Raw genomic sequence first — 72089 nt, 5'->3', positions numbered from 1 at the left:
AGAACGTCACAGCAGAAATATTGTATACAGGATTTTGGAAACCAAGCAAATACATTATACTGAAAACACTTATTTACTCTAAAAATGCCAAAAGTTTATTTAAAAACTACATACAGCATATCTAGATGATGAGAGAAAAATCTTATGAACTTGGGTAAAATATAATCAAGAAAATAGGATTTTAAGCATCTTTCAGAAATAAGCCATGATATCCATTACTTGAACCTTGATATCCATTACTTGAGCCGTGATGTACATTACTTGAGCCATGATATCCATTACTTGAGCCATGATATCAGTTACTTGAGCCGTGATATCAGTTACATGAAAACAAGTAGTGTGCTGATGGATGAAAGAAAAAGCACAAACTGTTTCTGTATATCATCAGTCATGGTATTAGGAACTGTTTATTTATTATCAGAAGCATAAAAAACAGATATTCCAGCAATCTGTTCAGATTTTTTTAAAATGTTGGTTGTCAAGATGTTGTCATTTTTTTCTGAAACTGAAAACATCAGACACCCAAGCTGTTCAGAAAGGATATTCTCCAAAAACTAAACATATGTAATTATTTTCAAATATGTGAATTTTTACATGTTTTAATTTTATTATGATACAGCCAGGCATATACTTGATGACAGTTTTGAAAAGGCTACATGAGTCCATAGTTGCAATTAAATATTTTGTTAATGTTTCTTAAATTTGATCCTGGCTTCCATTCATTGATACATTGATACAGGCCCTATTAGTTGATTCAGACACTACTTTAATATTTTTTTAGTTAATAATAATAATAATAATAATAATAATAATAATGTTTTATTTATTGAGGGTACCTCATAGTCAAGGACTATTCTCCCTTGAGGCCCTCTAAGGAGAGTAAAACAATGCACATTATATGAAGATGGCAATAATTACTGTTTATTTTAACATGTTTAGTATTAAAATACTTAATTCCATTATCAATTAGAAACACATAACATGCTCATGATATCTCTTCTTAAATGCTCTAATATTTTCAGCAGATTATACATGTAGTGGAAGCTTGTTCCATAGAACTATACCAGAGTATTGGAAGCTATTTTTAAATTGCCCTGTTGTTGGTTTTGGTGTTAGAAGGTTTCCATGTGGTATTGATCTCAACTGGTATTGTGTTGAAAAAGGCCTGAATAAGTCCAGAAGATACTCTGGTGCAGTTCCATGTAGACATTTATATAAAAACTCCTTGTGAAAATCTATCCTGTCATATATTGTGAACCATATTAGTTCTGTAAATAATCCTTTTGAGGGATGATCAATAGATGCATCTAAAATTATGCATGCTGCTCGTTTCTTGAGTTTATAAATCCTGTCAAGCTATGATTTAGCACAGTATCCCCATACATTTGAACAATAATCCATTGTTGGAAGAATATATGACTAGTAGCCTATATTTCGAGTTTCCATAGGTAAATATTTCTTGATTCTGCTGAGTAGGGCAATTTTTGATGACAATGTTTTACAAAGCTTATCATTATGGTCATTCCATAATATATTATTATCTACTGTCACACCTACAGGCTTTTCATGTTTGACATTTTCTAATGGATGATTATTTATTGCAAGAGATAAGTTCTGGGTTCCCTAATCTGTCTAGTTTTTGTGATGTCCCCAAAATCATACATATTGTTTTACCTTCATTAATTACCCTCCTATTTTGTTGTGCCCAGTTTTGGACTCTAAAAATGTCTGAGTTTAATCTCATTTGGATAACTTCAGTTTCAGAGCTAGATGTATACAAGGTTGCATCATCTGCAAACAAATCTGTGTTTGTGGATTCATTATTTAATGGTAGATCATTGATATAGATAAAGAAGAGGAGAGGGCACAAAACTGAGCCTTGAGGGACCCCTGAATGATTTGTGCGAGTTTGTGAGCTAATGTTGCCAATGCCTACTTGTTGAGACCATTGGTTTAGGTATGATCGAAACCAGTTTAAAGAAGGATTGTCAAACTTGTAACAGTTCAACTTTTGCAGCCGAATTTCATGATCAACAAGATCAAGGGCTATATTGAAGTCAAGAAAACAATCGCAGTCATATGTCCATTATCCATTTCCTTCAGCCAATGATCAATTAATTTGGTAAGTTCTGTTTGGCACGAGTGGTACTTTCTAAATCCTGATTGCGCTTTATGAAATAGAGAGTATGTCTCAGAACTTTTATAGACGTCAATGGCTACATGCTTTTCAAATACTTTTGACAATACATGTAGAATTGATATTGGTCTGTAATTTCCTGGATCCTCCTTTTCTTCTTTCTTAAACATAGGTGTAACCTTTGCACATTTCAGTGTTTCTGGAAATTTACCACTCATTATACTTAAGTTTATGATATGCGTTAATGACATTTTTATTGTTAATGGAAATGATCTTGCAGTTTCATCATAAATAAACTGGTACAGGGCCTCTCAGGAAAGATACTTCATTGGCTACATCACCTAAGGCAATTTTGTATATTTATGTTCTGTGTTCTAAGTATTTTTATGATGCCTGTATGAAATTTATACTAACTTGTACATTTTTTCAATGATTTTATGTACTTTAAAATATCGACTACACATTTTGTTAAGCAACAAGCCGTTTAAATCTATTTTTCTATAATATTAATTGAAAATAAGTTATAGCTTTTAGAGTTTAACTATGGAACATCTTCACAAGAATTTGTATTCCTCGGCCAGAAATAGTGAATGGCCTATTTTAAGAGGAACACCCATATCCCCTCCATAAAGTTGCTAAACTTTGGTGATGGGCTTTATTTGTATTGAGCATGAATCTATCATCCAGTAATTAAAATTGCATTATTATTTATCAAGGTCATCCTTGTGCAAACATCAATTGTCATGTGACGTAAGTGCAGTTTAAATTATGGGGTAGTATGTGATTGTTGTGTGCTGAACACTTTACAGGAAATACTATATATTAAGCCAACTTTATTGGTTCTGTTTTGTGATGTGTATTAATTGTTAAAAGTTACTTTACATGATTTCATCTGGTATTGTAGATACAGAAGGAAGAAAGAGGAAATCTCCTATTGTCCAGGAGGGAACTGCAGCCAAAAGAATATCTACGTATGACCAAGGTAGAAGCAGAAAATCTGATAGAAGTGCAACTGATACAGTATTGTATTGCTTTTATATTTACTTTTCTGGTCAAAGACTGTTCAAGGCTATGTAGTGCATTGATTGCAATCTGTTTTTTAAAAAAAAATAATTCTCAGTTCATGATTGGTTCTTATCATTTTATCACTAAACTGCCATTGGTATGGGCATGATACATGTACTTAGCCTTTCTATTACTTTGGCCTTTCCATTTCTCTTTGGCCTTTCTATTACTTTGGCCTTTCTATTTCTCTTTGGCCTTTCTATTACTTTGGCCTTTCTATTAGAACCGATAATCAGTTCCAATTTTGAATGGATTGTCCATCACAGTTTATGGTAGGCATGCTTATACAAGGTAGAAGGCATCTCAAATTAAGAATTTTGCCAATGACTGGTTTTAATTTTAGTATTTTATCAGGATCAGAAACTACAATCACTTCTGTCCTGGTTATTAGTTTATTTATTTCTGTTTTTTGTTTTGTTTTGTTGTTTTATTATATCTGTCTAATGTAGCCACAGGTGTGTGTTCTTAATTTTTGTCCATGCCTGATAGTAATCACGAGCAGATCCACAGGGGCGGCAAAGTTGATTATATGACTGGACTCCAATACCCCACATAAGACAGGGTCAAGCACCTGAGCCGTTATGTAGTACCAGCTTATGTATTTTACAGTATTCATAATGATTTGCTCTGCTGCAGAGTTTGCATTTCATACAAAGACAGTTTTGCTTTTATTATGTCCTAATTCCTGATGGAAATTTATATGCATATACATGGGTGTTTTATTTAATTGGTGGAAACACTGCTACATTTCATTTGACCCATTGCCACTTTTTTATTTCCTCCTCTGCATCAGGTTGTACCCATATTTCAAGGAAAGGCAGATAGCGAACATCAAAGAGTGCATTATGTGACTTTAAGGTAAATCAAAAGTTTAAATCAGGCTTTCTCCAATAAAATAGCTTGTTGTTATTGGCAACATCAAATTCATATGCAAATGCAGAGAAGATAACTTCCAGTATCTCATCAGCCCAAATGAGTTTGGATGAGCCATCACAACAGAGTACTGCGCCAACTCAAGTACAACCAGACTCTGAGCATTGAAATCCAGTGACATCAAATTTTTTAGAGCACTTGTTAATTTCCTCATTTTTGCCATGTTCATGCTCTTACTAATATTGTCTGAAAACTGCAGTTGATGGTTGCAGTGCAGTTCTTCTGCATTGTTATAATACCTTTCATATATGTACCAAAGAATAGTGAGTTCGGATGTCATTTTTACATTTATGGCCCAGAAGCATTTGTTTAATTAGCCTTCTCTTGAATAACTCCATCAAGGACCCTCTCCCTTCAGATGCAGTGGGTGAGTTATTTTTCTTTTGCGACTGTACTTTTTCATGCACAATAATCTTCAGGTTCCATTTAGTTTATTTTCTTCAAAAATCTGCCCAGGTTTATTTCATTCCATTTCTAAGGTCACTTTGAAGTTAACAAATTTATCAGTATTCACAGTCTATGTTTCAGAAAATGCTTATAGCATCTTCTGGGCCTCCTCAGTACTCTATATGATGCCTTCAAATGTTACAGTGATCTCGGTTTATCCGTTACAGTGATCTCGGTTTATCCGTTACAGTGATCTCGGTTTATCCGTTACACTACTGATATTCCAATTTATTTGATAAATTAACACCACTTTAGAGAACTCCCTTCAGAATGTTTTGAGAGTCAGTGTGATTTTTTGCCATTTATTATACCCTAGTAGCTGCTTTATTTAAAGAAGATTTCTTCACCCAAGCTGTGCTTGTTTGAATTAAATTTCTTAATTTATAATTGGCACACAGTGACAGGAGATTACACGAGTTTCCAATTCATTGTATTATTATATAGATGACAGATGACCTCATTATGGTTACAAGTGATTACATGAGTTTTCAATTCATTTACAAATTGTTCAAATTTAGACCTATTTTCTCAGGTCTTTGTTGTAAGCCAAATTTAAGAAAATGAGTTAGACAGATGAGGCTCAGTAGGCTTCTTGATATTGAAGGTCACACAAAGATATACCGTACATGTATCATTCTTCTGTGCTGACTACTCAAGTTGATATTGTCCTGTTTTGTAAGCTTTCTTCTTCTAAGAGTTTATCAGAAAGTGTTTGATCACAAGTTAAATATTTTCTTCTGATCCTTTCCACATATCAAACCATTTAATATGATGGTGTTCTGTATGTATCTACTTATTATCAATCTTTTACAGAAATAGAGAAAATTCGTGATGCTCTGATGTCTTCTCACAAGTCCCTGAGTACACTGCCAATCTCCCCTGATTTCATGACGAAGATGTAGTTTTTCTGGACGAGTTGTATACAGATATCGTAATAAAGCACCATGCTGAGGGTGGGAACTGTGGGAACAAGCAGAAAGAACAATATCCTTACAAACAAATATTTGCAGATAGCAGAGCAGAAAGAATAATTTTGACAGGACTATCAGGAAGTGGAAAATCTACATTTTGTAAGAAAATAGTTAGTATTTGGTGTAGAGAGGAATGTGGTAGAAAGTGCAAGTCTGTCAACGAGTCTGGCCAAATGATGCCATGGAAGCAGGAATGTAGTGATGAAGACACACTCTCACAGTTTAGTCTTGTTTTTTACATTTATTTACCTCTAATGTTGACAGAAGCATCATTGATTGACATTTTGCACCAACAGTGCAAAAGAAGTGAATCAGGCCAGTCAAGCAAATCAGATTATCTGTCACAGATTTTAGAAGAACGACCAAATAAAATTTTGATTATACTAGATGGGATTGATGAGATAGGAGATGATACACCTCCATTTCTCACAGAGTTGTTAGGAAGAAAACTGTACCCAAATGTAATTGTTCTGATGGCTATGAGACCCTGGAAGATTTCTAAACTTAAATTGAAGAAAGGTATCAATTATGATTTGATGGTTGAAATAAATGGATTCAGTGAGAATGATGCCTTGAAGTTTGTTCGAAAGGTGATTGATCATAACATTAAGTACAATACAATGAAAGGGCCTCCTCCATCCCCGGAAGAAGAGAAGAAGATGTCTTTGTATGGGAATGTACCCCTACTACTTCTGTTTCTTGTACAAATTAGATGTAATGATGGACATCTTCCAGATAAACACAAAGACTTGTACCAAAAAATACTTGAATGTCTCATAAAGAGGTGTCTAAGCAAGAGAGGCAGTAAATACATCCCTGCATTGAGCGATCAGGATGACATGAACAGGAAGAAAGATGAATTTTGGAAGTTGTACTTAGACAGTGCATGCAAAGCAGCATATTATTTTCTGCTACAGGGGGTAAGTGCATTCCCAGAGGAGGCTCTGATGACCAAGCTTGGGGGCAGTGCTCAGGTAAAACTCAGTGCCCTCCTGGACTGTGGTATACTATCAAAACTAGATGCTTACTCGCCACTGGAGCAAAAGAATGTATCTATTACATTTCTTCATTTTTCAATTCATGAGCATCTAGCTTCAGTGTATTTAGTAAATAATGAAGAAGCATTTCTGAAGTTTCTTGAATCACTGGAGACATTAAATGATGTTTTCAAGTATGAAAACCTTTTCATTTTCATATGTGGTCTTGATAAACATAAAGGTCACAGTACCTTCATTAAAATATGTCAGGTGTGTGATAAGGATCCACATGTTATTCAGTTCAGGCAAGGGAGGGATTACGATGGACATACAAAAGCTTCCTTAGCAAACTTAAATGGACTGTACAAAGAATGCCTAAAAGAAATGGGCAGTCAAGGAGTCGTTGAAATATCTGACATTGTTTCATTAGAGGATGAATGGTACATAACAGAGAGGTCACGACTAAGATCATCCACTTCAAAATCTCTGTATCTGTGTTGTGTCACACTACATCCTGATGATGCCCTGGACTTGAGCAATATGATTAACCTGACCTTCCTTGCACTGTGCAAGGTAGCCATGTCTGAGGAGTGTAGTAGGTCTCTCTGTAGAAGTATCAGTGGCTGTATTCACATGGAGACAATGAAGATGGAAAAAATGACACTTCATGATCATGTACTTGAACTGAGCAATCTGACTAACCTGACCTCCCTCATACTGGATAATGTAACCATGTCTGGGGATTGCAGTAAATCTCTGTGTAGTAGTATTAGTAGTTGTTGTAAGCTGGACAGGCTGCAGTTGGTGAGCATCAAACTGTATGATGGCATACTTGACTTGAGTAGGTTGGCTAATCTGACCTCCTTCACAATGTGTGATGTATTTATGTCTGAGGAGTGTAGTAGAACACTGAGTAGTAGCATCAATAGCTGTACTGGCCTGGACAATCTGCAGTTGAAGGGCATGGAACTGCATGATGGCATACTTGACTTGAGTAGGTTGACCAAGCTGACCACCCTTGCATTGAGGAATATAACCATTTCTGAGGAGTGTAATAGATCTCTGTATAGCAGTATCAGTAACTGTACATGTCTGGAGAGACCCCAGCTGGAGTTAATCACAATAAAAAATAGCGTGCATCCCTGAGAAGTTTGACAGTGGTGAGATAGTTGAAATTCTCTGATATCACTAATGTATACAGACATTATAAGAATGTTATGAACTCCGTAGAAACTTGAAAAAATGTCATTTTTGTATATATGTAATAGTAAGTAAAACAATTAAACAATTATTAAATGGCTAAGTTTCTGTCTGATGGTGGCCTGGTGCAATAATTTCAGCATCATGAACAATTCTAACAAAGTAAAAGTTTTATTATGTTCTAAAATTACTCAACATAACGGGGTATATTAAGGGATATGGAATCATTTGTAAGCCTATATAAATGTATACTTTCATTATCAAATCCTGATTTTACACAAATTACTTTTCAATAATGTTTTATTCACCAAATTGCATGATTGCTTGATATTATTTATTTGTTCCCTTATATTATTATTATTATTATTATTATTATTCCAGTTAGGAGTTTATGAAAGCATCAATGATAAAAAATGACACATTAAAATATGCATCTTCAAATAAATAAAAAATATATGCATGAGTGTTAAAAAAATCATTTATAGAGACATTTTAGTGATCTTGAGGCAGATGGGAGAGTGTAGAAGGGATGTATTTTGCATGGAGGAGACTATTTCTAGCAGGCTGGAGTACAATTTTTTATCGAGGTTATTAGCACCTGCTACAGATCAACATGTTGGGTTTTTCTCAGATGATTCAGGATTTGTGATCACTTTTATTTTTATATGGGTAAACATTGCATAGAGCACAAGAAGACTCAATAAAAAATGTTTGAAGTATTTTAACACAGTTACATATTTTTCTTTTGCATGATTTACATAGTGTACATGTAATTTTGTTAAAGAACCTTTTCAATTTTTTTTCCATCCATATCAGGAAGATTTTTACAAGATTCAATCAAAATACTCTCAACATATTCAAATGAAATTCATTGTGTTTTAAGTTTGTTTTTGTTTCTGTCATGATGCCTTGTTTTAATTTAAATGCTAATTGAATGATTAATACTTTTTAATTCTTTGAATTGATAACTATTTAGATAAGAAAGTTTTGTCAAGTGGATAATTAGATTTTGTGCAGATGTTTCTAGCTATCCATGAACATCATAACTGACTTCCTTAGATTTGCTTGCTTTTGAAATCTTTTTAGTTTAATATCTTTCTTGTGTATTTATTTTACCAACACTTTTTCCCTGTAAACAGTGCAATTTAGCAAACCAGTAAAGAAGGAAAAATGTATACTCATATACTCATACATGTCTATGTTCAAATATACTATTACAGTATATAATCATATTCCAACATGAACAATTTAATTAATTTTGTGAGCTTTGTCTCAGACAGTCTAAGCCAAGGGATTTTTTTTCATTTTCAGTGGGGACGTGTGTTTTACCAACAATAATCTAGGTGTTTGTAAAATGATTGAATGTAATTGTTGTCCCTTGCCTCTTTTTTGGCAAACAAAAAGGTCATGATACTTGCATCTGTCATTTTGCCACTTCACCTTTTCATTCATATGTATATCGTTGTCTACCAGCCACTGGATTTACAATTTTTTGCTCAATTGGCTCCCACATATAGACTTATCAGTGCAACTACATTAGTTCTTTCTGGTATAAATGATATGAAATAGCATCAGTTGTATCTGATTTTCAAAACAATTAACAGAAAGAACACAATGCCTCTTTTGGGGATGACTTTACTACAGTTATTTTTTAACCAATGTTCTATATTTGTTAAGTAATGTGTAAACTAATTTACTGTTTACAGTACAGACTTTCAAGAATGTGATGTTCCCAAATTTGTTTCCCGATGAAGAATATAGAAGGAGATGTAAGGTTGGAATGGTTTCTTTTCCAGAGCCAGTGTTGGAATAATCACTGAAACATTTATTTTCGATCACCTGGTCATATACCAGAAGAGGTTATGGGTTGGTCTTTTATCTGTCATTCAGTCATCCATCCATTGCCCATCATTTTTAATATAACAGTTTTGTTATAACTACTCTTTGTAACCTACTTAGAGTAAAGCCATGAAACTTTCAACACACAGATTCATCCCATGATCTACTTCGTCCTAAACGCACTGGTATAATGAAACTGGTTTTGCTTGGACATCCATCGTGGCCACCACAGTGAGAATCTTGAAAATCATGTTATCAATTTTCCTCTTGACTTAGCAGTTGTATTAAGTTGGGGTTTCTTTATAAAGATTTCATATGATGTGCAGTTGGTCATAACTGGAAATGGTACCAATTTGATGTTGAGTATAGCCACTGTAGCGGTCTTTCTTATCAGCTACATGGATGGTCATGTCAACATATGGTTTTCACTAAAAGACTTCCTATGATCTCTAGCTGGTCCTAAATAAAATATTGCTAATCTAGCATCCAATATGGCCATCACAGCAACCATTCTGAAACTCTTATCACATCTCTACTTGAACAGATAGTCATATTGATGTGTGGTTTTCACCAGAAGACTTTTTATAATGGACAATTGGTCCTAATGAATATGGTGCCAATATGATGCCCAATATAGCAGCCACACAGTGGCAAACTTAACAATCATGTTCTTCCTGAATGGATGTGTTATGTATATTTGATTTAATTATATCTGATTTCATATATATTTATTTCAATTTAATTGTTTGTCCATTTTATTTGTTTTTATTTTTTGTTACATGCTATTGTAATGTGAATTTATTCTCAAGAGATACTTTTTTTCAGAAAATAGTTTGACCGTGACTGTTTGTTTTGTATCCTGACCTTGATTCAAAATTTATAGCAACCATGTAAACAAGTTCTATCTTTATTCTAAAATGATTGGTTGTTGTTGAGGTCATGATGGGATTTTGTGTTTAACATGTAAGGGTCTTAAGGGTCACGCTTTAACAAGTTCCTAATTTGTTCCAGGACATGATCATATGACCCCTTGTTTACATTTAGAAGACAATATAACCTATGTTTTGGAGAATTATTCTCACTAGAAGCAGGGTTGTTACACTGGAATTTGTATGTTGTGCTGTTTAGAGTTATTTCAAATTACTTGTATTCAGAAGGATTAATTATGTTATTTTTCTTGAAACTATGTGTGCTTATGTGAAATTGATGAACAAGGACAGATTTTTTATAAAAATTTAGTCAAATATCCAAAGCCGGAGTAATAAGTCTTGTTTCTACAAGGAACTGTAGAATTCAACACTACGGATCGCAGCATATGTTATTGTCTTCCATCTTGGATTCTTCGTTGAGATTCGAACTTGAAATCAGTAAAACATTTTGTTATTAGGACTACTAAAATTTTGTTCTTGGATTATTCTTGGATTATTTTTGGATTTGATTCTGGAAAACATAAGTTCTCATATATTTTCATTTTTATAGAATTTTTCCAGGGAAATAAATTATTGTATTTCTCAAAGCTTGTTGTTTTCACTCTTTCTTGTGTTACTGTTTATTTGAGTCTAAACATGGGACATAAGAGATGGTTGAATCAAAACATGAGTTTTTCACTAAAAGACTTCTTATAATGTCTAGTTGGTTCTAAATGAAAATATTGCCAATGTGTTACAGCTGCCTGTGGCCATACGGAAAATCACTTTATGAACTATTCTTCCTGAATGAAAAGTCAAATTGAGATGATGTTTTGACCAAGAGGATTTCATATGATGTCTAGTTAGTCCTAAATAAAAATGGTGCTGATCTGATATCTAATATGACTATGACCAGCTTGAACATTTTGTAATCACTATTTCTCCAGAAAGAATACTGATATCCCCATTAAGTTTTCACTTAAAGACTTCGTATAATGTTTTGTTGAATTAAATTAAAATGATGCTGATTTGACATCCAGTATGTCGCCATTTTGAACATCTTTAATTTCATAATTTTTACTACTACTCTTAAATAGAAAGCCATTGTTACCTGGAGTTTGCATCAGAAGAGTTCTTATTGTGTCAAGATGGTTCTTAATGAAAATGGTTCTCAATATGCCCACTATAGCGCTTGTCCTGAAAATATTGGTATCTTTTCTGCTCCAAAATGTATAGTTACATCAATATATGGTTTTCAACAATATACTTCTTATGATATTTAGTTGGTTCTGAATGAAATGATGAAAGTTGTATATCCAATATGGCTACTATGATGACTGTCTTGAAAATCTTATTATTAATACTGAGTGGATGATCATTATGATATCACCAAAACACTTCAAATGATGTCTCCTGTTTCTAAATACAAGTGGTGCCAAGCTGACATCCAGTATGCGCACTTCAGCAGCTCGTTTGAAAATCTTGTTATTTATTGAAGAATATCATAAAAGAGATGGTTTTAAGACTCACCATTTAAAAGGATGTAATGGTCTTATCTCATATTCCTGGACATTCTTTTGCATAGTAGAACCTCAGACCCTTTATGTGACTCTTGCTTATCATTGGCATATTTGTGTTTGTAATTGCATAAAGGTTACAATCTGACAAATGTTTTCCATCTTAGATATTCCAGGTGCTTTTTGGGGGTGGGTGTAATCTAGTGGAAACAATTATATAGCTTTGAATAATTCTTTTTATGCTCCAGTACCCAGCTGATTTCTATAGCAATAACTATTTGGTATGTGGATAGCAGATTTGTATTATACTTTGTACATGTATATGTGCATTTTTGTTTCTTGGAAATCAGTAGAGTGTTAGTGGTAAAATAGGAGTTGAATGTTTCTTCCTTATTACAAATATAATGTATTTTATTGCAGAGTTTGTAAATCTGTTGTCTATGCAAAACTTGTACGGTGTAGAATGGTGCAGAACATGTTACTCATATAGATTGTATGTAATTTTCTTATGTAAACACTGTATATAAATAAAGGGACTTAACTCAACATTGTTGTAGGGTCCTTCTACATTGAAAGATTCAGTCTGAATTGCTTTTGTTAGTAATGTAATATCATTCCACTTGCTAAACATTGCACATAAATGTTATGCCTTATTTCATACAGCAAAAGTATTATCACATAGAAAAAGAGAAATGAATACATAGAGAGACTGGTGCTGGTGCAGATAGATAATCAGTTCTGTTAAATAGCTGATTTCATCATATTAATGATGTAACATTTCACTAAACTGACATTGTGCAAAAATGTCAGAATATGGTAGTCATGAATTTACTACCAGTAGCATTCTTTACAAAGTTAAGCTGTCAGGAGCTAAGAAGACTTCAATGAGAACTATGTTTAACTGATTTGTTTTTTAAAACAATTATCAGAAAGGATTAAGTAACTAATCTGAGTTTTGTGACAATGACTTCTCAACAAACTTCCAGTAAAAAAACAAAATATTGTAGATAAGACTGATATCGGGTTTGAGCAGACAATCCCATCAGTGTTATTTTATCACAAAGATGCCACAGTTGTAATTGGTGGTGGTGGTGGTGATGGTGTGTGTGTGTATGTGTGCATGTATTTCTGTGTGTGCAGTGATGGGGAACAAGCTAATGTATGGTCAGAAATTCCTACTTGGAATAAATGATCACACACAGTTTTTTAATATAATCCTTGTGTATGTAACTGTAAGAAGTTAACAATTTGACACAAGTTTACAATCTTAATCAAAGCACAGTGTTGTTTTGTGCCTTATTTTTGTGTACTGCAAACAATTATGCACTATTTTATTTTTTTCCCATATGCAGTATATTGAAAAATACTTACCAGTTTGTACACAATATTTTGATTTGTAGATAGTAGATTTGTAGCATCCAATGTATATGTGACTTTATCTCCTTTAGATGAATACAGTCAGCCAAAAATATGAGTTCAAGCTTCTTAATACAAAACATAAAGAACTAGTTCCTAAAAATCTGTTTCTTTGGTATATAATTTATATGGTACAAGAGATATGACTTGATATAACTGACACAGTACTTTTTTAAATCAGCATACTCTGTATTCAAAGGGACATAACTCTAAGTTGTTTTAGGGCCCCCTTTTCATCAAAGCTTGAAATTGATACAATATAGAAAAAGCCATTGTTTAACTTCAGTTACTGTCATTTCTAGAATAATATGATTCCCTATGCTCAGTAATGTATACCAAAAGTATGAATGTTATTTCATGAAGTTGCAATATTACCACATATAAAAAGTAGTGAGATTGACAGATGACTACAAAGAGACAGTGTGAGACTGGTGGAAAGATATACATTTTGTTAGCATAGTTAAGTTTTAGTGAGTTGTCAATTGTAACCTGTTAGTGATATAACATTTAGTGAATTGAAAATGTGCAGAAGCGTAAATGTTTGATTATGATGAATTTAGGACAAACAGTAGTTGTCGGGAGTCAGAAAGGCTTTAGAGATCGTCACATTTATTTAACAATGTTCAAAATAGTAAAATAAGCTCTATTCCTATTGACACAGTTTTGAAATAGACAATCTCATCATTGTTATTATATCAGTGTTACAGCATGCCTATGAAAGAGATATGTGAGTTGGTGGTGGTGAGGGAGCTAATGTATTGTCTGAAATTCTTTTCCAGTATGAATAATGATGGAGTTCTTCTCATAATATTTGCAACATTTGTGTTTATTACTGGAAGCTGACAATTTGACAAAAGTTTGCTGTACATTACTTTGAAATCACCCAAATAGTTAAATATTTTTGCAGTGATGATGCATTTGTAAATGTATTTCATTATGTAGCCATTTTTTGATACACTATGAAGTACATGTTTTAAATGACAATATACCTTTCTTTTGTTACCAGCATTCACATAGAAGAGGGCACAACTCAACTTTTTCATAATTTCTCATTTTTTAACATATCCCCAGATACCACTATTCAGCAAATGCAAATCAGCACCTAAATCAAGATCACGATTAGCAAAGTATTTTCACTAGAAGTCTTCTCCTAATGTTTTGTTAATCCAGAATTGAAATGGTGCTGATGTGAAATCCAATATGTGACCATCTTGATAATCTTATTTTACTATTCCTCTTAAATAGAAAGTCACTTTGACCTGGGGATTTTGTCAGAAGGGTTCTTATCAGGTTGAGTTGGTCTGTAACGAAAATGACCCTCAATATGGTCACCATGGTAGCTGTATTGAACAAAATGTTAGTTTTACTACTCCCAAATAGAAGGCTATATCAGTATGAAGTTTTCACCTATAGATAGCCCTCAATAAAATGGTGGAAGTAATATATCCGATATGGCTGTTACAGTAACTGTTCAAAAAATCTTGCCACTATTCTCTCTGAAGGGATGATCATTATGAAATGGGGCTTTCACCAAAACGAAAGTGGTGTCAAGCTGAGATCCAATATGTACATTACAGCAGCTAGTTTGAAAATATTGCTGTCACTGAAGAATGTAAGAGATGGTTTCAATACATGTGATTTAATAGGATGAAAGGGTCTTATCTTATATTTCTAGAAATTCTTATGACCAGTAGAGCCTCATCCCCTTCGAGGGGCTCTTGTTTATATTCAACATATTTGTGTTTGTATTTGTACAAAACTAACAATTTGACAAATGTTTTCCATCTTAATTTAGTTCTATGTGCTGTCTTGGCAGTGGCAGGTGTTAGTCTACTGCAAGCAATTAGATAACATTGAATGTGCTTTTTATGCATTGATTGACATATATAGCATTAAATGTTTGGTATGTGATAGTTGATTTGCATTATACCTTGTATTTGTGCCTTGATGTTTCTTTGAGACTAATGGTGTTAGTGCTCATATAGGAGCTAAGTTTCTTAATACAAATGAACTGTATTTTGTACCTTAGTTTGTAATCTGGTTTTTATAGCACACAACTTGTTTGGTACAAAACAGATTACTCACCCTAAATGACATGTACTTTTTTAAAGTCAGCAGTCTTGTAAAGTCACTCTGCATGGAAAACTGGAAACTGATGTTGTTACTAATGCTCAACATTGCACATAAAATGTTAAACCTTATTTCATGCAGCAAAAATAATATCACGTAGTAAATGATAGAGAAGTGAATACATAGAGAGTCTCGTGCAAATATATTTTCAATTATGTAAGCATGATTCAAATTTAGTGGATAGTTCTTTTCAGTGTGTTACTGACATAACATTTGAATGAATTGACATTGTGTACAAATTTCAATTTTTCGTTTCTGATGAATTTTCTACACATATAATTCTTTTAAAGCAGTTGCCAGGCACCAAGACAACTTCAGAGAGAATTATATTCATGTGATCTTTTATTAGAACAATTATCAGAAAGTCTTCATTGCCTAATTTGGGGGAGAATTGTGACAAATTCTTGTCAACAAAATTTAGTGTTTTACAAAAACCCGTACTAAATAAGAGACATTTCTTAAGCCTATTGCTGTGGTTATGAACAGACTATCCCATCATTGCTATTTTTATCAATATAGTAACAACTGCCTTTCAAAGAGAGGTCACAGTTGGCATTGGAGGTGGTGGTGTGTGTGTTTTCTGTGTGTTCAGGGTGGAGAAGAAAGCTATATAGTCTGCAATTTCTGCACGTAATAATTTATCACAGAGTTGGTTTTATTTAAAATGTTCAATATGCTTGTGTTTGTAACTGCCGGAAGTTGATAAATTTACTAAATTTCCAACATTAATTAACACCTAATATTGTTTTGTGCATTGATTTATGTATACTGCAACAAATAAATACTATTGTATTGTTCTTTCTTATGCAGGATATTGGAAAATACTAGCCAATTTGTACACAAATAATATTTTGATATGGTAGATTTGCATCATAAGCAGTATATGTATTTTATATTTCTTTTTAGATGAATACCGTTAGTGGAAAATATGAGTTCAAGCTTCTTAATACAGATACAAAGTATTTGTTCCAAAAGTTCTGTTTCTTGGGTACATAATTTATATAGCACAAGAGAAATTACTTGATATAAATGACAAAGTACTGTTTTTAAGTCAGCATAGCTGTATACAAAGGGACATAACCCCATCATCAAAGCATGAAATAGATACAGTATAGAAAAAGTCTATTTTAATAGCAATTACTGTCATTAGTAGCATAATATCATTCCCCTTTGCTCGACATTGCATATAAAAGGTATAAATGTTATTTCATCAAGTTGTAACATTATCACATACAAAACAATACTGATATTGATAGATGACTGCATACACATAGAGGCAATGAGAGACTGGTAGAAAGATATACATTTTGTTAGCATAGTTAAAATTGTAGCCATTTTTTGGTACACTATGAATTACATGTTTTAATGACAAAATAGTTTTTTTTATTTGCCACCATTTGTAGATAAAGGAACATTCTAATTTTTCATAATTTTGCTTTTGCAAACATAATCCCCAGATACCACTTTTAACAGATGCAAATTAGCACAGAGTGAATTCTTCAAGATCAAGATTAGCGATACTTATCCCCAGTTGCCTTTTTTTTTTTGTTGTTGTAAAGGGTATACCAAAGCATAAAGACATTGAAATACACACAAAAAATGGATGTGTATGTCAGTTGAAAACAGAATGGTACTTATGTCCCGCAAAAATATTCCAGGTATCAATCATTAACAGATTTGACTGGGATTAAATATGTGCGTCAAAATAGAACAAATGTTTAAACAAGTCATAATCGTATACACAGAGGACAAGTGCTTTGTTATGGACATCCATGATGGTTTTCAAAGTTACATTTATTTCTTTGACAGAGATGATAATTCATAGCATAGATACAAATACAATATTGTATGAATGTACTGGCAAAATCTTGTACGATATTTGCAATTTATACAGTAAGAGAACTGGTAGTCATATCTCTGACACCAATTATTACACCAATTCTCATGATGTCTTTTGAAAAATATTCAGTATTTTACTTAATGGTAATTATTTTTCTGCCAAATTATGAATTCCATCCATCCTCGCTCTCTTTTTTCCTTGTAACATTTCATTTTAGGTTCAGATAGCTTTTTATCTAAGTTCTTGACATTGAATCAAAATTATGGTTCTGTTTGCAAACTAGATTTATGTTTCTTCAGGGATATATATTTACTTCTTTATATGATGCCCTTCTATTTTAATAATGCACTGCATTTGTATAATGCCATGTGTTAATGTATCCACCTGTTTTCTTTTATCCTAAAAGAAAAGCAAACTCATTTTTTATCATTTCTTGTTCGTCGTGTAATTGATGTTTTGGTGACAGTAATGAACTAATCAATACATTGGGTTTAATCCATTTGTTCATTGACAAAATTAATTGCATCTAACAGGTCACTTGTTAATTGCTTTTTCTTTCAATCATTAATATAACACTTCTTCCTAAACTTTGAGGCTTTAATGTTTCAACCTTCTGTCTTACTTGTTGAAAAGTTAAGCCTTCTCTATATTCATTTCTTCTATCTATTTGCATAAGCTAATGGGTCAACATCTTCTGAAGGAAGTGGCCTTTTATGCAAAAGAAAGTTCCAATAGCAGTTGCAATTATCAGTGAAACACAATGAAATAAGTGGCAAAACATTCACAAAATAGAAATCTATAAAGATGGATGAAAAACTATCAAATATGTGTCAGTGACAGAACAGTGAAACTATTAAGTCAGTGTCAGATACTGTTAATCTTTATTCTCTACATTTCATAACGGAAAAATTCACATTAACGTTAACAAATTACACAGATTGGATGGATCATTTTATATTGAGGCAATGAATGGTTTTTGTTTTGCAATATATTTTTATTAATGAAATGTGGCTTACCGATATTGGCATAAGAACTGTTAAATATAAATATACAAATAAAACACAAAATTATTGGCTGAAGAAGTTAAAATCGACGGAAAAGTAAAATGATTTTAAATAACTGACAAATAAACAATGTTTGAGAGCAGTTATTTTGCAGAGGATATTACACATGTTGGTGGTTCAGATATTGCGCTCAAGTTGCTGGTGCATAAATCTATTGCAGTTTTAGGTATGTCAAGAAGGTACAAAGAAGTAAAACTATTCTTGTGGAACAAATTACAGTGAAAACATTTTCATCATAATAAAGTTGAAGGCAGACAACAATCATTCTGTTGTGTTTTGTTTATCAATTTCATATGGTTGGTTTAGATGTAAAAGCCAGAAGTTTTTAGTCAGTTTTGGATAGAACCCAGCTGGTGGTAATTTTGTTTCTAGCTTTTAAGGCCATCATATGTCAATGACCATGATGGTATTTTGGTTTTATTATATTTTTTTTAAATACTTTTTTGTGGTCAGTTGTTTTTGAGCCACTATATAATGTTGATCTCATATTGCAGACAATTTTTTTAGGACACAAGCTACTTTATTTTTTATTACAGAGCTGACTTGACTTGACTAAAAAACTTTACAAATATTATTTTTGTGTTAAGTCAATGTTTGTGTGTCTCCATATTTTTGTATATTTATGCTGTATGGTTTACATTTTAATTTATTGTAATAAAGGATTTCAATGCATTTTGTTTGATGGGATTTTATTGAAATAACTTGTTAACTGACAACATCAGTATTAAATTGCTAGTCAATATCATTGTCAATATTTAATTCACTGATATTGCAACCACCTTATAAATCTACTTAAACAGCTTGCAAATAAATGGAACAAGAATAACAAACTGCAGATTGTTACTTAAATGTGAACCATATACAATTACCAATGTTAACAAATTGGATAGGGCTTGTCCATAAAGGACGTCCGCAGATAACACCCGTTTTCCTCCCCCTCTTCTTGTCCGCATGTAACTTACCCCCACCCCCGGCAGCGGACGTCCCATCTATTATGTATGGAACAAATTAAGAGCAAAGTCCGATGGTGTTAGCCGTGTAATTATTTTTTCACTGAAGATCTTTTTTATGTGCTTTAAAATCTTGAGAGAACTCGCTCACCGTAAAGTCAATGAAGCCGCGTAGCTGCCATATCTCATACTCGAAATTTAGAAGTTATTTGTCTGTGTATACTGAGTCATCTGAATTTGATAATTTATGAAAACTAATTACTGCTTACATCAATATCTGAGCATTTACCTAAGGCATTGAATTTTTCATAGTTGTGATTCTAATCTTGAAAACTCCATAAGTACTGAACGAAAAATCCGCGAGCTCCGATTTGGAGAAAGGAGATTACGTCCCAGTTACTTTAAAAAGCGTATTTTCACCACAGCATAAACAGCTACAACGTGATCTGACGTAATGGTAATCATACCAATGAATGTAGTATCTAATAGGGGGTTTTCCTCGAAGGTGGCGCTAGGAATACCCGCTCAAAATGGTTAATGTTTACGGCAGGCGTCTAATGACGCTTGCATGCGGGAAAGGGATATTCTGCTGCACGAATCGTACAAATTGAAATTAACAAATAATTTATACTTAGGAATCACCCATAAAGGACATCCGAAAAACATACTGGAATATATGCAGTAAGCCCAAAGCAGCTGTTTAACACAGAATATCATAACAAAAAATACTAGCTTGCGGCGGTACGTCATTTCAACTTGTTTTCAGGGGTGGGAGCAAAACATTTATAGAGGGGGCAAAACTTAATAGGCTTGACGTCTCTCTGGCTTGCGGACGTACGCATTGTACTTTACACCCCCATTTCCGTATTTTAACACACACACACCCCATTCCTTGCGAACGTCCTTTATGTATGATCCCATATATTAATGTAACACTTTGTAGTCAGTTCACTCTTAGTTCAGTACAAAAGCTCCAAAAACTTGAAGAATTAGCTCAAGGTTTTTGTTTGACAGTATGAGTTTGCCATAACACAATTCAAGTACAATATACTTGATATTTATTGGGCTACAAAAAGCTAATGTAATAGAATTATGTTGATCATTGTCGGGTAAATATTTCAACCAACAGGTAATAGACTAGTCCAACAAACTACTGAACTAACAACCCTCAACGGTAGAAAATAACATAATTTTTAAAAAAATGTTCACCAGTAAATGCAGTACCAGATACGTCATAAAAAAGTATCATCTTATAAATACAAAAATAACACTGTATTCTGTACATTTTGAGAATAGTCACACTATTGTAGGATCAAATGACTGCAAGATAACCCTCCACCTTTATCTGCTACTAAAAGAAACCTCCGTATGATAAATATAACAAAAATAATGCACGACATTCAAGCTAACCTAACAACTTGCTTACCTCCTACCGCAGAACAACTCGATAACTGCCTGCGTTCATTGCTTGGCAAACATGCCCCAGCTACCAAGTGCATAGTATAAATTCAAAGGTGTTCTCCATGGTATAGCAGTGTTAGGGACCAGCTTCGCACTGCTAAAAGAGACAGCCGTAAAGCTGAGAGGCTTTGTCTTTCCACCAGACTCACTATTCATAAGCAAATCTTTAAAGCCGCTAAGAAGAATGTCACAAATATAGTCCATGCAGCGAATCAACCCACTACACTACTAAGATCATGGACAGTTTCAGCTGCAAAGAGCTCTTCGAGATTACTAAAAAGCGAATATCAAGGAAGAAATTTACACCACTTCCAACTATCTTCTCTCCAGTCGACCTTCCGGACATGTTTGCAAATTTCTTCCGTGACAAAGTACAAACCATTAGAGATAAGCTTGACACCACAATTTCAATTGACTCGTTGTCACCATACATTTGCGATACAGAATTTGAGCGGCAACCATTAGCAGCATTTGAACCTGTCTGTATGGATTTCGTACGTACAATCGTGATGAAGAGTGCACCAAAGTCATGTGAACTTGATCCAATTCCAACATCACTGCTGCTTGAGTGCTTAGATCCAGTATTGCTTTCACTAACTGATGTTATTAATACCTCTCTCACATCCGGGGAATTCACATCATTTTTCAAAACTGCCATTGTAAAGCCTCTGCTGAAGAAACCAACACTAGACCATAATGATTTAAAGAACTACCGCCCAGTTTCTAATCTCCCAGTCATATAAAAAAATCTTAGAAAAGGTTGTTCTATCCCAGCTTGTATCTCATCTAAATTCAAACAGTCTTTTTACTAATATACAATCTGCATATCGCCCTTGCCACAGTACTGAAACTACTCTTCTAAAAGTAGTTGATGACATTCTCTCTGCGTTTGATAGCGGAAAGATTAGTCCTCACCCTCCTTGATTTGTCTGCAGCATTTGACACAATAGACCATGATATATTACTTCATCGTCTCCAGCATGTATTTGGCATTCATGATACAGCCTTACTCTTGTTCAAGTACAACTTGGTCAACAGGACACAAATTGTATCTGCAAATGGAATACACTCCAGACCAGTTGATCTATGTTGAGGTGTTTCACAGGGGCCTGTTGTTGGACCTGTTCTCTTCATTCTGTACACTCAGTCGCTCTCAAGTGTCATAGATCATCATGCAGTGTTTCACCAATTGTACGCTGATGACACCCAAATATACAAATCTAGACACCCAGCTGAAGTTGGGGCTACCATCCAAGGTGTAGAGAGGTGCATTTCTGATGTGAAATCATGCATGACATGTAACAAGCTGCAGATGAATGATGACAAAACTGAGGTCATTCTGATCACAACACGAAGACTTTCTCATTCGCATCCTTTACATAAAACAATAAATATCAGCAACGCCAACATGAAATTCACACAATCAGCACGAAACCTAGGTGTTACTCTGGACAGTACCCTCACATTGCACCAATATGTCATGAACATGTGCAAGGCTGCATATCATGAGCTGAGACGCATCAGCTCAATTCGCAAATATCTTTCAGTTGATGTCACTAAAACACTTTTGTGTTCATTAGTACTTTCCAGACTGGACTATTGTAACTCAATTCTGTCTGATTCATCTCAATATCTGCTCCAGAAACTTCAAAAGGTTAAAAACACAGCTGCTCAGATCATACTCAGAGTACCACGATCAGAGCACACCTCCCCGGTGCTCTGTACCCTAACACTGGCTATCCATTCGATCCAGAATCAAACACAAAATATGTTCTCTGTGCTACGTTTCACTGTAGGACTCTAGTCCAAAATACCTATCCGACCTCACCCATGTGTACACACCAGCAAGATACTTACGCTCCTCTTTTGACCATCGAATACTCATTATTCCCACTATGAAAACAAAGTCATATGGACAGCGTTCTTTTGCATACCAGGGCCCAGCAACGTGGAATGGATTGTCCACTGAACTTAGACACAAAGACACAGTGATGACATTCAAGAGGGTTCTCAAAACCCACTTATTTCGACTGCAAGAACAAACTTAAAGACTGAATAATGTTTCCTACCTTAAATATTCTCAGCATGTTTTTCAATGTTTTCTAATTTCATGATGTTTGTTTTTGTAATCATAGCATTATATGTTTTTTATCTTATAGGTGATGTCTAACGTTGTAAAGCGCTTAGAGCTTCTAAAGATTAGGCTCTATACAAAGTACAGAGTGAACTTTAAAAGGAACTTAAAGCATTGTGAATTAAATCCCAAACAGTCCTAAAAGTTCTATCACATATCCAAAAACATCGAATGTAGCAGCAAAGAGGGTGAACCCACCTCAATAAATCCTAGCGAAGAAGTGTATACGGCTTACCTTAAAGGAGGAAGGTTCCATTTTGAAAAATAAAGCTTTCAAAAAGGAAGGCTCCATTGGAAGGGTCACATCAATGCTAGGCAAAAAAGTATATACGGCCTACCTTAACGGAGGAGAGGTCGCACCCTCTCTGCTGCTATCCAAAAATTGTCTCAAGGCCAATAACGATATATTGTTCTAAGGTCATGTAAGTTTATTGTTATAAATCCATGCGGGGTTAACTGAGCCTAACTAAATAAATTTCTAAACTTAATTATGTCCATATCTCCGCTGCACCAAGTCTGATGAATATTTCGGAGAGATGTGTATCCAACTAAAATATTACAGTTATCTCTGATCGCTTTTGGTCTTTGCGTATACCGCTGAGTAACATAAATCACATCTGTCTTTTTATGTCTTCCACGCGAGAATATCCGAGCTGGATTTGATTGTTTGTCCAGCATCACATCGTCGTATACAACTAAATTATTAATAAACCAGTCGAGGTCATCTACTGATGGTGCTTCACCGATGTCAGTAATAAATTCAATAACGTCTTCGTTTAACAAATTTGCATTTTCATTAAAATCCTTAAGTACTTCGTAACATCTCTGAGCATCAACTGACGGAGCAACTAAATATAACTTATCCCATTTCAACCATCTAATTATCAAATTAAGTAACAATTGCGTTTTACCAGACCCAGATGGACCTATCATAATCATTCGGACATAATTTGGTAGCGCTGTATGATGCTTGACCGGCTCTTGCTTTCGTATCGCTGAAAAATCAATTACATCCATGTTATAGAAATATAATAAATAATATGGATTTATATTGTGTAAAATGCAGGACGCATACCCATACAAGTGGACTAACAACTACAGAGACGAAAAACAAACGACAAGCACTTACGGGTAAGTGTGAACGATGTGGTACCAAAAAAAATTAAGTTTATTTCCGCTGACAAAACAACGAGCAAGACTAAGAAAAAGGAAGTGATATTTCCGCGCAGTTCACAAAGTTACCAGAAACACCATGGGCTAAGTACCCAGGAGAAAAACATATTCCAGGATAAAATTATTGTGGTCCTGGTACCAGACTTGATATCCGACTTGAAAACCAAGATCAGCCAAGGCCTGGTGAGTATCCAGTAAACGCTATTGATAAAGCATGTCACGCTCATGGTGTAGCTTATAAAAGTAAGGATCTTCAGCAGCGACATATTGCAGACTTAAAATTAATTCATGCGTTAAATTCCATAAATAAAAAAAATCTTTCAAAGACTCATTAGCTATTTGGTTGGCGAGATCTGCGATGAAGGGTAAACTATCATTAGGAGTTGGTAATTAATCAACAGATTATTATTATAATGGAGTCGATTTATTATAGTCCAAGAGGATATTGGAGGGGTAAAGCAGCAATTAGTAAACTCGCCGAAGCAGCAAATGTTACACGTGTTGCTGCTGAAAAATGGTTAGCACGACAGGCAATATGGCAAAGTTATCTACCACTGCCTAAATGCATGGAATATGCACATTTTGATGTTAGCGTGCCAAATGAAGTTCATTAGGCTGATATTTTATTTTTACCATACGATACTATCAAAATTGGTAAACGTCAATTGACATACAAATATGCGTTAACTGTCGTTGATGTTGCAAGTATATATTAAGAAGCGGAGCCACTATCAGCTAAAACAGCTGCTGAAGTTGTATCTGCTTTTGAGCGAATTTATCAACGAGGACCCCTACGATGGCCACAACTATTACAGGTCGATCCTGGCAAAGAATTTCATGTTGCAGTATCATCGTTGATGAAAAAACAGAACGTCAAAATACAACGAGGACATACTGCAATTCATTGTGAACAGGCAGTTGTTGAACGATTTAATGGAACGCTTGCTGAGCGATTTGGATAACAGTGTACGAAGGGAATAATTCAAGATACGAGATCTGGCGAATAGGCTGCAAGATTACCAAGTGTGATAGCTGCATGAAATAATTAAATTACTCGTGCAACTTTTATAAAACCTAATAATGCAATTACATTTTTAAAAAAAATAGATACCAGTACAACGACATGATTTTTTAAAAATACCAGTATTAGGTAATGTGACTGCAAAATATTTGTACGAACCCGGTGAACTTGAAGGTGGTAAAAAAAAGTGTGACTGATCCTATCTGGAGTATTACAGCGTATAAAATTTCCAGCGCGGTAAGATCCACGGGTAGACCCGCAATATACAGATTAGATTCAACTGCTCCTCAACGTGGATTTACACGTGAACAATTACAAGTAATTCCTGAAGACACACAGTTACCACCGCGATCACTTTTGTAAGCTAGCGCACCTACTTCGATTACACTCAAGACAGGTGAGCATCACATTTTCGTGTGTATGACCAAGACTACTATCCTTTCTATCTACGGTAAATTGTCATGGATTATTACTCGAGTACTGCAACAACATTACTGTATTACAGATCGCACAATAATTATTCTGCTGTTGTCTCAACGTCATGATAAACTCAACATCTAGATCAACTTCGCGTTGTTGTATTTTTTTGTCATATTGTTTATAACCAGCTATTTTTTTTACTTTATCGCTGTCAATGACATCATCAATGGTTTCTGTAACGTCTATGACAATTCTCCGCAGATAAGATATTTTTCTGACTCGAGACACTGCGAGATAAACTAAGTTTGACCATTCGATACGATCATCGACGATCCAAACAACTGTATCAGAGATGGTTAACCCCTGAGATGAATGAATCGTCATTGCGTATCCCAGTGTCCAGGGAATTTTAACTTAGATATTATGTTGTCGTGTATCAACTGGTCTATAACACAATGGTACACGTAGATCTGAAATTTTTTCTTTATGCAACTGAAATAACCACTGTTGAAGTGTATCACGAACTATCTTTCTACCTGCCACTATCAAATCATTTGGTCTCCACACTTGCAGAAAACCGTTCATAGACGTTTCTGAAATTATTTTACGCAATATTTCACACTGAATTTTATTCGGTTGTATTCTGATTAATATCTTAAATTCCCTAAATTCTGGATCAAGAGATCTATGATTATCAATTACTTCTTCATAATAATCTACAAAATTCTTTAGCCATTCGTGCGGTGGTTGACCATGATCGCTGCACAGTATCACAGTATCAATAGCAGCCAATCGAGAAACATTTTTATTGTATCTTTAGATACTATACATACTTCATCCCATATAATGATCCTTGGAATGTATATCTCGCCCATTCGGTCAGGAGTCCATGCGTCCCCCTTCCATCGGAAGAAACAATGATTAGTACATGATTTTACTCCTCATTGTTTCATTTCTCTTGCGAGTCCGTGTGTAGGTGTTAAAGCAACCATACCATCTGAATTATGTCGAAATAATTCGATCACTCGAGTTGTTTTGCCAGAACTATCGAGTCCGTTTAGATAAACAGTCTTGTGTCGGGATAATGGATTATGTACGGACGGTGCAAATGATAATTCTGATATCTGATTATTTTTATAATAAATATCTTTAACCGCAACAACTGCAAATTCAGAATAATTATATAACATTTCTTGTTTTATTCTCCATTCACCCCACGATCCATCATGAGCGGTAAAATGAGTCAGTACTTCTGAATAGTTTCTTTCAATATAAATCGAATCCGTTGCCACTCTTACTGCATTGGTAGGGAATCTGTTTATCATCGATAATGAATTTATAGAAACATAAGCAAGCATTGACGATCTTAAATGAGTAAACTGAGGTGACTCACCATCAATATAACGAACAATTATACCTAATCGTGTTCCGTTAGACAAGTAAGCGATTTCTCGACTTACAAATATATTTCTCTTCTTTGCATCAGCAATTATAAAATCATATTCAACATAGTCTATGATCAATCGGGCATAATGTCGTTTGTGATCATATCCTCCGCCTTGATTAAATTTACCAATTATTCTTCTACCAGGATCTTTTGCGATTTTATTTTCGTAATCAGAATAATTTTGTGGTGGTAACCAATCTTCTTTCTGAGGACTATACTATATAATTGCCTCACTTACAATCTACGATATTAGTAGTTTACAATCAAGCATATATCGTAACAGCACTATTGGTGCCCACATTTTTTTCTGAAAAATGCCTACCAAACCAAACATAACAGATCGGATAAAAACCTTTAGAAAACTTGAATGACTCGATACGGGTAAATCCAGTTAGATCAAAATCAGGTAGGGGTCGGTTTATTGATACTCTAGTCATCTCGTGTGTGGGGTGTCAAAATCTTTTAAAATATCCAGAACACTCTCCCATACCAAGAAAACTTCCTGGATAACACGCGACCATATCAACCGAGATAACATCGTTGTGGTCCTACTTAGTATTCCACATGACCATACTTAATTTCACATCGTCAAGAAATTCAAATCGTGTTGGCTTCCACGAATTTTTTTCTCTTTCAAAGTGAGCTGCAACAGATGGAACTGTAAAACAATTATTCAACAATTGTTCAGTATTCTCTGTTGAAAATTGCTGCGCAAAATATTTCATTTCTTCATGAAGAAATTCTTTACGATATAATTCGCCATTAGGTCGTACAAATTGATCATATTTTTCATCATCGGAACTCTTAAATAGCCATACTGATACAGGGTCGTTTTTGCATGTTTCGTGAATAAAATCAAACATGTTTCCACCAGAGTCTTGAGGGTAAAATCTTACGGTTTTATCTCGTGGAAATATTGTCACTGCGTTAGTCCACGCGTGCTCATTATGATCAATGATATTTGTTGGAGCTCCCCTCCCTTTTTATGTTTCGAATCGTGTAAAATCTCTTTTTACTATTATTGGGAATTTTATTGTTTTTTTATAACTTAGCGACATCATTTATTGTAGCTCCGGTATCCTTGACTAATACAGCCCACTCGTTTATTTTTTCACGTCGCTGATCCGTTAACCCATTTCCACGTATCGCGTTTGTAAAATATTTGATTACTCGTTCGGCTACTCCATTTAGTCTTGACAATCTCATTGGCCAAAGATCATCGACGTTGGAGTTATCATTTAGCGAATAAATGCCATAAATAACCGCTATTATAGGATACGTTCGTTCGTAATATGGTTTATCTATACCAGTCAACATTCCTGGTTTGGAATTTTCGCTTAGCATAGCGGTTTTCCCATTAGCAAGGACCGGGTCACATTTGTCACGGATAATCCACAAAGCACCGGGATTGTCTGTTTCTGATAATACAACGAATTTTATTCTGAAAAAATATTTTTGATTCTTGAGATAATTAATAATCGTTTCTGCCCGCTCATCGTTCATTGTGGCATCAATGACTTATAAATTTGAATGTTGACTATGCGTGAGATGCACCATCGTATCAAATTCTAGTCAGGAGTTCTTCTGTCAAGATCTAATCTGGATTCAGGAAACGAAGATTCTAAGGCTGGATTGTAGATAATCTCTCAAACTCTTCCATGTTATATTTTAGACAAGTATTTAAATTAAGATATTATATATACAATGACTCAAACAAAGAACCAATGCAAGTGGTTGATGATAGGGTCTGCAACTCCTTGTAACAAATCTTGTATAAATGAATTCTGCGGACAACATTTGCAAAGCGTACGGAGAGTGAGTCTAGATCCAAAGCACTGCTTACGGTGTGGTGTTGGAGTTAGAGCGAAAACGCAGTTGTGTGTGCATTGTGATGGTAAAAAATATAGAGAACTAAAACGATATATTGATAAAAAAATAACAACCCTGACGTTGTCAAGGACTTTGTCAAAGACTCTGCCCTTGATAAAAGCTACACAATAAGGTTAAAAGAAACCCTGAAGACTATATAGCAAGGTTCTATACAATAATAATTAAAACAAGTTATAATTCAGACAAATAATTTTATATATAAAATGGAGCAAAAAGAATTCCTCAGACATCCTATCATTAAGAATTATGAAGCAACTCGTGATGGTGTAGTCAGAAACTGTCGACTAATAAAACAAGTTGGTGTTGTTTATAATGCTGGTTATCTTAGATTTACTGTTGGGAAGAAAAGTATCTCTCTCATAAATTTATATACGAATGTTACTTTGCGGTGATCAAAGACGGTCATGTGACTGACCACATTGACTCAGATCCCAAATATAACTCTTTGGATAACCTTCGAGCTATTACAGAGAGCGAAAATTGTGCATGTGGGAATACTGGAAAGTATAAAAAAGTTCATAGGATCGTTAAATCCATAAATACTGAGACTTGTGAAGAAATAATATTTCAGTCATTGAATGTTACTGACATGTATTTTGACATCTGCATACCTTCAGTACAAAAAGTCGCGAATAAAATGTACAAATCAGCGTACTCAGGAAAGATCGAACAAAAACTTGTATTTTATTAGGTTCCAATAGTGTTAGATACGGACAATGAAGCTCTCCGTCAAGCTAAGTTTTCTCCAGTAGATTAATTAAGTAGTTATCTCGTTTGTTACTGAGTATTTTTTGTGTCATTGTAGCCGCCGCGATCATACAATTTAAATGTCTACGTGATAATTGGCATAACACATTGAAGAAAATATTTCACTTACTTCTGCTGTTTTGCACTTCAGTCTGACTAGGACAGAAAAATTCTCCGTCTTTTATAGTTATACACAGATGTTTTCGTGCATGAAAATCTTCTACGGCCATCTTTCAGCATTAATTTACGTGCAGCAAATCCATGATTGCAATTGTTGTTGGTGCTCTGTAACATCACAAATTCAGCATCTGGTCTATATATCACTGTAGCCGGTTGTGGGTCAGTCGCAGTAATTCGTGGTACTTGTACGTGAAGAAATTGCGTGTGATCCGGATGATCAGCGTTATCTTTGGTAAACATCATTGACGGGCCAATTGATTTTATATAATCGTCGGAGTATCTAGCTAACCCTACTATTGTTGTGGCAACGTCAACGTCCTTTAGAATTGTCTCAATGTTTTTTTCCATCAATCATATATGTGGCGCTGTCAAATAAGGCCATAATACCATTATTAAAAAAACCAACTATAGCCTCAGCCCCGTATGCTGTATTTAGAGGAACATCTGTTAAAAGCTCACCTTCTACCTAAATAAATGCTCGGCGGGTAGAAAATATATGCTTGTATCATGGACTTGCAATTCAGTTCTTCCTCGTGTGTTAGGTACACGTGTGTCGTAATAATAATACTGATAATCGCGTATGGATTCATCTTTGTGAACTGGTTCATCCATATCGAATGCGGTGTCGGATATACATTTGAACATCTTATTATATTGGCCATTTTCCAAATGGTTATCGCCTTGACCTGCCAGGCCCACGAAGACCAATTCCTGAAATAAAACTGGTGTTTATTTTGTCCTCCTTAGGTAAAATTTCTCCTTGATTTACCAAGGCTGCTAGTTTTTGATTTGCGACTTGATTTATTATTTTATTGACAATTGCAGGCATAACTTCAGTCTTTGGTAATTTCACTGGTTGTGGTTTTCGTCGTATTAATCGTGCTATTCTGTCTTTGATTGCCGAGAACGCTTTACCAGCAACGATATCGATTGCGCCAGGAGCTTTATCTCGAATAACGTCAGTAGCTTTCATTGATAATTGTTTTGCGATCGGTGCTGCTTTAGGAGCCATCCTTGAGAATAATCCCTGGGTAACATTACCGAGTCCATCTCCGTAAAACGGTTTGTAAACAGGTAATCATGAGTTTACTACCCTGACCATTATGAGTCTACGCTGAGAGCAGTGTATGATCATTTTTTTCTTTCTTTTTTTAAAAATGTAATCAAGGTGACAACTAGTCACTATGATAGTCATCAACGAGTTCATTTATAAGTTCCCGGTAAATAAAAATATACATGATACCACCTGTAAACAATCGTTGACAAATATCAGCTGCTTCATGAATGATTTCTGGATAATTATTTCTGGCTCGTTTTCCCCCTATGAGAACTTCTTGTCGTTGCACATCATCAAGAATATTGTTAGGACAAGCAAGAAGGCCACTTCCTCGCGTAGTAATACCACTTCCAGTTGCAGCGGTATCAGGTGCATCGTAAAGCTCTTCCTCAATACAAGGTAGGCCGAATGACGATTTTACTGGAAATAATATGTCTCCGAGTGGTGGCGAATTTTTAATTTTTTCAGCTTGTTTCTTAAAATCTTCAAACTTATCCTTGTATTTACTAGTGATTCTGGAAATATTATGGAAACTCCGAAATACCAAAGGAACACAATTCTCTTCTGAAATATCGCCGGTATTTGGATCTAATAATCTTTCGCGATTTGGATATTCTGCAGAGGCAACCGTTGTAGGTTTTTCTTGAAGTAGTCTACGACCTTCCTTGGTAAATTCGGTGGTGGTTTTGGTTCTGGGTTTGGTTTTGGTGCAACAAGTTCCCTATATCACCGACCTCCTTATATAATTTGTCAATACGTTCAAGTATACCTTTAAAGACGGTTGGAGGTTGAGAAGCAGCTATTTCATTTGTAATGTGTCACTTGCAATCTGCTAACAATTATTAAGTACTAATTAAAGTTGGTAAAGTTTGCATATATAAAATCTTTACTGCAGTGTTTATACAGAGTGTCATGGGATTGTTTATACCTGATGCATGTATTACATCTGAACTTGCAAACGACTTGAGAAGGACAGTCACTGTACATGTATCATGTACACAGATCGTATGGATGCTAACTTATTCAGATATTCAAATGGTAAATATATACGGTAAATTATTCTTAAGTTGAGAATAATAACATTTAAAGCAGTCTTCACATATAATTGTTGCAATCCTGAAATTCAAGTAATATTCCACTCTGTTTAGGAACCTTTGGTCCAAGAGTACATGTGTCAAGGTTTTCAAGACTTTGGCATCATTCATGGGATCAAGCCAAGGTTTTGTCCTTTTTTCATTCTCTGACAAAGGTTCATGTAGGCATTTATTAATGCCTTGACCATGTGAGAGGATCCATTCATGTTTATTGGTGATATGATGAAGGACACTCCTCCAGATACTCTGAAAGAATGACACAATCAATATTTAAAGCACCTAAATATGGTCTCTTTTGTCATGGTGACCCGAAATTCATAAATTATAATACAGCTGGATTTATACAATCAAGGGAAAGCTATGTTGTAGATTTGGCTTATGGCTAATGTAGCAGGATTGTAGTTTTGCTCAGATCAATGTTCCTTCAATATTCCACATTATTATATGCGCATTTTTCTCTGTTAACTTTGCATTGTCAGAATCGTTCAATATTTTACGATACTAAACTCGCTCGTAACTTCATATTGAACTCAGAAAGGAACTACTTTCTATTGTAAACAAACAATGGACAGGGACGCCAGCACTTTTGATTTGTAAACATATCATGTACACTCACGTAATAGGCGGCTTGTTTTGGCTGATTAAATTTGTTTCTGAATGAACTAAAGCTGGTGTTTCATGGACTACCACATATCAGCTGCTTTTCCACAGTCCGAGTTAACTTTTGATACAATTGTGTCTGTTTAATATGCCAGATTTCATAAAATTGATAGGTCTTTCGAAAGTTATGTCTAGGACGCGACTAAGTTCAAATTTATCTGGGCGGAGTTAATAATGTTGTTGTGTAATGATGAATCTGCTGTTAGGTATTTAGTTTGGAATACGGCATACATTCAGTTATTTTGTTTCTTGTAGTGTATTTTTGTTTATATAATCAAGCCTAAGGTAGAATAAAATGAGCATATAAGAAAAAGGTTAATGCTTTTATATGGGAAAATATTTACTCGTTTGTAGGATGGATATACTGCACTCCCATGGTCGTGCAGTGTCCATCCGAAAAACTTGTTCTTATTTTCCCATACAAATGCAGTAACCTATAATTACTCTCACATTTCAAGTAAATTACTTTCAATAGACCACATACCTACAAGATTTGGTGATGTATATACATGGATAAAATATATATTAAAAGAAATCAGAAGATAAGGATTATGCACTGTAACGTTGATCTCATAAATAAATATACAGTTGCAAACATTTACATGTATCTATTCAAAAAATACAAGGACAGAAATCTCACAAAAATTGTTCATAGCTGCTAACAGTCTTGCATGAAAACCAGAAATGATTCATGATATCTTTGGACCATTGTAATAAAGTCGCATTTTCCTTTTGTTTGGCAACCTTGAAAAGAAGGTAGATAACATAAACTTAAAATCTCACAAAAATTGTTCATAGCTGCTAACAGTCTTGCATGAAAACCAGAAATGATTCATGATATCTTTGGACCATTGTAATAAAGTCGCATTTTCCTTTTGTTTGGCAACCTTGAAAAGAAGGTAGATAACATAAACTTAAAAGTGCAAGAAGAGCAATCATCAAAACAGAAAGTTTTCCAATACCAAAAGTTGTATAACATGAAAGATTGCAAACCAACTAATTTTGTGCAATTCAACAAATCATTTAATTCTCTATAATACAAAATGAACATTTAAAAAGAACTTAACAGTATTGTGAATTACATCACAAAAGGTCCAATAAGTTTCATCACTAGTCCTAATAAATAAAATTCTAATTAAATTCCAGTGGTGTTAAAAACAAATTCACCTCTGAATGTATTGATGTGTTTTTAGTCGCCTGTGATATGGAGATGTGCCAACGGTCTTTTGTTGAATTACAATAATATAATCTAGGATTTTATCTGACTAAAGTATAATTCAAATAGTATAATCTAGGGTGTCCTTATTTGAATTCACAATAATTCCAAGTTAATGTTCAAGGGCAAGAATATTATACATGAATATTTTGATATATCCAATGAATAGATAAACCAACCCAAATCAAATACTGAGTACAACAATAAGACTGAAATATGCAAGAATGGGTAAATTCTCAAGTAAACAAGATCAAATGAATAGGGCACAAAACAGATCTAGGGTGAGGGGCACAAATTCATTTCTAGAACAATCTAAGTTGTCAGTAAGATAAAATATTTACTAAAATAAAGAACATCAGTGAAACATCAGGTACATGGGGGAATACCAACGTCCTAGACTGCTGAGTAATAGGTGGATTAGCCATGATTCTTACCTTCATTATTTTCTTTCCAAGGTTTTTTGCAACATGCCATATATCACGAGAGTGTCTGATGGTAGGATAGGACATTTCTGAAATTAATAAAATAAACACAATAAGAAAATGCAATGCCTAAGGAGGAAAAAACTAAAATCCAGTAATATAATCATCACAAACTGTTTATGAATATGCATAAAAGAATATAATAAAAAATAATTCACAAGTCAATATAATGAGAAGTTTATGTAAGTGTATGGATGTATAACTTGTGCTATAATGTGGACTGAAAAGTATGGTGATATTTGCAAACAAAACAAAATAACTCACTCATAACTGATTCGATTCCTACATGAGCGTCTGTCACCACCTTCTTGATTGTTATTCCTCTCTCATTCAGTTCTGTCATGGCTTTCTGAAAACCTGCCTTTTGTAGGGCTGGTGATTTTCTCTGAACCATCCTTTTGTCCAATGTGTAAATAATCAATATTTGTTTGCTGATATCCTCAATTAATTGTGTAGGAACGATACTGGGCTGAATGGCCTGGAGAGTCATTGCGCCCATCACCTCAAGAAAAGAAATGGAAAAGAATAGTTGAAGAAAAGAAAGAAAAATTAAAAGTCATCTTTCCAACGTTATTTAAAAGACCAAATATGAATTAATTTGCACTTGTATTGATTTCAAACAAATCTTCAACAATTGGGGTTCAGTGGCTCACTGAGTTGACTGATCCAATTATGAACCATTATGTGATGTATAACTCAAAATGTCTTGTAGCCTGATGATGTTCATCTACCACAATACCAACATCCAGTTACAGTTGGTTATTTTGATTCTGTGATTTGACCAACTGGCTTTTATTCTCCATAGCTGATGATTCTTACCGATGACTGTAGTCAACATTGGGCTTCTGTCCATAGAGTATAAATTTAATTTAGCAATGCAATTTATGAAGAGCTACTTAGTGAGATCTATACATCAAAATAATGTCAGGGCTGTTCCATTAAAACATACATGGTACCCAGGAAAGCACTTTTAAAGTGGAGTACTCACCCATAGATGCAATTTAGAAATTTCTTATCATTTTAAAATGAACTCTGTGAAATCAAAGTATACGATAAAACATACTTGGAAAATACATTTAAAGTTAAATTTCACTGGTGAAATACGAATCTCTCTCTCTCTCTCTCAAACATACACAACACATACAAATTATTTAATATGACTGTGATAGACTAATTTCTTCCAAATTTTTTAGATGGACAAATAATTGACCTCTGAAATAAAAATGTATAGTCCGTGATGTCCAGCTTAAGTAATATTCAGCTGATGACTTGCTCACTTTCAAGTATATTTGCTGAGGGCCAGGAATTGTTTTTTCTGTTTTGCTTTCAGTTTCTTCTAAAGGGTTTTCCTTTGGTATTTTTATAGCACTTTCAACGCTTTATTGGCTCTATGTTTCTGAGGAACTCAAAGCTTCGTGCTCTTCCCAAGGAGACACCAGGGCAGCTGAGACACTCTCAATGGGGGTGGGGTGGTATTAAACCTGCAGCCTTTTAATATGTATAAAATTTACTGTCATTTTTTAAAGACTTAGTTATTAATCTAAAAGCAATTGATAACTTTACACCGTATTCTAAGTAATAACAGTGAATACAATAATTTATATGTATAACGAACTATTCATTATGAGAACAGAACATATATGAACAAGGATATACCATTCAGACAATGAAACATAACATGATGACAGTTATATAATTATGTTCAACTGCAATAGATTACTGAATTGTAAGAAGCTATTTAAAACGTATATTAATCACATCTATTTTGGGAATATTACAAAACAAATCAAGTCCTATTGCAAACATTGTATTAATAGAACAGTGTGCTTTCAAACATACAGTAGGAACAATATATTGAAAAATGGAGAACACTTGTACATAGACATCACAGGCACTTGATTCTCGGGAAACTAATGTGTATCACAATATAAAACAGGCATTGGCCTACCTGTCCAACAACTTCGCCATTTCAATGTCTGATGCCAGTCCTACCTCTTCCATCAATGCTCTTCATCGAACAAACTGGTCCCCAAGACGAATCCTTGATAAGTCCCGTTCGGTTTCTCTGACAGTTTTCCGGCGTTTCTTCTCGGAAAGCGACAAGCGCGGGCGACCTTAACGTTTTTGACTCTCGTGTGTCCGCCATGTTTGTTGATAGTAGATATTTAAATTACAACCACGTGACTCATATCCCGCCCACTGGACGAAGATGACGCATACGTTTTTGTGGTCACGTGAGGCTTCCGTAACAGTTCGTGACCTACAAGTTTCAATTAAAGCGGGCCCCCACAAAAATTAATTTCCTCTCGTTTTTTTATCAATTACCTAATTGAATCTTCACAAACTCTAGGTTTTTGTGAATTATTTCAGCTTAGAAGTCGACACCTTTCATTAGTTACATGATCTGTAACATTCACAAAATTACAGACACTCTGCACAATTGTGCCTTTAACAGAATCAAGGACTGGAATATATTTTTAATTGCTTCTAGTCGTTCTCGAGTTAATCTAGCTGTATGAGACTCCAACGCTGGTGCCATTATTGATATAACAATGATTTAATTTACAGCAGCAGAGAGGGTGGGACCTCTCCTCATGTAAGTTAAGCCGTGTAGACTTCTTTGCTCGGATTTATTGAGGCGGGTTCAACCTCTCTGCTGCTTATGTTCCAACCGTGTACGCCTCGGAGGCGGGAGGTTGCGAGTTCGAACCCAGCCAAATCATACCAAAGACATAAAAATGGTAATAGCTTCTGCTTTGCATGGCGCTCAGCATTATGAGGTCAGTGTTCGGACTGGTTGGCCTGGGGTCAGGATAATGTGAATGGGTGAGAGTAGTGAATGGAGACGATATATTGACTATGGGACTTACAATTCAAATACCCCCGGGACGGTGTAGGGACAATGGGAATTTAACATCGGGAATTTTAACATGGGTTGGACTATAGAGGGACAACAATTATTGGGACTCTTTAGGGACAATAGGGATGGAACTGGAAGGTAACGTCACTGTACTGACGATTAGCAAAAATATAGCAAGGGGCTGACCTCAATCGGGTCAAAGAGCGGGTGGAGAAACAAACCTAGACCGCTTGGCGGGAACGGGACTGACGGGACAGAGACAGAGATAACACATACAGCATACAAAGCTAAACTAGTATACAACTAACTAAAAACAATTTTAAGCAAGTAAGCAAATCTTTTCGAGGCATATATACAATATACAGCATATATAACATAAGCAACTATACAACTAACTATAAAAAAATAGGCCAGAAAGCAAATATTTTTGAGCTATGTGAGAGATCCTGAAAAGGGCCTTTGGGTTCTTCTATTTTCTCCAATTTTTCCACCATTTCCTCACTTTGTCAATCATTCCTATCTTCTTCTTTTTCTCTTTCTATGTCATCCAGTCAGGATGGCCAATCCATCTAATTTTTTCCTGCACCTTCATCCAGTTTGTATTTAGTCTGTCAACCTCCTCTTTTTTCCTTCTGTTTTCATTGTCCTTTTTTTCTTTCGACCACCTGTCTTTTATTTTCTTAACTTCTTCTAACAGCACTTTTCTCATTAGTTCTTCTGCTTTTGTTCGCTGGTCCAGACCCCACTTCACATAGGATCACTCTGTCTAACGCAATATATCTTCTAAAAAACACATTGCTTTCATCAAATTATCAAGGTTGTCCTTCAAGGTGCCCAATCTCAAGCATTTTGGTTGAATGAAGCCTCGTAACTTTTCTACTTCCTTTTTCATCATGCCTAGTACCAGATCCCTGGCTACTTTCAGGCTGGTCACTTGAATTGTCACATTGTCTTTGGCAACTGGAATCTCCATTCATATGTAACCTATTCACCACACAGGCGGCATCCACCATCCAATACCAACTGTCCTTCAACTGGTTACGCAACTCTATTGTCATCCTCTTTAATTCTGTGTAGAATTGCGCGAACGACTATCTATGTATCTATGTTGGATTAAACAGATTTGCGCTCTTTCGAGCAAGTATCTCTGCTTTATGTCTACACGGTAGGCTATTTAATTGTTCCAAGGGGAATGAATTGGAGCCACTTCTCCTAGGCATTTATGTGCTAAGGGAGCACTCTTTAATTAAAGCCATCAGGCAGTGGACATTACAAGAGGTCCTAACTGTCTGAATGGGGGGCTTGAAGGCGAGTGGGAATAGACCCAGCACACGCTCAACCTATTCATTCGTCACTACTAAGCTGAATTTAGGTATGTATGAGGGGGAATGGATCCATCACACTCATGTTTGGTACTGGATTTTCGGTAGTAATAAGGGCGTGCACTGCACGCTGGTTGTTTTGATGTCTGTCTGTGGCAAGGAAGGAGAGGGTGGAAAGGTGGCTCCAGGGTCACAGGTCGGTGTTCTTAGACTTCAGGGTATCGGGTCTAAATTGTCGTCCTACAAAATGTTGAAAAATCTCTGTGCTGTTTTGAGTTTAGAATTTAGCCTAGGAGAGACGATCTTAGTGACATTTGTTTGTGAAGTTTGTCAATTGTGTGGCTGGTCCTGATTGTCTTGGGCGTTTGAGACCACCTCATAGGTAGGATTTTGTTTTTAGGGTCTTGTCTAAATTATCGTTGTTTTATTTGCAGCCTTGTGCTGCTGGGCTTGATGGTCGTTGGATGTTTAAACCATCTTATAGATACTAATTTGGTGTCCGTCTTTCCTAAGTTATGGTTTTGCTACTTTGTGCAGCGGGCCCTGATGGTTTTGGATGTTGGATCACCTTATACACTCTAATTTTAGGGGCCTAGAATATCTTGTGGTATCAATATTACTGTAACCTTCGGCTAGAGTATTCTCAGAGGTATTAGTTGTGTTACGTGCATGCTAGGTTGGTCAAATACTGTTTAGAGAAATGGGAAAAGGAATGGTTAGATTGAATATATCAAAGAGAAATAATTATAAGAATTTGTTTTAAAATAAAAACTAAAACTTGTATTTTTCCCTTCTCCGAAGAAAAAGGGTGGAACACAAAAATCCCCTTTTTATTACTATTTTTTCTTCTTCCCCTTCTTATTTCTATTCCTAGTTTTCTTTTTGTCAGGTGTTATTTTGTGGTTAGATTTGTTTGGTGTTATTTTTATTTTCAGGCTACGTCTATTTGATTACGACATATATCTTTTACCAAATAATCGGGTCGCTAAAACGTGTCAAAAACATCTGATCTTATTTTTCCCTTAAATTTGAGTTTCTTAGCCTGAATACTAGTTATGTGATGTTTATTTCCAGGCTAAATCTATTTGCATAAGACATATATCTTTGCCGATTAATCGTGTCGCTAAGACGTGTCAAATACATCTGATCTTATGTGTTCCCTATGTTTGAGTTTGTTAGCCTGTACTAGTTGTGTGATTTTATTTTCTGACTAAAATTATTTGCATAAGATTTCTTTGCCGAATACTCGGGTCGCTAAGACATGTCATAGACATCTGATCTTATTGGTCCTTACGTTTGGTTTGTTAGCCAGTCTCCAAGTTGATAACAATTTAATTATGTTATTTTAGTTTTAAATTTTGTTTGTAACCCAGATTCATGTATAAAGTAATTATATTTATATAGGTGAGATTGAGGTTAGGTTTGTTATTCATTAAAAAAAACAAGGTATGTTTCCCAGGGCTCCAGTCTTATTTCCCTCCATTTTTAGTTGGGTTCTTTCTTTGTTTTAGTTTGTGGCATGTGTTGAATATATGTGTTAGGTCTTCTGGAACCCGGCAGTGGTAGCAGTGTGGGTTGTGGGGTTGGGGTCCTATGTATTTCCCAAATTTGCTGGCCAATTTGGTTTTTCCGGTTTATATCCTAGGAATGGTTTTTTGATAATTGTTGTTGATTTTATGTGGTTTCTTATTCCTATTGATCTCTTTTAGAATATAGTATAATTTTCTGCCTTTGGTGGTTTGGTTCCATCATTCCTGCCATTTGCTATCAATACAGTTTTCGGTTATGCTTAGGAGTTCGCTGACAATGTAATTAATGGCTATGTGAGTTGGTTTGGCGCGAACGCCGAACGCCGTGAATTTATATTTGTCAATCACTGACGTGAAAGAAAACATCACTTACACTCACTTAACATATTATCTACTATCCACACAAGGGAAGGAGAAATAAAAAATCCTTACTCTACTATTCACAAACCACAATATATACTATCCACGTGATGAGTAAAAAATAAATATACTATAATCACATGGGAAGGATAAATAACAAACCCTTACTTTACTATCCACAAAACCAAAATATACTATCCTTCACGGGAAGGAGAAAGAACAAACTCATACTCTACTATTCACAAACCACAAATGTACTATCAACACAGAGGTGAGGAGCAAAAACAAACCAAAATATACTATCCACACACGGGAAGGAAAAAACTAATCACAAATATACTATCCACATGCGTGAAGGGAAAAAACCAACTCTACCATCCACACAAATGTAAGCGAGCTCACACAAACACACATATAGACACACATACACACACACATCAGTAAACCAGTGAGTATATATAATCATACTACTTCACATTCACACAAATTGGCATCTTGAATAGTGTCTCTTTTCTATCTAGAGATTTGGGTAGCCTTGAAAAGAACCTTTTATAACTCTAGATGCACCTGGTTAATGGTGGCACCTTCAAGGTCGGGCACCATAGACACAGCGTCGGCTCCAGTTATTGTCCCAATCAACTGTAGCTGCTGAGAGTGCGGAGGGAGCTTGTTTGGCCTCATCATCCCAAGCTTTAGTATGCGGGACCCTGAAGACTTCCCTCTGTCTTCTCTTGTGCCAAACCCGTAAATGCTGTGGTTCTCGTGGTTGCTCTCGAAACTCCTCCCAGTGTTCCGTCTGTGGGATGACGGTGTTTGTTTTTGTAGGAGGGATTATGGCTATTGTATACGTGGGTGTGGTGCTGGTGCTGCCTGTGGAGGTTTACTCGCCATTGTCTTCACCTCACAAGCAGGCCTTATCATAACGTGAGGTAGGATAGGTTTATTCTTTTCCTCCACTTCTTTCTTTTTTTCTCTCCTCCTCTTTTTCTATCCTGGCCTCTTCGGCTACGGCCTCCAGAACCAGCTCTTCCAATAAACGTCTGACATAATTTAGGTGCTTCTGGAGTAACATCAGTTTTGCGAGTCGGCTGCTCATTCTTCACAGTTGATGAATCAACAATATGTTGCCAGACTTGATTGATTGATTACTTGGATTTACGTCTCGTGCGCCCAAAAGCGCATGTGCGACGGATTTATTTGCGCACAGTGGAATGCTAAATGGTCCTGGGGGAAGAAATTAGTGCCACATCCCACAGGCTTTATGTACTCAAGGAGAAATACTAATTTAGCCGTCAGGTCGTAGGACTATATTTCCTTAACGACCTGAATGAAGGGCTTTCATGAGTGGGAATGGGCCCAACACACACTCTTGTTAACAAAGAGGGATAGCCAGACTGACGAGCGTTCCCATTATATTTGTCAAGCACGGACGTGAAAGAAAAACTCCCCGTCACAAAACTCACTTTGCCCATATCATTACCCCCAAAAATATTGAACTCGCGGACTTAAAATAAACTCACTTTTTTTAACTTACAAACCCCAACTACTACCATAAACTCACTGACAGGCACGAAATGAAGTTCATGTAGACACACAAAGTTAAAGAAATGAAGTGCTTATAGACACAATTTTATTTTTTCAAACTTTCTAACATGTCATTGGCAATTGAATTAGTATTTATTTTCTCGAGTATTGTTTAGCCCTAAAAAAGGGTTTTCTTGTGGAAAAGGAGATATTGCAATATTTTATTGTCTAAGATTATGTCCCCGTCACAGGGCAGGGTCTGCTACTTCGGAAAGGAAAGAACTATTTGGTGTCTACACGACAGTCGAAAAAACACTGTCTGGTTCCTGCTGATGTTATTACTGCTGCTGCTGATGATGATGATCTCTCTGCTTCTGAAGTCTGTACTTCTCCGTCCATTCTTCTTTCTCTTCCTTGATTTCCTATCTGAAGAGCTCTTCTATCAGGTCTTCAATCACTTTCTACATTCTGACATTCTCTATATATGCAGGCTTCCATATCAGGCTTTGCCTGACACGATGCAAATTTACGCAAGCTTCGTTCAGCTTGGCTAGTCTTGAGCGCATCTTCATAGGAGGATGAGTCCATAGTTGATGATTAGACTGACAGAGTTAAATGTACGTCGATTTCGCTCGCCAGGGCATGCTCGACGATTTGTGATAGCAAAGCTGGCTTATCAATTGATCCTGGGGGAAGGAATTAGTGTCTCATCCCCCATGAATTTATGTGCTCAAAGAACACTAACTAATTGGCGTTCAGGTCGTGGGACTAATTAGTCCATGGCGACCTGAATGTAGGACCGTCATGAGTGGGAATGAACCTAACACGCACTCCTGATAAAAATGTTTTTATTCAGCTTAGAATGAAGACTCCAGGCGTCAACCCAAGCAGCATGTAACGACAGCTACGATTGGTCGTCAGCGATGACGTCACATTAGGACACCTGGTTTTTTGACGGGTGCAAATGGTTTTACATTTCTGTCAATGTACGATGTCCGAGAGAGGCAAGGAAGGCAAGGAACTCGGCAAGCCTGCCATGGATTTCGTGTACTCACAAAAATGCCAGCTCGCACTTATTTCAAGTCGAGTCCTGTTATCTAAATGGACAATGATATACCAATAATGTGTAAGCCACCTGTGCAATTGTTGAAATCAACTGTCAAAAAAATTTTAAAAATTATTGAATCTAAAATTGGAAGTTAGAGTACAAAGTGTACATTCGATTACTAATTAAATACCAATCGGTAAAATCAAAATGACTTATAAATAGTTTGTAACACGCATAATAATAATTAGATAATAAAATTGAGTTGGTGGTACCAAATCAGGTCAAATTAGGATTTAAAAAAAAAATATTACTAAAAATGGTTTTTAGCCAAATGAACCGTATACATTCAGGCAATGTAGCAATCTTTCTTTGCTGTGATGATCTCTGAGACTGCTAATGTGGAACAGGCATCTTCCGGAAAATTGGTAGCTGCACTGGTATATGAGGGCATCGATGGAACGTTATCTAAATGACGTCACTGGATTTAAGTCTCTCTTTTTAATCAGTATGCCATGTGTTACGCCTTTACCGTTAATTCCCATGGTGCCACAACATCCGTTAGTTTAGCTAAAGTTGTTTTACACCTTTCAACAGTCATGGTTCTTGTGGTGAGACTTAACATTGGCTGTCCTGTTTTCTGAGTGCTGCCTCGTGTTGCCTGCTCCCTCCTGTCACTCTTTGTCTTCCCTGGTGAATTCTTAACAGCGGCCTGTAATAATGGGTCATGCAGCTAGCATAATTATTCTTCTTTAGTTTTCTGTGTTTTTGTGCTTGGACACATTCTTTTGTCCAGTGTTCAAAGAAACACGTTATTCTTGCCTTTCCTGCCTATGACATGGAGAGCCCTCCTGGTAAGCTGGTCCTGATCGCTATGTGTTCACTGCCTGAATGATGGAATCCATGGTTAGACTGTCATCATCATCAAAATATTTAAATTATAAACGTATTCGCCCATACGGCCCTGCACGTCTGATTAATATCCGAAATGGACTATTTAATCGGTCGTGGGGAGCGGAATTGTGCCACATTCCCCAGTCATTACTGTGCATATAAGTACTATTTAATTGAGTCGTCCAGTCTTGGTTCAATATGACTGGCTTCATAGACCTTAGTGACCTGGATGAAACGCTGTACTCGAGTGGGGATAATCCCAGTACACACCCGAATTAAAGGTGAAAATTCAGTTTGAATTTACTGTGCCAGTTGTCGACCAAGCAGTATGTGACGACCGTAGCGATTGATCGGTACTATGACGTCACATCGGGACATCTAGGTTGTTTAGTTGTTTGTTCATAAAGGGAGGAAAAAGTGCCTCTCCCTTTATGTAATTAATACGTGCTAGGCATATTAGTTAATCTGATGTCCGGAAGTGGCAAGGAAGAAGGTTCGGTCAGGGAGGAGCCCGCGCAACAGGAAGGCACCTTAGTGTATCCAAAATATTAATTGTTTTACCCCCTTGCCAAACGGTTATCTAATTGTCGTCTTGGCGGACTTTTTGAGATATTTGCTTAAGAAAATGTATGTGCTGTTCTTATTAAGGATACTACCGCACCAGTGACCGCTTAGCGATAGTCTGTAGCGTTATTATAATGTATCCAGTTTGTCTGATTTCGATGAGGTGATTTTTGTTGAGTTCACCCTTTCACTTCTCGTTATCTTAAGCTTTCTTAAGCTGACTGGTGTGCTGCTTTGTGAAGAAGGGCGTGATGGTCCTTGGGGTTTGGACCACCTCGTAAATTCTTAAGCTTTGGAATACTAACTAGTTTCCATAGGTATTTGATTGTTGCATCGTGCAGCCGGGTCTGATGGTCTTTGGGGTTTAACCATCTTCTATGTATTAATTTGGGGGTTATAGTAAGTTCTCTTATCTTGTTAGACTTTGCCACCTTGTGTAGCGGGCCCTGATGGTATTGGGCTTTCTAGACCACCTTGTATATTCTAGTTGTTTATGGGTCTTATCTGGGTGTTCCAATTGTTTTTAGTGCCTTAAAGAGAGGCTTTGTCTTAGTGCAATAATTGGGATGGCAGTTGGCAATGCAGGATAATTTTGATAGGTTGATTTGGACTGTAGGTTGGTTGGAGTCCATGTCCAAGTTCCTGTGCTACTTACGAGGGGGGGGGATGATGTATTTTGGGGGTTGGGTGGTGTGAATTGGAAGGGTTGGTGCCTCAACATGGGTGAGGATGGAATTACTGACATGACCTACAGTGATCTCTTAAAGACGGTTGTACTGGTAGGGCTGTTATTAAAACCAAAACTGATCGCATCGGGTTTCGTGGATAGCGCGGTGTGCGTTACTTATATTGTTTTCCTCATGGATTTGGTTGATGTTTGGGGTTTGAGACATTTTCTTTTGTGGAGAATTATGATTTCTATTGCTGTAACGAAAGTTCTAGATACAAATGTTATTTTTTTATTTAGTTGAATCAAAATACTCCACACAACCTTTTTAGGAAAGTAGACGGCTACCCAGTGGGTCCCTGGGGTGATGAATGTTGTCAGTGTTGATGACATTACCTTGATGGTCTCGAGGTTTGCCACACACGACAGGATTCCAAGAATCGGTGTACGAACTGTTGTTACAAAGGTAATAAAGTTCCCAGGTGTTCATTTTTATTTTTTATGTTGTTTTTTCTTGTTTTCTTCACAGGTAATTCATCAATATAATCCTGACGTTTTGTTTGAAAATTCTGACAAGTAACCGTTTCTTCGTTTCATCTCTACACTCGGAGCCAAGAGAGCATATATGTGATGGATCTCTAGAGTCATCGGAGGAGAGTCTTTATACTACTGATGCAACACGGTTTCTTCCGAGATGAGACTCCAAGCTTCGTCCAGATACTCGTCCAGTTTTTCTGCTTGACTCACTGTCAGACACTTATCGTATTCAATTTGGGATGATTGTTTTGACATCCATAGCAATTTTTCTTGATCAATTCCGTATTTGTTTCTGCCATGTGTTTGGCACAACAGGAGACTAAATGTTGTTCTTGTTCTGGCCATCTGGAGTTCATGACTATGTCATTTTTGTCTTTGTCGTGTGGTTCTGCTTCCAAGGAATCCTTCCATTTCAGTCACATGGGTTCATCACTATTTAAAGTGGGATAACATTCTTCGATAGTTTCGAATAGTTTAGAATGACTTCTCTCAAACTGTTGATTTCTATGATATTATCGGATTCGGCATACATGATGACTTTCACCGTCTCAGGTAGAGGTTAAACAAACTGAAGTTCCACTCGAATTTGATCGGATTTTATAGAGTAAAAATGTCTCTCGTTGCTGCCTTGATCAGGAGTGAAATCAAAAGCCCACAACGCGCAGGCTCCTGAATAATCCTCGTACGTAATACCATGACTGGTGTTGGCCACTAACTGTCCGGAAGCTTCGCACAGAGATAAGTATGACCTCAAGTAATTCATCTTGACACTAAAGCCAGTTGAAGGGTCTGGTACATTGCTCACGATACCAACAGTTAATCACTTGGGTAACCGTCCTTGGAACAGATGAAATTCGATCTTGAATCGGAGTCCAGTGGCGATGGTGAAATTTTTCACTTCCTCGCATCCTAACGGATACTTGGCGGTCATTCTGCTCAAAGTGTGACTGATGACGTTTCCCACTTTAGGCAACACTCCACACGTAGCACGTAAAGTATGGTTTCCTCGATGTAGGTTTTGTAACCGGCATCAACAGCCATCAAATGAAAGGGGTACTGCAGCGATTCAGTCTCAGATGAACATCCAAGCCGTTCAGCAACTACTTCTCTTGTAACCTCATTTCAAAATGCATGCGGTCCATCAGTTCTAAACTTCGGCTTACATCAATTTTCTTTTGACGCGCGTAAATTCCCTTATTTTTGCAATCTTTATCTGCCACCTCATCGAACTTGCCCACTGTGTTATGTTTCCATACCACGCAAGCATTCATATGGGTGTTTTGGGTCTCTTTTCCGTACGTCAAGAGATTTTCCAGGTATGCACGATATGGGTAGGTATCCATGCTGCTGCTTACCAGTTTGTTATTCACGTCCACTTCGCTGAACAAGAAATGCATACAATTGTTGACGGGAGCTACTACCTCATAAGGATCTAGATCGCTACTATCCGAATCGTTCATTGTGACTTTCACATACAAGTACCTGCTGTTAAGATCGACCTAATCTTCGGGCTGTCCTTTGATTTCCAACAAGGTGGGAGCTGAGGCTGTCAAAGAGGAGATGGGATGAAGTTCGACCCATTTGGATTATTGCAATTTTCATTATCGTAGGCGGCATGGCAAACAGATTCAGTTCCGACTTGGAACATACGCAAGACTCTCGGTGCATCATTTTTTGTCTTATTATTTAACAATCAAAAATCTCTAAGTATCGAGCTGTTCTTCTTTTCTTGGTATTTCTAGCTTTATGAGTGTGAAGTCTTCTGATGGGGTGTTTTCTTCGTCCCTTTCTACCTTTTCCTTATTGTGGCGTCAGGGAAGCCGGAATGCCTGACTAAGCAGCGTCCAGGCATTTATAGGAGTTTCTTGTCGACCTAAAATGTCTTTGCCCGTCTTCGTTAGGAATGCCTTCCACAAACACGATGGAATCGCATTGACTTCCTCGCAAGAGGATGTACACCGATTGCCATTGTATGTATCACCACACGATTCGCTGAGGTAGACGAACGATCTAATGATGTTTATGTTCGATCAAACGTTTGAAAAGTTAGGTTTTGCCTGAACCGCTAGGTCCAGCAATTAACATGTTAAAGGGATGGCGAAGATACAAGGCCTCCCAACTGGCATGATCGAAATGTTTGTCGATGACTTTGAAAGTGGAGGAAGAGGGAGCAGAGAAAGCAGAGGTAGCCATATTGCAAGGAATGTGACGTTTGACAAGAAGACAGATAAGACAAGAGTTTTTATAATTTTTTCAGGACGCGTTTATTACAAGTTAAAAGGGAACAACAACAAAGGCAAAAATACATAAAAGCCAAATGGTTAAGTACAGCAATAAGAAACACGAAAAGCTATCAATGTTAAATATAAAAATGTCACTGTACAACATGTTTTGCGTAACTAAGGTGTCCTAGTTACAGTATTTTAAGTTCTTAGAGTCTCTACATTGGGTTCGGTCACACACGTGTCCTGTAATGGCCTTTCGGAATGTCCATGACAATTCTCTCCTGAAGGGAGTGCTTGTCCTCGGCGACGGACTCTTCTAGCACTGTCACTAACACAGGTTTAACTTTTTTGACTGGACATTTGAATTGAGGGTCCCAGTTCTTGATCATAATGGGCAACTTCCTTTTGTCCAAGATTAGAAACCCCAATTTTTCCAGGCACGTACATCCAGTGAGTGTTTAAGTCACAAGACACACATACGTCGCCGTACACATCTTCGGTACCTAAAGGTTAACGAATATTTATTTACCCGTAGAGGTCGAGAAGTATCGAGATGAAAACGCAAGGCTTTGAACAAAATGAGTTTCTCATGCTCATTTAAAAATACCACTTTCATGTTTTATTTGGTGGTAGGTACTGTTCGTGAAGAATCCACAAGGAATCGGCTGGAAAACGGGATCCCAGAAAGAAGTCACTAAGACACACACCACACGTCGACCCCAATTCAATGGACACAATTCATGTAATAAGTGTTGGTAATCGTCCACTGTATGAATAGTGTCATTGATTTTCTTCCACGGAATCTGTTGAATCACGAGTGATAAAGGTTGTGGCATGGTAGCCCGTTTCATACCCTCTTTTGTCGGAGTTAATAAGTGTACTTTAGGCAAAGAGATGACCGTATGCTCAGAGATGATCCAGTGACGAATATAAATGATTTAGTCACTAACGTGCACGTTACACATCGTTCAGAAGTTTCCTCTTTAACTAACTTTACGTTGTGTGAAAGATTTTGGTAACACTCTAACTCTTCTTCTGGAATTCGGTGCAGTAAGTCTATCTTGTAGCAAATAAAATCAGCAGTAACAAACTAATCCTATGTGCGAATGGGTAGTTGATCAATGTCTGACCAATGAAGTACGTTCTCCAGAATCCGTCATTTTATACCATTCAGGTACCAGTGGCTTAAGCATCATTGAAATAACGAATGCAATTATTCTCTTGTAAATTATCCATGATCATGTCATACTAAACCCTCTTTTGTGCAATTTTTAAAAAATATCGGTTTTATTTTAGTTCTGTACCAAAATGATTTAGTTTCTAACTCACACATCACACGTCGTACATAAGTTTTTTACTCAACCAAGATTTCTTGGTGTAAATGATTATAGTAATCTTCTAACTCGTCCGCTGAAATTCGGTGTATAAGGATCACCTTGTAAGTAGAATGAGCGGCATACAAAAGTTTATGAATCTCATGCGAATCATCAATGTCCGACCAATGGAACACTTTAAAATGAATCAGTTCTCTTATACCATTCAGGTACCAGTGGTTTAAACAACGGTCACGTAACCCATACAATTGTTCTTTGGGTTTCACTTGTAATTTGACCCGCTCTTGGTAAATGCGTTTTCTAAACTCCACAGGCAAACCACGAATGTTTTCCTGTAAATTATCCATCCAGGGATTACTGAGTTCGTCCCACTAAAGGTCGATAGTGACAATTCAAAGACCATCGAGCATGTTCCATGTATGCCGAATCTTTCTGTTCCCACTCGTGCAGTGACACACCGCATCTGAAAAACTTGACTTTATCCCCTTCGCCCAAGCAGATAAATCCGGCTCTGGCTAATTCTTCAGGGTAAGTCCTCCAATATATTTAGTCCATTTTCCTTGGAACGTTTGAAAACGATTGTCAAAGTCGTAGCATTCAGGCAAACGCACAGGGGACGATTATTCGTCTTTCACACGTTCGTTTCGATGAAGGTAGGGTGAAATCGACAGGAATTTACTCAGTTTTGGATGATATCCGTAGGGTGGTAGCTGCATGCTGTCACGTAAAGGTTGACATCCACAATGAAAACCAGTAAAGAGTCCATGCTAACGAGTGGCATCGCTTTCGCATCTGTTAGGTTTGACACGCACGTCATCCCTTTCCATAGTAGGTGTAGTGGTAGTAGTAGTTTTAACAAAGTTACTTTGATGCTTTACTGCATAGCTGAGGTAACAGCGAACGGCATTGCTATCATCGCAAGGTACATCATCGCAGTCCACTTCAGAATCACCGAACTTGAATGATGTCTGTTTAAAAGGATTCATGATTCTCGTTTGCTCTAAGTAGTGACGATGAACAAACTATTGTTCTTGGACTTTGTCCCATTTTATATGCTGACCAATATCGACGAGACCGTGCGGTAAAGTGAAGTAATTGGGAAGCCCTACTCGCTTCTGGTACACGATTTGATACAGTTTTATCCAAAGGGCGACTGACGATTTGGTGAGTGGGTAAACGTACAATCTTATGCGGTTCGTTGGTGGTCACTCTAAATTTTCAATCATCTCCAGACTGCAAAGCTTCTTTCGATGCGCCAAAGTTCACCACTCGACTGGTGCGATAATTAGAGTCAATGCTTTCCCTTTACACTGTGCACTTCTCCTTCTTTGTCCCAGTATTCGTAGCCGTAATTTTTAGGATCACCACTAGCGAAACTTAAAATCTGGTCGTCGGGGTGTTTGTCTCTCCAAGCTCCTAAACGGTCTCTTTCGATGTCAGGGTGACGTTACCCCGGGCGGTCGATGTAGATGCAGCTGTCCGTGTAAAAGTACAGTTCTAAAGATTCGTACAGTTTTAGGCGACCATGGCATGTCACGTAAGCCGCAATGATGACATTTCAGAGTTCGTCAGCCTGTACAAAGTTCAGTTCTTATAAGTAATTGACTACGATCAAATCCTCACGAACGACATCCACGTGTTTCAAATATTTGGTTTTGTCGTGAATCATCTGGAAGTACCGGGAAGGTTCTGTCAAATACTTCGTCTTAGGCATACACGGTCGATGTGCCATTTTACCCCACAAGCAATTTTACATCACTTTGGCAAACGATCGCGAGTACAATGTTGTGCCTGCGATCTCATCGATGCCGTAGCTTGCGAAATCATCGGCTGAGCACGACACGGTAATTTCTCTGATGCTACCAGACTAGAGAGTAACGATGTGCGCGTAATACCCTACAGACGCGAAAGCAATGCCACTCACCATCGCCATCCTTTCTCTTTACTGGTTCTCATATTCAACGCGATACCGCGCGTTTACCAATTTGCCTTTGAATGTCATCACCATTCTAATGACATGCACCCATCAAAGATGCATACACTGTACCTGTGGCTTTACCTAGTTATCTATACATCGATGTCTTAAAATAAATTTGGTTTACACTGAATGACTTCATCGCAATGCCAGTAACATTTATATTACACAAAATTTGTTTCAACAAAGTCAAGGCTATTGTGCCATCAGTTTCAATGTCCATTATGTGGTCTTCCTTAAAAGTGCAAGATATAAATCTCAAGAAATCGTGTTAACCAAACAGTAGGAACTCTTTGGCCTGATAATGTATACGACACTGCCACTTAAACACCTCACGCCTATATACTCAGAAATTTTGAACCCACTGGGCCCAATTTCATACCCATCTATTTCACGACTGTTGCAAAGAAGGAAGTCCGTTCATTTAGGACTCCAAATAAGTATGAAAATACAGTATAAAACCTCCGATACTCCACTTCTGTCCCACAATCGTCAACATTAATGCCATTGAATTTCATCTTCCAGTCAGGCTGATTCGTGATGTGGACGGCATCGTTCGTGAAAAAATAATCCATAAGTACGTGCTTGTGTTTAAGAAGCCAGTGTCAAAGAACTTTTAAGATGGTTTACGGCGACAGCGCATTCCATTATTGCAATGCATCATTTCCAACCCTCATCAAACTAATCGCGTTTTTGACAGAAATAAAAGTGGCCTCGTTATAACTGTCAGATCCCGGAAATGATAATCAAACTAAACTTCAAAACCATTTAGAAGCGTGGAGGTGGCGTTTCTCGAGGAGGCGTCTTCATGGATCCACTCTTAAAATGGAACCAAAAGCCAAGCAGCCATATCAAGAAAAAACTCTAATCCGAAAACATCAAAAGATGAAAAGTGGCAGGATCAAGTCACATCCGAAGAAATAGACCCCCCCCCTCCCCGAAGAAAATTCCCAAGAAATCAGCGTGTACCTGAAAGTGAGACAGTACTGCTCTGATGCAACACTACTCATTCAAATCACGAAAATCGGCGACAACGTCTCCGGCGGTTTCTTTTACTTCGTCATTGCTCGTGATACCAGACAAAATCAATGTATCACGCTACTTTCCCAATTTGATGCTAAAATATGGAAACCTGTTCCAAAGGAGATTTTCAGCGACGATATCACCCCCTTATTCTTTGTTAGCGTTAGCAGAGTACTCTAGAAAAGTATTCTCCCCCAAGATTAAGATCAATCAGATAGTGGGAATGTTACATAGGTTGTCGGATTTATTCAAACAAGATCTATCACGATTTAGTCCTTTGCAAACGCAACAATGTCGAGTGATGCCCACCGTGAAGATGATACGACGTACCGACAATCAGTGAAGACGAATTACAGTGTCAGACGAGTCGTTTTGATGTTTTTTATGTTTTGCTTCTGAGAGAAAAAATATGTCACCCAAAGGAAGTGCACACCACCATTATTCATTCTAACAACACTATCTCACAAAGGTACGGTCAAATCATGCAACGTATTCAACTCTTTCACGAGAAAGCTTTAGATGAAACCTTTGAAAGGACTCTGATGACAATCCAATAATCGCAACCACCATCGCAGTGACACGGGCGCGGCCACACGGATATCAGAGGAAGACGACCTTCAAGAAATCTTTCAAACAACGTCGGTTCCCATCCCCATTATCCTTATTGACCACATCTCACCCTCAACAGAGATTGGGTTAAAAAGATTAGGTCAACTTTTTTCACAGAAATCCAAAAGAAAAAATGGGCGCCAAAAGTGATAAGGGAAAGGAATCAAGTGATCCCATTGCCACCAGTACCCTTGACTACTACTCCTCTGGCACGTTGGACAAGTCAAGCGATTTGATAACTCACGAACCCAATATTAGTGAACAGTTGGTGACGTATAAACGGTCCTGATAGAGAATCTTTAAGCTAGCATTTACTGCAATCCTCTCCATCCTGCGGGTTACTGAGGGGTTCAAAAATGTTAAGGTGTTGCCAAAACGCCACCAAAAGGTTGATGTTTACCCAAGCCACGTACACGTTATACAAACTAATGCCGAAATGTTTTCCAGACGTCGCACCAAAGTAGAGGATATCCATCATCAATGACAAGCCGATTGAGTCCACGTGTCAAAGTTGGCTACTTATAATCGCGCTTACAAATATTTATTTTGTGTCAGTGATGTCTTTTCCAAATTTGCCTGGATAGTGCATTCGACGTACAAAACGAGCTCCAAGTTATTGCGAGTCTTAAAACTGATGTTGACACAAAACGGTCGTATTTTTCGGATGACAATACCTTGGTCATTACTTTTGACCTGAGTTCTATAATAAGTTGGGTGGAGGCACTACTAGGGCTGTAAAAGAATACATCAACAGCAACGATGAATTCTTCACGTACTTTAAATACCCTATCGAACTCAATGAAGATAAGAGCTTGATGTCTGTGTATTGTGATGTGGAGTATAACGTGGTGGGAAACACATCCGCGCCATTAGAGAGACATTCCTTTCAAAGTGGTATCTGCCTCACGACTTACGAGGACGGTCGAAAAACCTGTTACGTTCACCATGAATTGTTACATCCTCACTATTTTCCTCTCAGTACGTCGTATCACGATAATGTCAACATTAGTATAAACCGAGATCTGGGACAAAATATTCCATTCTCGAAAGAAAACGTTACGGCGAAACTTCATTGTAAAAATTCTCTAGCACCTTGTAAGTCACATGTTGTGTACCGACGAGTCGCTAGACAACGATTACATGGTTTAGGAGATATGCTACAATCTGCGTTTCGATCGGTGGCACCATCGTAAAACCGAAGTTGACAGAAATATTGCAAGCTTTGAAAGATGCCACTTTGATGCATCGTAAATGATTTTTCCAAAATGCCAATGCCAGAGTAGTTCCCTTCAAACATTTGTTTTATTTCTTGTTCAGCGAAGTGGATTTGTCCTTGAATAACAAAATGGTCATCAGCAGCATGGGTACGTACTCTTACCGAACGTGCCTTGAAAATACCCATCTGGATGCTTGAGTGGTATGGAAAACTGACAGGATGGAGAAGTTCAATGATACAGACGTGATTGAAGCTGATCTTCACAATGTGGGATTCATTAAAATTAACCGACCATTTGCATTTGGACGTGTGGTTGCAAGACAAAGTTTTGATAAACGAAGTGTATGTCAGTCTGAGACTGAATCAAAGAAGCACCATTTTGTTTTTGATGGCGAATGTGAACAGGTACAACGAATTATCGATTAAGCCATACTCTACGAGTGACGTGTGGAAGTGTTTCCAAATGTGGGAATAAACGAGATCAATCTTACTTTGAGCAGAATGACCACTATGTAGCCGATACAACGAGTAGAAATGAATACTTTCACCCTTAACACTGTCTCCGATCCAAGATCGAGGAACATCATTTAAAAGAACAGTTACCCAAACGTTTAGTAATTGGCATCGTTTGCAATGCAGCCTTCAACGGATTCCACGAAAAACATCCTGTCGAGTTTCAATACTTCAGTCACTAAAATATCGAACTAAGTCGAGATGGACAGCCCTTGTGTACTAGGCATTCGAACCTAACTATGCCCAGAAGAATTACTGAAGATCTTAATTTTCCCGAACGGAAGCCCCCTGATAGTACTTACGAACGCTTGTCAAGGCATTATAATGGTGGTTACGATTTGCGGCTTTTGATTTCACTCCTGACCATGGCAATGACGAGGGTCATTTCCACCCTATACACTTTTGGACAACTTCGTGTGGAACAGCTCAATTCAAGATGGTGAACGTCATCCTGAATGCAGAATTTGATAATACTATGGAAATCAACAGCTTGAGGGAAGTTACTACACTATTAGAAACGTATGGAAGGATATCTACTCTATTTTGGATGTGGAGACTCTTTGGAGACGGGAGACGAGTTTTGTCTTTGATACAGAACAAGAAGAGAAAGAAAATGCTACAGAAGAAAAGGTCCGATAGGCTCTTGTGATTTCGAGATGGCCAGAACAAAAAGAACATTTAGTCTCCTGTTTTGCTAAGCCCCTGGCTGAAACAAGTTACAGCTCTGACCCACAACTATTGTTGTCTATGTGACCGCGATCATCCCGGTCAGATTCAAGATGAAAAATGTATAATGATGAGCCAAGAAATAAAATTGCAATGGTATGCGTATGACGCTTACGGTCCCATCTCCGAAGAGAATGTGTTGCATCAGTGGTATAAAGACGTGTGTGATTAGTCCGCCCGTCCATTAACTTCTCTGGAGATCCAAAGCATGCAAGCTCTCTTTCCACAAAGGATAGAGAGACTTACTGTACAGTCATTTCAAAGAAAGTCATTACTGAATTGATGACTTATTAGCACAAGTGAAAACAAAAACAAAAACAATCTATATATAGGAACGTAAATTCCTACTGACGCACAGTTAGTAAATACCTTCTTGGAATCCTGCCTTTTGTACTAAAGATGAACTTCCTAATTGCGATAATAGAGATAATCAAGCCAGTGGTATCAACACTGACGAAAGTATTCAACCAGGAACCCACTGTGTCACCGTCTACTTTCCCAAAGATCATAGTGTGGAGTATTTCGATTCTTATGGATCGCCACAGTTTTGGAAGACAATAGCATTGTCTTTATTATAAGAAATGCAACACCGGCTCGATTCAATATTATGAGACTGCTAGGAGCAATAATTTGAGGCTGCGAAAAACAGATTCCAGGGTGTGTGGACTTTAATATGTGTTTTCTTCAAGGCAATCTTGGATATCTCTTAGAACAGTGAATGTTCTAGAAACGATGATAATGTTGAACAATGGTTTTGTGAACATTATAGTGATTTTTAGTCTTTAGCTTGGAAATATAATGTTCACTCATGGCCCAAAGACCTAGATAAGTGGAAGTCGCATTTGACTCCACAACGTCGTCAGCCTTGTAAATATTTTCCTGATTAAAAAGTTGTTGACATGTATTACCGAAGTTTCTTGCTATGAATAAAAACAAAATTGTATTTTGAAAAATTGGTTTATGTTATTTTTTATCCACACTGTATGAATATATCTACATTCACTTCTCTCTCCCTCTTGGTTGTATTATCCATGGCATTCCCGGAATGGCAGAGATGATTTCTGTCGCGTCCGCTCTTGATAAATATAAAGCCATGAGTTTGGTAGTACGTCCATCGGTGTCTCGTCAACCATTAACATTCCTTCAAATATAGCTTAGATAAACGAAACCCACGTTCATTTGCATTGTGTCAGGCACAACCTGATTCAGACGTCTGAAGAAATAGAGAATGTAAGGATGCTCAAAGTGGGATAAGATCTGATAGAAGAACTCTTGAATTAGAAGTGAAGCGAGAAGAGAATGGACAGAGAAGTATAGACTGCAGGAACCGTAGCAACAGAGAAGAGAGCAGATTTGTAAATTGTCGAGGGGACACCAAGGAATTTTCCTTCTCCTTAAGCAGCAGAAGAGCTAATCTTGTGAAAAAGCCTGCAGCAATACGGACAATCCTCGCTGACGCTACGAGATTTAGAAAAACAAACAAACGACAACCATTTCAGGGTTAAACACATCTCTAGATCACTTGCTGAAAGTTTTTGTATGCATTGTATTGTGTTGGTGTTAGTATATATATATCTCTTCCCTCCCTTGCAAACACAAGTGTCCCTATTCTAGTGTGTATTTGTAAGTAAAGGTTCAGTGGTGCTTCTATAAACACTTACTAACCTTGATTGCATGATAGTATTTGTTTGGAAGGCTTGGTGTCTGGTTATCTGTTTTTATTGTAGTATAATGTGCTTGTATGTAGAAAGTGGTACATATTTTCAATGTTATGGTCTTGTGCGTGGTGTATATTGTAGTTTGTGTACGAGTTGTTGTACTTCACGTCCGAGCTTCGCAAATAAAAGTAGGAGCATTCACCGGTCAAGCTACCCATCGTTGGCACGTTAACATACAAAACATAATTATAACACAAAAAGTATTCAAAATCAGAGTCCACATGGAGAATGTTCGTTGCCTCCCGGACCAGCTGTCCATGGATGTTTTGGCGGAAGAAACTGATTTAGAGGTGGAGGAGAAATAAAAAGAACAGGGCATAATTAGACTGATGAGACCGATCTTCCATGTCAAGCCTATGGTGAGGACAAAACCAATGAAACCACCGCAAACGTGTATTGGTACCAAACACCGAAAACTTTGACATAGATCTGAGGAAACAAGAAGAACAGCAGCAGCCACAAATAAATACAATATCATCCCCAAGAGCGTCATGAATGTGCCTAAAATTATTTGTATGTGTGTATTTCTTTGTCTATGTATAAACTTGTATCTATGGATGCATGAGTTTGTCTTTTTACTCAAAATATCACTTTCTTTTCTCCAATGTGTGTCTCGATGGGAGGGTTAGTAGTGTGTTTATAAAAAGTTACTACCATTGCTAGTATTTTAGTGTGTTTGATAAGTTTGGTGATTGTATGTGATTGTTTGCGAGTGTGTGTGCGTGTTTGTGTCTCTGTGTGTGTGTCTGTGTGTGTGTGTGTGTGTGTGTGTGTGTGTGTGTGTGTGTATATCTTTCAAAAATTGTTTAGGGCCCCGAGTGGCCGAGTGGTCTAAAGCGCTCTCCATTACGGATCACTGCCATCTCACTTCTGTCTGCGTAGGTTCGAGTCTCGGATTCGGCCAATTGTGTATGTGAGAAAGCTTACCAGTACCTTCGGTGGTTCTTTCCTGGGATTTCTCGGGTTCTTCCTCCACCTTTAATACTGGCCGCCATGTATAGCATATCGTGTGCTGAAAAATGGCGTTAAACCCTACAACAACAACAACAACATATGTTGACATGGAGTATTATGTAGTTTGCTTGTAATAATGTGCTGGTTTGTAAAAAGAAAATATGTTCTTTTTGGTTTGTGCTTTACTTTTCTTTACCATGGTAGGATAGTGTTTGTGATATGTAGTGTGTGTGAGGTGGATGATTTCCTCCATGTCAGTGCTTCATGTATATAAATGGGAGCGTTCGCCAGTATGGCTACAACATCACCAGTCATCGGCTAAGAGAGTAGACAGAAAGACATAGTCAGAGATTAAAACATTAATTCCAGAGCATGCATTGAATGCGACAAATAGTTTAGGCCTCAGTATCAAGTCGATGTGGAGCCTTGAAGTTCAAGCGAGGCGATCTATCTGCTTTTCTGGGATGACAATTCAAGTAATCAACAATTGGAGAAGTGGCCCCCAAAGAGGACTAGGGCGGGAACAATCAACAAAGGGACAAAAAAAAAGAACTGATTCCAACAACGCTGTAAACACCTTTAGTAAGCAGTTGCCCCAAGGAGGCACAGAAAAATGCTTCTCCTCCATGTAACATCGCTACTTTTACAACTGGTCTGGTAATGAAATCTCGTCCCAGAGTCACATCTGCTATGCCAAGTGCGCTGAGTAATATTCAACATGGGGCCAGCTAATGGAGGAAGAAGAAGCTACAGAAAAATCCCCCAGAAAACAAGCAAGAAAAGAGTTAGTGGCGTGGCTTAAGATGCAGGGGGTATGAACATATATACAAACTGGTATATTTTACGGTATCCAGCAAATCATACGAAACACAGACGGATGAAAGCATATAAACATACCAAATAATGTACTGACCCCACACGAATAAAAACAAAATATTTTCGATTTCAAATCTGAAAGAATATAACTATGTTTGCATAGTTGGTGAAACCCTAAACATTTTGTTGAATACGAAAGTTTCTTTAGACTGACAGATGTCAAAGGTTATGCGTAAAAATGTACCAGTTGCTCCAGGGTTTAGTGGAATATTAATTCAAGAGAACAAGCATGACAAGCATCGTCCAGTGTGTTTTTGTTTTAATAATCACAACTCAACAACCTCGGGATAATTTATCCCTCAAACGAGGAGTAATGTTTGGCTTTGATATTGACTTTGCAATATTTTGATCTGTATATTATTTCAGATCATTCTCCAATTATTGTATTCGTTGATCTCACCTCACTCGATTTCAATAACAAATACAAAATTCGGAGATCTTCATATGTAGTTGGTGTTGCAGGAATATGACATTGACATTAGGCACATAAACTTCGCGCTTATTTTTGTGCGGTTTTGTATCATTCATATGACAACTTCCTATTTACTTTTAATTATTGTAGTATCACATGTATATGTGACAAATATGTTAAACAAAGCTTTATTGAATAAATCTATCTTTTCTATAGCAGGGGAGGTTTTATGCATATTTGCATTTTGTGATCAGTCTGTGGAATTATTAACAATTCTATTCAGATATAATTTGAGAGGAATTTTGCATTTAAATCATTTCTTGGAATTACTAAATGATCTTTGCCTTTGGATTAACATTTTATCTTGAATTGTTGTAATCTCATTCAAATGTCCGATTGCATTATTGGGCTACATCAGGACACTGAACAATAATGTAATAGTTTAGAACATTATCTACCTTTTGATATATATAAGAGATTTAGGACTATTTGGGATTTAACCCACAATAGCGCATGTGTATTGTGAACTTGTAGTTTGGTTTCTAGACCAATAATTTGTTTGCTGAATTTCGCTTAAATTATTGGTTTTACTTTTTCCGTTCTGTTAATAGTTTAAGACCAAGAATCGTAACATTATATACTCCACTAAGTAGTCGAGAGGAGATTGTTTCTTTTAGAGGTTCTACCACAAGAGACGTGCATCTTCACCACTGTGTGGCATTAGTATTATTTTGTGTTCGAATGATATGGTCTATGTCTATGTAGTATCGTTTTGGAAGTATTGGAAGGTTTACATAATAGGGACATGTTCAACAGAAACTCTGTCCATGGCTGATTATAATATTTATTAAATATAAATATATTCAATGAACATACATGACATCTTGTATTGTTCACAAACATAAAAGCTACCAATGATATGATGATGTAAAATTAACCGACACGACGAGTCAAGTGTCAACAGCACTGTGTGTCTTCAGTTATTGTAGTACTTACACCGATAAATGCGACTCATGGACAGATAATTATAAATGAATGGCGTCACCATTATATGTTCATCCAAGTGTTGCAGACATAGTCTCGTCACACTAAAAGCATTAGGGCGAAACAACACGATATCAAGAATATTACATGACGTTTTGAATCGCTGGAGATTGAGTTTCATACATATATCATTGGTGGCATGCCTCATATATATATATATATATATATATATATATATATATATATATATATATATATACACAACAAAATCAAATATATCTTTTTGGATAAATACAAGCGATATATACTTACAGATATGCACACATATTCACAAAGTTCATACGTAAGTTTGTAACAAACATGAAAAAGCACGGTGCACCAAATATGAGAAATTAATCAAACTCTTACGATATATATAGATTTATTGATGAGGAAAAAATGATACCAAAACATAGCTATTAAGAAGCAAAGGTTGATCAAAATATATGTTTATGTAATTTTTGATTTTGAAAACAAAAAGAAAAATATAATGCTGATATATTTGATAAAAACAGACAACTTGAGACATTATCCTATTTACATGTCGGCAATATAGTTATTTCAATTGGCAAAAACACTCATTTTCCTCAAACGCACATTTTAATTTGACAAGTTTGAGTCTTTAGTGGCAAAGGGTTCAATTTTTTTCCTTTTTAGCCAGGAAATTATATTTTATCTTCTAAATTGGATGGGAGTACCGAGACACGATGTATCATGTAACATTTAGGTATTTATTACTGTTTCAGTAGAGTACAAGTTCTTGCTCTCTCAAAAGTTCCGTGTTTATGTATCTTTCGCAAAGTACGACTGCTCTAGGTTTCTTGCGGAAATTATATTACTCTGTTCTTTTTTTGTCTAGACGTTCCTCTTGAAACATTTCACTTCTAAAAGTCATGCTTGCAATTCATGGTTTCCATTATTGTTTTGGAACATTTTAATTTTCTCGGGAAAATACAAACATTATTGCATTATTGTCTTTCGGTGCCGTTAGAAGCTAATATATATATATATATATATATATATATATATATATATATATATATATATATATATATATATATATATATTATTTTTCTCGTGAAAGTGATCCGTAGATCTGGAACGATCTTGGGCAATCTTTTAGTCCTATTGCAGCGTGCTTAGTCATGTTTGTTTCCTGCATACTATTACCATGACCAAACAATGCCAAAAGGTTTGATACATTAGGGGCAAAGATTGTTACCTAATTTTAAATTATATACATGTTTGGTTGCATCTTAAAAGCTGCGCATAATACGTGTTATATATATATATATATATATATATATATATATATATATATATATATATATATATATATATATATATATATATATATATATATATATATATATATATATATATATATATATATATATATATATATATATATATATATATATATATATATATATTTATTTTTTTATATATATATATATATATATATATATATATATATATATATATATATATATATATATATATATATATATATATATATATATATATATATATATATATATATATATATATATATATATATATATATATATATATATATAACACGTATTATGCGTATTATGCGTATTAGGACATGTGTGTGTACTTAATGCAAAAGCCTTTGGTGAAAAGACTCAAACAGTGTAATTAACATATGAGCAGTATATACGTTTGATAACAATATTTAAGGAGCATGCTGCCTTAAAAATATTGATATCAGTTAATGTATTGAACAATGAAATGGACATGATACAAGACACAATGTAATAGCGACTGGAAGAACAAATTGTATTACATCAATACATATAACTACTACTACTAATATTCATACTACTACTAATAATAATAATCTTAAGAACAAGAAGAAAGTTATATAATTTTATGAATTAGTCATAGTATCTACGTTATATTAGTGCTTTGGTTACAATTTCCCAAATGTCTAGCCTCTGCATATTTCGTTGAATTGAGTCACTTAATGAATTTCAACATACTCGGAACTTTCCAAACGTAAGCCTTTATCTACTTTGACTTTACGGTATGTACCACTGACATTATAGTACAAAGCGATACTCCGATCTTCCAAAACATTGCTCAAGGTACAGATCCGTTGATCTATAGGTCTACTGCAAATAACATAATTCAATATGTAATGTACATGCAACCATCGTTATTTGTCAAAAGGATTTTCAAAATTGTGTCACTGTTATTAATACCAACTTCTAGAATATACTAGAGCTTATTATTTTTATCTGCGTCTAGATTGCCAGTTAGAAGTGCTTTTAACAAACGAAAAGAAAACATTTATGTTATTTAGTTTAAGGTAACTTCTCCCAGCCCAAGACTATTTCAGAAATCTCAAACTAACGATGCACATGTTTTCCCTTCTGTACAGCTTTCCATGTGAGTAAGCAGTTTCTTTCTATCCTAACAAGAGGAAATACATGTGTCCAATATGGGCGTCATTGCTAATTTCCAAAATACAAAATCATTTTGAGTGAATCTCTTCAGAGAGTTACGTACTACCCCGTTATTTATGGTACCTCAGGTAGATTCGATCCAGTATCGATGCTAGTTTTTGCTAAAAGACGTTATCAAAGTAATATTCGCGCTTATGGCAGAGTTACTAATAGAAGGAAATTATTCAAATCTCATGTTTCATCTACTATTATCAATGAAACTGCGATTAATAATATTATGAACAACAAAACAAAAACAATAAATAATAATAATAATAATAATAATAATAAGTAATATTTAACCCTAAGAAGTAATTCAGCTCATTAAACTTAATGTACATCTGAATTGGTGAACATAACCTCTCAAACAGGTTGATATTATACGAAACCTTTTTAGTACCCTGACTCCACTAACCGGAGAGAGAGAGAGAGACTTGGAATCTCTTCAGGCATTTGTGTTCTCTTTTTGAATCTGGGTTATCTTTTCTTGGCTCTTTATTGTTAATGTTCAGCTACATTACATGCCATTTGCAGGTCATATTTAGTACAACTGGTAATAAATGTTTGGAAGCATGTCCCATTTAGCATTGTAGCAAATTTCAACTATAACTTACAGAATCTACATGAAGAAATCGAAAGATGATATATATTTCTCATTTAGCAGCTGAGTCCTATCGAAACAGTGAACTTGCCTCAAATTGCCGTCAAAGGCCTACAGTTCGTAATACACGTAAGAGACTGTCTATAGGCTTTACAACTTTTGTCTCCTTTACCAGTGCAGATTGCGGCAATGTTTACTTTGCAATGTATAAAGATTGCAATAAAAATAGTATAACATTGTGCAAGGAATATTTTGCAGAAAAGTACATACTATTGAGATTTCCAAACGAACTATAGACTAGCATTCATAATTGCATTCAACCAGGCTCTTGTACAGCTTATTTTTAAGGTCATTGACTAAACGCGAATTTCGTTTCTTTACAAAATGATTCATTCCGATAGGAGCCACTAATGTTACCACGATTTCATTTATATTTCTCGTTTGTTAAAATTATTCACAATTTATATGCTATTATAGGTACATTGATGCTATTCATGCATATGCCATACATATAAACATACATTTTTGTTATACCCAATACGTGATAAAATGTATTGCGCAAAAAGACGTGCAACTCCTTGTGTTTATCTCATTCCGACAATTTGCAAGATTTCCATATTGAACGGAAAACACGCTTTACCAACGAAATATAGCATATGTTGGTGTTTTTTTTTTTTTTGCATAATATAAACTAGACAAAATGTTTTCATTGTTATAATATAACTCTTTTATAAATAGCAGTACCCCGTGGGGATGAATAGGTGAGTGCTGTGAGGGGGTCTGGATGGGGAAGAATCTATGTTAATGACCTGTTGGCCAAGCTGCGACAGTAACCAAAGATTATGTAATAACTCGCTATAGATGTTACAATCAATTGCATAGACGTGTACCAGACCTTACTTCACATAGGGTAGATCTTTCGCTGAACTACAAATTTGAACTCCCTTATATTGATGCACCACTCGCGCTATAATATCGTTGAACCAGATTACAGTATGACTCATTCCATGGATTCAATAAATTGGAGTCATAATTTGACGATTTGTAAGATTTTCATTCAGAAACAACATTCTATTTTACCTATGATTCCACAAACTATAATATTTTGTGTTTGTGCTCTTTGTAAAGCACGGAAACCTACTAGCGGTTCTTGAATCCGTCAACGCTAGTTTACGCTAGTTTTGCATTGCAAGGTTGCTTCAAATACCGTAGCTATTCTAATGAAAATTACCCTAAAATAAATTCAAACGTTTTTGAGGCTTATAGACCCGCATATATTCATTTAGTATGTCCAAATAATTAAAACAGTATATGCGTGATTCCAAAATTGTTAGATAAATCTAACCAACTTAATTTACGAATGTTTTCAGCCAAACATTGATGTTTATAAATATGGAAATCGGAAGCTCTAACATTCAGGACAAAACTGGTTTTGAATTTCGTTAAACTTAATGAATTCTCGTTCTAAACATTTGATACATTCATTCTCAATCTTTTGGGACAAATTTACTTTTACAAAGGCTATATCAACAAGAGGGAAGAGAATCGCAACGATCTCGACAATCCCAACAATCGCAATATTTGACACGTTTGCAACATCAACATGACCAAACTCAACAACATAAGCAACATTCGCAATATGGGCAACAACACAACAGGCAGCGTACGGCATTTCTTCGACACTTCGCACTGCACATTAAATACAGTTCAAGCAACAACAAGTAGATAAACGAAGTAATACTTAATCCTAGTTCCAAGTTTTCAACATGCCATGCCTTAAGTTCCTCTAGCCAATAATATATCAGCCCCAAAAATATCAGAATGAAAAAAACGCACCTTGCACTGACTGTTAGTATCTGATTATAAAAGCATTTAGGGCACATCATCTTTGACTTGTACCGGAAGTGTGACTTACACAAATCTCTTACTATCATAACTAGGTACAAAAATGTGGCAAAAGTGTCAACTACAGCTAAGTAGGCATGCACTTTATCTTTGACCTCGTGTAATCCCACAAAATCTGGCCAAATAGCAAATAAAGCTAGTATGAATCGGAATAATCGCGGACATAATCCGAAGCAGATTGTCTGAAAATAATAACTGCAGAGGTCAACCTGCAAACTCGTTGACTCCCCTGTTACGCAGCTTCTGCATACATGTTCACAATTATTGAAACCCAGGTGGTATTTGGTATCATTCAGCTGCAAGGATTCAGCCTCTGCAAAGACAGTTTCACGTGTGTTCTTTGGATAATGGTATTCAACCTTGTACAATACGTCTTTCCCTAAGTCAAATTTTTCTGGGTTCCGGCTGACGGTCGATTTATTTCCGCTCAATTTTCCTGTCTTAGTAAAGCTTATCAAGTTAAACTTAATGTTGACTGACTCATTAGTTTGCTCCATTTCTGGCTTCATTTGCTCAGATTCCGCATCACTCTCGAATATTGCGTGGTGAAAACAAATAAGTCGACAGCAGCACGAGTCTACAGGCCTCATAATATGGTCCCCTTTTATCAAATCTCCAGGCTGATATTTCTTTAGCAGTATTTCCTTGTGACAAGTGCACGTAAAATCTAGATTAATGAAAAGAACAGACGTTTTAAGGCAATTAATTTATTGACAGTAACAACAAAAACAAAATAAACAAAGATCTTGCAATATTAATATAAAAAAACGCTTCTATATCTTCCCAAACAAAAGCAGTAAACGATGAACTCTTCAGATATTTCATTTTAAATCATATAGCATATACTTCCAAGGGCTTGCCAAAATTAACTATGTTAGCATTAGGCACGGGCTCTTATTAAACTAAATGATACATTGGATACATCACACAGCAGAGAACTGTGTCATGCACTTCTATAATGGTAGCTTTAATTGTGCTAGTTTCCAATAGTTTTAGCATGTTTTAGCATGTTAATCTCAATCTCTCATTTACATACATGCACAAACAAGTGCGCATGCACTCATCGCTAATAATGAGTGCTAATTGTTATTAGTTAGCAACAGACCTATGGATTGGCACGGATCTATATGTTGCCTGTTCGGTATGACATTTCAGGTACCTTGATTGATGCTCATTAGTTCTTTCACTTCCAAATTGATAAATCTAAACTAGGATATTTAATTATTTTTTACCCCTTCTGAATAAATGTACAAAGTCGGTAAATAAGAAATATAAGCATTAAAAAGTTGAGTAAATATTTGACTCCATGCTGGCTTGTAAGAGAGGGATAGAAGAAGAGTGCGATTTTCAGAATCATCAATTTAAATTAGTACCAATAAAAGTAACTGATCCAGATTTCATGTTATTATGCCTCGTTTACCCGGGTTGTGTTTCAAAATTTAGGTCACATTCTTAATTGATGTAACTCCTAGAGTTGAGCAGCTTTACGTATCGAAGAGACATAGCAAGTATAGTACTCCTTTTCAGATTAAGGAACATATTGCTTGGCATTCGTGTCCCATGCTGAAGATTACATCGCTTGATTTAATTTATCGACGTGGAAGTTATAGTTTGCAAGCATTTACACGCACTACGTTGAACATATCCGTTACTATCTGACATTTAAAATTATATTTTACATGCCAGGATCTACCTAGCGTTGATAGTTACATTTAACATGTCCAGATCCTTCTTTAAAAATAAATAAATCATTTTTTAAAGCAAGTGCATTTTGAAACACTTTTTTGTACGTATTTGCGGAAGAAAGTGTTATTTCATTTAGTAATTAATTTGAAAGTAGGCTACTCAGTATTGTATTCGACTTTGTTATAAAATGTATTCTATGAGAGAGAGAGAGAGAGTGTGTGTGTGTGTGTGTGTGTGTGTCTGACATGGATTTTCAACATCGCTTTAAAAAGATTGCAGTCATATTGCTAAGATATCTGCAGTGCAGAAGTTTAATGTGATGTCTAGCACTGGGGCATAGTGCAGCAGACATGTAGCTGAACGCATAGTGAGGCAGCTGTTACTACTATTTTTGAAAGTCTTTGATAGGACTCGACCGTTGTTCGAACCCACGACCTCCCGCATCCGAGGCGGACGCTCTAACCACTATGTCAGTCTTCCTGAAGAGAGAGAGAGTCAATACCAGAAGGTGAATAGACTAGTACAGTAGACTAAGAGAGGGACAGATAACTGAAAAGACATATTTAGTGTTTGTATGGTCTATATCTTTATTACATAATATTTAATCGTACATGGCTTATCTGGTGTTCTTTCGATCTGCAATTCCGTATCGTACACCTAAAGTTTCTTTATCGCAAACCCAGCCTGGAACTAATTTTATTAGTCGAAATATCAAATAACACTCTACTTACAAAATAACGGGAATGATTTATTGCTTTACCTTTTAAGTTATTCAAAAATGCCAACACCGTTGTAGTTTCAAGAAATGCGCTTATATTTGGTGAAAGAGAAGAGTACAATAAGTGGCAAAAGGCAGCTTTTAGGCGCACTTCATGGTATTGAGGCCGAAGAATTACAGATTTTTGTAGGTGGACAGTAATATCTTGGACGGAATTTCGACTATGAGGTTTCAGGTGAAGCTGGTGCGCACAGTGATATTAAGCGAGAGAGAGAGAGAGAGAGAGAGAGAGAGAGAGAGGGTGAGGGTGAAAAACCGTTGCCGCTGAAATCTAGTACTGAATTGTTTTAAATTCCAGATAAAGTACGAAGGACTCATGAAGTTATGTCATTTCAGTGCATGTTTAATTCCCACAAGACATTCCACAATGCAAATCATCTACAATATCAAACATAATTAAAATATATCTAAATTTCAGATATTTTTGGGAGCAGGTTAAGTGGAAGGACTTACAAATGGTCTATCAAGTTTCGGAGGAGTCGAATTTTTTAAGGCAATATGAGGATGAAATTGACAAACATTGGCAACATAAAGCTAGAAGTACTGCAGAGAGCAGCTGCTGTTTTGATTGTGACCCGAAGTAAGAGTATTACATCCGTAATATACAGTGTTAACATGTTAGCCAGAGTACTAGGGAAAAAGGAGGAAAATGTAATCTTGCAGTGCAAATTCTTGCGAATGGCGACTGCTCTAGTAGAAAATAAAGATAAGAAAACAGATTAATACTGGAATATTGTTATAATTGTCTTGCTAAAATGTATAAAAATGATTATTAAAAATCTAATCCGCATGTTATAAAGAGATCTAGCCCGCATGTTATAAAGAGACCGAATATTTTATTTCTTAATTATCTGCTTAAAAAATGAGAGCGTGAATGTAATGTAAATGAATGAACTTTCTCAATAAGCTTAACTGTATATAATTAATGTTGGTCTGTAAATTGTGCCCTTAAATTTCCTTGGAAGTGTATGTTCAGTAAAAAGAGTGTAAGAAAAATTGACACTTACTGGTCTAAACCTTGTTGCATCTGAGGAGTAAGAATACAATTCATTTGCCTGTGGCTGCAGATTAAATTAATTCATATGTCCCATAATCATTTCCAAAAATTAAAAGCTAAAGAGCAATCTTTACTTGAAATGCAGACAGGGACGTCATTGTTGTTGGGGGGCATCCCACCCACCCACCCGAATTTGCATGTGCTGTTAAATTGCTGTAGCCTATATACGAAAATTAACAAGCCCGTCAAGTTTCGCTCATCCAATCAAGTTCCCCCCACCCCCCGGAAAAAGTTGAAATGACGTCCCTGAATACAGACAGACCGGTGATACAACTGCACGTTGCATATAGTCTTAGTTAAATGTACAGGTTGAGGGGTGTACACTAACCTTCATAAAACGCCAAAACAAAAAACATTCTATACATACTATTTTTAAAAAGAATGTATGAATAAAAATGAGATATCTGATACACAAAAAACATAAATGTTTTGTTTCCAGTCGGGGGAAAGGACTAGTCTGATACGATGGAGGAAAATTGTCTCGGTCAGACAGCCTCGATATTACAACGCCGCATCAAACTTGTTCTTCCGCCCGCTCAGAACAAAACACATATATAGTTTTGTCTATACACCTTATGTAGCTTGGTATAGGACTCACGGTACTAATTCAGTTCCCATAGTAAACTTATGCAAACACCATGATATTAAGATTTCAATAACTTTAAATTTCTGAGCGTTCATGATCAAACCTATATTTATCAGTATAGATGCTTCCTTGTATGACAACTTTTATGCAGACAAAAGGGTATGAGACTTTCTGAACCTACATTAGTTCGAAACATGTGTTTTCGATTCCGCACCAAAGATTCAAGTGCTAGTTTAAGTAATGAGTGTTCCAAACTCAAGGGCAGAAATTCCATTAATAAAACAATGTCTCCCCCTTTTTCACCTACAACTATGATAAGCTCTCAAAATATTCCTTTTTCTAAAACATAACTTACATTATTGGCCAATCCTGGCCAGCCAAACCCATATATACTCTATTTTATCCCAGTTCCAGACTGGTTCCCACTTTTCCATACCATTAGTATCGTGTGTCCTATAAGGATGCCACAACAAACATTAGCATGTGCTACAGCAGAGAGCTACTCTTCAGTTTTGGAAAACTACGTATGCCCGTTACTGCAATGAATTAAGATATTTGGGTCGCTAAAGCAGTAACAGAATTGCTTATTTGATGTTCGTGTTGGTCTCTAATGAAAAGAAATATACTACTCTGTTTAAAAACAAAAGAAACTTAATATAAAGTAGTTACTATTCGAACCACGGCAATTTGATAACATTATTAAACTTCCAGTAAAAAAAGAACCGGTATGAATTTATTCAGCCTAAACATTTACAGTAGCTCTCGCAAGATAAAAACAATGGATCCGGCTAATCAATCAAGAATGGGGTGAGGTTTTTATCTGTCATGATCTCGCAACAAACATTTGACAAATTTTGTAAATGTGGGAATCACATTTTCATTTAGCCTGATGTTATTGGGTATATATTGCCCTTAGTGACTTTGGAGCTCCGTTTTGCACCTGACCTAAATAACCAATTACCGATAATTCGTCTTGTAGTTTTAATTTATTCTTGTTGATAAAAAGGATAAATATTATTTGTAATTAATGGAACTTAGATTCATATCAGTCACACAGTACTATAAATATTTCGTACCTTAGAGTAACAATCTGAAAATACGGTTGATCCAGCCAATAATTGCTGCAATCTTAATACGTTATTATATTATTTTTCTCAGCTCTTGCACTCGCTAAAACACTTTTCTTGCCAAATCTATAAGCGTTTGTGAATTAAAACATGATATTAAAATAAATAATTACCTACTTTTTATATTTAAACAAGGAGTTTCATTATACCCCCACTGCATTAGAAATACAGGAAGATTGTTCATTGTGTTGTTTGTCCGTCAGCACGTCTGTCTCCAACCCATTTTGATGCCAAAGGTAAAAAATTACTTTTAAACTTTGGAAGTGAAAAAATATTACATGTTATCATACGCCGATTGCTTTGATAGATTTGACAGTACGTATTAAAAAAGATTACTGAGAATTGAATATGAAATATGAAGGAAACATGTTTATTAAAAGGTTTGGAGTGAGATGGTGCGTTCGTAAATTATATATAGACATACACCCGAAGACACATCTCTAAACCTTCATTGCCAGACAAACGGAAATTATGCTTTTAGTTGTTTTTAGGTCACTTTCGGCTTTACGCAAAGATTCATAATCTCATTTATCATACATTAACTAGTTCTTCAAATTGTTCGTCTCTTTCAGACAAGCGTTGACTACCAAACTATACAAACTTAAAGGAGTGTTATTTATATCTAATTTGCAATGTGTGTTTGACCTTTGTTTGTAATTGATGGTAAAAGATTGGCCTAATTATTCTCATGAGTTTTGTTTTGTTTGTAAGTTATAAATAAGTTGTTTACTGTTACTGGATTTAAAGATGACCTAGCCTTACTTAAAAACTTAGAATGTTCTAGAAGAGATCTTGTGGTCCACATACTGCTGATAATATGTCTTTGGTTTTGATATAAGGTTGTGGGAAGCAAACATTATTCACTTCTATTTTAATATCATTATTTGGAATCACTTTTACGTATTGTCAGTATATTTTAAGATGAGTTCTTTTAACGTATTCACTGGAAATACAGAATGATCACTGACCTTTTGGTGTGAAACTACTTTTGGGTTATTGTGAATTCACTTGAAGACATTCTGAACTTTTTCAATGTGATAAAGGAAGACTGTTGGTATATCAAACTACTCAGGACTAACGGTACATCAGCATATTTAATACTGAAATTATTTCGGAACACAATACTTTTGGATTTGTGATATAACGTGCAGGATGGATATTTGAGATTGTATTCACAATACTGTAAATTTCTTCTGAACTTTTCACTATGTAACTTAGGGACATCATTTCTTTGCTGTCGATCGGTAAACGTGTTGTTTTCACTTCTTTCTGTTGCTTAGTTTAAGACCATAGAGTCGTAACAGGTTTGGAAAGAACTCATTACTAATTTTCAATCCTTTTTTTTTTTTGTAAAAAAATTCCTCGCATCAAGACAGCCTTAAATATTTGACAATTCTCATAAGCCGTATGTATTGGCATTGCGATACGTTCGGTTTACACGTACCTAGTTCACCAAAAGTCCACTTTACTATAAGACACTGCTCAGTTGGAACAGGAATGCATTATGGGTTTATATTAAACTGATCTGAAAGCAATGAAATATTGCTGGTTCTAAAGTAGACTATCGAATGTACCAATTTCCTAGACTGCTAC

General features: G+C 36.1%; 1 pseudogene; it reads right to left on the bottom strand.

Annotated features, from left to right (window-relative positions):
• Positions 1-32125: 32125 nt before the first annotated feature.
• LOC149779759 (uncharacterized) lies at positions 32126-38209 on the bottom strand (annotated as a pseudogene).
• Positions 38210-72089: the final 33880 nt, after the last annotated feature.

Source organism: Sinohyriopsis cumingii, chromosome 17 (assembly GCF_028554795.1).
Source record: "Sinohyriopsis cumingii isolate HCF-2022 chromosome 17, ASM2855479v2, whole genome shotgun sequence".
NCBI classification, from domain to species: domain Eukaryota; kingdom Metazoa; phylum Mollusca; class Bivalvia; order Unionida; family Unionidae; genus Sinohyriopsis; species Sinohyriopsis cumingii.
Note: the sequence above shows the minus strand (reverse complement) of the source record. Positions and strands in the feature narration are given on the sequence as shown.